Genomic DNA, 72089 nt, shown 5'->3' with positions numbered 1-72089 from the left:
ACAAGGAAGCCCGGGAAAGTTGATATTTTGCACCTTTTGCACATCATTTTAATAAAGGATCTCTGTGTCCTCAATTTTCCACCTTGAATTCTCACATTACATTCGCATCACATGTGATTTATTCCCATGGCTCAACAAGGAAGTCGCACACGGGATACAAATTACTATCATTAGAGGGTGGCAAATTTTTTCGACACAAAATAAATGTGCGTGTCGAGGAATTTTCTCACGAGAGGCGGGCGCGCCCGACCGCCCACCCACGAAAGAAGCCCTGAGAAATGGCTCGAGATGACGAAGTGCGTCCCTCAGCGATGCTTTATTGTGTTTGCGTGTAGTTGAAAGGAAGTAACAAGTTTCCATCACCTTCTCCTTCATCTCACACCAGCGCTATTCCCGCGGGCCTGATTCACAGCAGCCGCCCTCCTTCAGGCCCTCCTGATTGTTTTCCCCAGACAGATCTGGGAGAGTGTGACTCAGCTGACGAAGAAGGTAGTGACGCGATGACAAAACTTCCTCTCGGCAATCTCCGCTCCAAGATCACTTTCTTAGGCAGTACTTCCTGGAAGCAATTAAAGAGAAGAAGAGAAATTGATTCAAGACACACACACGATGGCATCTCAGGCGTGTGTCCGAATTTTCAGACAAAGGGCTTATTTTTTAGCTCGTAACACGATAATTTCCATTGTTTGATTGAGAAATTAAAGTCCGAGGGGGAAAGTAAAATTATAAGTGCACATTTAGCACTCGTAAATGGGAGTTAAGCAACATATCAAGCAGTGAAAGGTGTAATTTTCTCAGGATATGGCTTTTCACTTCCCATTCTTGCACACTTTTATCCCTGAAGACATCTTCTCTCCCCGGGTTTTTCCCGCCCAATGTGAAAATGTCTGTATGCGGAGCTCACAAATTCACCGGACATTCCAAATTACACCAGGTCATGCGAGTTGCAGCCACAAAAGCGACGATTGAAGCCAGCAGAGCCGGAAGACGTGGCAACACAGCGAGCTTTCACGCGAAAAGCTCTCTCTGGGGGAGGAAAAGGAAGCGAATAATTCATTCAGACGAACGAGCAGGTGGGGCGTGACGATAGTTGTGCATGATAATGATGAGACAATGATATATCTCAGCCTCGTAATACATTCACTGTGCCGGATTAGAGCTTTAAGCTCATCGGGGACGAGGATGTGAGATTTGCAGAAGATTTCACCTGGGGTGGAAATGGGATCACAGACGTAGAATGAATTTCTTCTCTCTCTGGATTATGAAGCTGGAATAGAGATTGAGCATCGCAGTATTTTGTCAAGAGGTGTCGTGGAAAAGAACGACGAAGATACAGTACGTGAGGAAAATTAAATAGCTGGCAAGATTGAGAGATGCAGATTTCTCACATACTCTTTTAGGAAATATAAATTCAATAGAAAACCAGCTGAAGAAAATTATGTTACAAAGTTCAAACAAGACGCTGTAGCGTTGAGATAATTCATAAGTCAGATCTGGCAATTTCAGTTGAGTGAGAAATTGTGGCAAGTATTCGACAAAAAATAACCCATCGCTGCAGATTTTTCAATCTGTCCGGCCAGGAAATTCCGGTTTTAAGTGTAACGATTTTTCTTCCCACTCTCCCACTCCCTGTGAACACTTGAAGAATGCTGAACATTGTTCTAGTTGAGGAGAATGAAGGACGATAGTCGACAGAAACATATTATCCGTGTACGGAGAGCGTAAAAATTCATTTCAACTATCGTCTTCATTTGCTCCCTCGTGCACCACTGCAGCGAACGTGCAAATCTAAATCCACCCACAATTCAATTTTCCCTCTTTCTAACAGAAAATTCACTAACTTGTCCCCTCGGGAGGAGAAGAGGGCGGCGAGAAGCCCACGCCTGCAGAGGCGAAAGTTTGAACTTTAACTTTGTGTTCACGCGACGTCTTTAATTTTGCCAATTGCCAACTTGGCAAATGTTTCTTCACAAACTCCCAAACATTCATCGTCGGGGGTGTTGGATAATGTTAGAGGGAAGTGCGGGTAGGGGGAACAAGAGATGTAAAATAGGGGTATAGCAAGTGGATGGAAACTTGCAAATTTACTAAATCGATTTTCGACAGCGAATAAATTAAACGTTTTAATTATTGAATTTCTCTCTTGCCAGCAATTTCCACTGTGCATACATTCACACCCCCAGAAGTACTGGATGGCAAGCAGCAAATTCCAGTTGCAATTTTCAAATGAGCGCGCGAAACGGAAGAAGTGAGTGCAATTTCAGTGGAAGTTCATCAGGATTTTGTAATTTACATTCCCGCCCATCGGGAAACTCATCATCTTCACACACGCCAACACTTTCGGGTTTCGCCACTGCACTTCGTGTCCCATTTATTGGGTGTTCATCGCCAAAATCTCTGGCTTTTCCAGCGCACAAAAACACTCTATGACTAAGGATGCACTCACAGTTTAGCACAGTTTACTTCATTAATAATTGCACAACATTATAGCTTGTTTACCCACCATTCTGAATTAAATATCTGAAATACCTTTAATGGAATATTTTACTGAGTTACAGCATTGAATTTTGCAATTTTATCCTCTTCCAAGAAACCATCAACGCATGGTGGAAATATTCCAAATAGTTATATAGTTGCCTGATTTTGACCACATGAAGCCTTCTCAACCAAAATTCCTCTCCATTCGCCCATCTCTTTTCAATTTTAATTCGCAACATAACTTTTTCCCACTCATGAAGTTCGCCTTCGCCAACGTCATGAGAGTTTGGGTGGAAGTTTCAGCCCAAGAGCACTTCGACACTTCCGCTCAACATGAAATTTCACCACAAACTTGTATGACGCCCCTTCTTGTGTTTTAATACTTTACAAAAGTCGTAGAAGAAGCCAAACACCCGTGAAACTTACACATACACGTGCTGAAAGAGATGTTGAAGTGTAGAAAATGACGAGAAAAAAATCACAGCGAACACTGAAGAAGGAGTTTTGAGCAAAAAAGCTTGTTTATTTTGCTGAAAGTTCACTGTACTGCGAGCTTAGTGTCAGTCAAAAGCTCACGTGCTGTAGAGCATAATGGCAAAAAACCCACACAAAAATTGCCACAACTAAAAAGAGCAAAATCTGCACAGCGAAAAGAGTTTTCTTTGTTTCACCACCTCAGAAATGCAATGTAACGATGAGCACAGAGCCGAGGACATGCAGACGAAACATCATATAAAGAGATTGAGGACAAGGGGGAGATAATATGCCTAAAATTTGTATACTTTCACAATTCCTCTGCAGAATCTTCAACACTTCAGACACTTCTGGACGCAGTCAAATACATTTTCAATCGCTTTTAAAACTCTTTCTACTATTTCTTAGACTAATTTATAACATTTAGTAAATATCACAAAGTTTCTACAAGGTAATTACGTTAAATTTGCCACTTTTCAAGCATAAACAATGGAAATAATAAAGCAAATAAACATTAACCAAAATTTGTTTTTAAACAATCACATAACCTATAAAAGCAATAAAATTAATTTTTCTGAACAAAATATTTTAGAAAATGTCTTAATTTCTTGAAACAGAAGCTTTGTCAATGGAAATATTCTAAATATTTGACGACTTTCAATTCTCCACACTTCGTCGACCATAATATCTCTTCCTTGATTGTGGAATACCTCCAATAGTTATCCAAGGACAAAGCATTCCATAGTTATGGTTATTATAGGGAATTAATTAGTCTTCGAGAAATCTACATTGCTGAAGTGATTGCATTTCCAATTAATTTTCACTGTGTTTCCTGGGAAATAGATACAAAGTGAATAGAATGTAGGTATTTAGTAAATATGAATTATCCAGTTACTTACACTACAAATAGTGATATTTGTTAAACAAACTATGCAGGAGTTCAACAGTAAATGCTGTGAAAGAGTGACTGTTTAAATTTAGTCTGCATACAAACGCTTTTGTCACGATAATTTGTTTTATTAAACTGCACATCAAATAAAATTTAACTCCACGTGGCGCTTTTCCTCATGTGAATGCTGTGCCAAGAGTGTCCCGCCGCGTGTGGGGAGAAAAAGCACAACAGAGTCATATTAATGAGATGCTCCCCATTGAGCAGAAGCGGGAGGCACAGTGGAGGCGCCAGGTGGTGGCGAATGCTCATATTGGCAGCCAAGGAAGCGTATTCAGCCGCACACAATGCCACTTTGGTAATTTATATACTTTCCCACAAACCCCCTTTGTCACTCACCCTTCAAGCACTTCTTCCGCAGGGAAGCCCTAGATTAGATTTAAGCAGATTAGCACACGCTGAATCTCAACCACACCTCTTGCAAATTCATCAACAATTCGCGTGAGTTTCTTTCCCTTTTCACGTCCTGGCCAAGGGGGAGACAATACAGTCGGAAGTGGTGTACAGCTCAAAGAAAGTCTTGGAAAGTGGAAGTATTTGAAAACTTATAATATTCCTTCCGTGAGTGCTTCTTTTACTGCTAAATTAATGATTCCTTAGATTTATTGTGTTTTTCACGTATAAACAAAAAAAATACGCCTTTTCTAGATTATTTAACTAATCTTAGGACAGATTTAGTGAAAAATTCGCAATCTAGCACAACAGTTCTTATGTTAAAATCGAAGAAATTGCCAGTCATTGGCATAATTAAGCAATTATGTGTAATAAACATCGCTATTCTGAACCTTTGATGCCAAGAAACACTGCACATTGCGTTAAGATCTAACATAACCTCAAAAATACTGGTTTCACTGAATTACTAAATCAGCAATTTTGAGTTCGTTGGCAAATCAAAAGGAGTTTTTGAAAATCACTTAGTGATATTTTGAGGTTATGGTCGCAAAAGATACCCAAAACAAGCGGATTGAAGTGGATTCTTGCTGAAATATTGGAGAATTATTTGCAAACAGGATTTAAGGGATATTGTATTCCCCTTGGTCCTGACAAAAGTTCACATCACACCGTGTTGTGTGGTGTGATCAATAGGGTGCAGACATGGGGATGAATGGAATGAATAGTGCAAATCAAGGTGTGCAGATGGCGAAGAAAAGCCAGATCTGAGCCTTGCAATACAGCGTAAATTAAACCACTGAACAAATAGTGCAATCTCGTGCTTCATCCAGTGTGTCAGCGGAAAAATAAGCTCGCCAAGAGTCAAAACAGGAGTGAATTGGTATCTGCCAAAGCTCCGGAATCTTCCACAATTTTCCCTTCACACATCGAGACAATAGATTTGAAAATTTCCCAGCATGGGAAACACCAGCACGTGGCAAACAACAAACCCTTTTGTATGCTTTTCTTCCGTCACAGACAGTATATGGGGTGTGTGTTTCTCGTCCTCTTCCGTCAACTATCAACTCATCCCTCAGATAGACTTTCTCAATGGAGGTGCACCGCATAAATTCACCGTGCAACGATGACGTCGTCTCAATGCGGAACACGAAACACTGACAAAGTTGAAATTTCACCCACAGAGTCACACATATTCATATGGAAAACAGGGGCTTTTCCCAGCGAAACATGCACATCGCAAAAGTGGATTTAATCCAACACGGGCTGGGTTCATATGTTTTCCAGGGAGACACTATTCGCTGACAAGCGAAAAAAGAAAAAGTCAGGACAGGTGGATTTGCATAAGCCGCGCAGTGTCACGTGGAAGAACTTTCCCTCTGTGACACTGTAATTTCGGAAGAGAAATTTCCCTGCACACGCCATGGTTAATTCGATCCGCTGGATATTTCAATTTATTTGCCCACACAGTATCGATTATAGTCGGCGAAGAAAGTTTAGCGCCAGCAAGAAGGGCAGATGATGGAGAAAGTTGAGTGGTGTGTGTATTCCAAAGAGCCCGCATATGTAGTTTACCACCAGCGCCAATGCAGACACAAGGTGAATATTTCATAAGGGAGTAGCACATTTTCACACAATTAATATTAATTTTCCCTCCAAGACGGAAAGCACACACATGAATATTTTATCTCTGCTCACATATAAGCTACATATAGTTCGCCCTCGCCGCCCACCCGCCGACCCTCCCCTGCGAGCTGGTCTTCGCAGGCATTCACTAAGTGTACAGAGCAGCAATTTCCATCCTCCAGACATCAACACACACATCGTGCAGCACTTTGCCAACCCGTTTGGCAGCACAAAGTCGCTGACAAGCTCTCATATCCTCTTAAAGTCAATAGTCGGTGGCTCTATGGTCCTGTTCGCAATTTCCTTCACCGCACTTCTTGCCTCCAAAACGAAATTCCGCCACCAAAGAGATCCTTACACTGTTTCAGATATGAACACATGCAGAATATCTCACCGCGCGTCCCTCCTAAGTCACATCTCTGGCTTGAAGTGGTATTATTTTAATTAAACGTGCCCTGTTGATGCCTTTATATGCAAAACAACCCGCACAGAGCGACACCAAAATGAACACAAAACAATGTAGCGTGAAGAGAGGTGAAAATTTCTCTATGAAAACATCCCGAAAAGAGCTTTTTGCGAAGGATGCATCATAGTATGTGCAGTCTCTTCTCCTCATCAGTTTTTCACGCCTTCAAGTGCTCCGCTCGTGGTGGGAAAATACGTAGAATAAGTGCAAATTGGACTGGTTTTTTTGCTCCGGAAAATCTCGGAGTCATTAAATTTTCATAGAAATTGTATACACAGTAGAGAATATTAGTTTAGCACACGTAATAAATTTTTGGCTAATTTTCCTCTTTGTGCTAAAAATTCAATTAACTAATGACCAATCGTTGAGTGGAATTTGTGGATTTTTTTGTTTGATCAATGAATTTTGATTTTTAGAAGTATTTTGTGTGCTATAAGTCGCTAAAAAGTAACCATTTTTCTGCCATGCATCAATAATAAATTACAGATTTTCTGGACATTACAAGAAGGAATTGACTAAAAATCACACTTTTTAAAAAGCAAAATACTGTAATTTTTACGACTTAATGACTGTTCTTGAATGATCAACTAGGCTTTCTACTCTACACTTTATAAAGAAAAACCGCAGGTTTCCGAACCTATTTTATGATTATAACATGAATTTAGAGCAAAATATGCACTGATCTCATTGAATTTTAGCTATTCTTATACGGAGATCTTTCCGCACTTTGCGATATTTCGGTTCCAAATTGAGATATCGCCATAATCTTAATACCATTCGAAAGATCATAGAATCCTACCCATTTCTGTCTTACAGTAAATATCTCAAAAATCGAAAGAAATATCGAATTTTTAGCACCAAGAGGAAAATTGGCCCAAAATTTCTTAGGTGACTCAAAACAATTTTCGCTACTGTACTTTCACGTGAAGTGGTCCATGGTAGTATTTATGGGTTGAATGCTTGAAAAACCACGCGATCGTAAAAGTTTTTCGTCACGTCAACATTAAAAAAAAAACACAAAGAACGCATTCTATATGCAGTTGTTATCTTTTTAAAAAGTACTGACCTGAATGCATATGACGGTGAAATTAAAATTTAATCAATAATTCTTCAATTAAAAAAACTAATTTCGATATTAATTAAAATTTCTCCTGATAAATTCAGAGGAACTTTATTTTTCCCCGTAAAGTCAATCAATTTCAGAGTGAGTTTGATTATAATGTATGTATCATTTAAAAGTTCAAATGCAATCACAATCGTGCAAAGTCAATGAAGATTGAAGATGAGCGATGCTTATTAGAGCATGGAGTGCAAGCAGAGTCTTTGAGTAATTAATTTTCCATCACTTTTTATGCTGGAGATGAAAGAAAGAGGCGAAGAACAAAAAGCTCATTCACTCAGAAAGCATCATCGTTAAAAGTTTTTAAAATGAAGATGCGAAAAGCCAATGAGAAAAGGGGTTGAAAAGCGCCACGATAGTGTGAATGAAATCTTACCTTGTTGGTGGTGAAGATGGTGAAGGGAAAAAAAACTATGATGTAGATGTTAATTGGTTATTACGTGCCACTCCTCATATCCTCGCCTTTGGAGTTTCTCGCCTTTATGAGCTTTCAGCGGAGCGCCAGAATCTTCCTCCCTTAATCCTCACGAGTATATTCCATTAACCTCGCAGATGAACACAAAAGGATCGTATTCTATCTCTCGCCTCCAGTATCCCAGAGAAGTGTATAACAACAATTCACTTGTTCGCTGGAATCTTTCCGGGAGGCGCACAATGGAGTCCCGCCATTGAGGCAAAGTTGAAGTTATGTTGTCTGCCTTGATGTGTGCAGAGACAGGAGAAAAGTTTTATTAAAATCAATTTGCCCCTACTTGCGTCTTTGGCACACTTTGGCTGTCTTCAGACGGAATGCAAAGAGGAGAAGACCCGAAGAGGAAACACTATAGGCTTCATTTACTTAATTGTTATTTAGAGAAATGCGCAAAAAGCAGGACTTCCCTTATTGGATTCCGCATAGCTTATCTCTTCTCTCTTCGTACGCTTTTCCGCTTTTTTTTTGCTCTTGGTAGAAAATGGAATTGAAGTAGTTTTTTTCGGGTTGTTTAATTAAATTTTTCTCTTGAATAAAAATTAGCTGTTATTGTGCATTTTGCATTCCAAGTGTTGCTGATAATTGCAATGTCCAGCTAGAGGCAAGGCATGTTTTCACTAAATATGCCTTCATTTCCACTCAAGACTCACCCCAAATCGATTTTTCCACCACACACAGCTCGTGGAAGCACCGCGAGTTCGAGCTATAAAGTCGTCAGGGCGGAATTGTGCGTGGAGAGCGAGGGAGAAAATAAATTGAATCACCCCAATTTGCATTTGCACGTGTTGAGAGATGTGTAAAATCACTAAAGTGTCTCTGATGAGGCCCTGAAGCACGTCCTCATCATTTTTGCGGTGTAATACTCTTGCTCTGTGGCAGACAGGCTCTCGCCTGTCTTCTGGAAATTATTGTGCATCGCTCAAAGTTGGGCGCCTCCATTGTCCCATCAATCATGGTGCGGGGTGTGGGGAGCGGACAGTGGGGGTTGATTGGAATACATCTTTCCCGCACAGAACATCTTGTGTCACCGAGTGATATCATCTTGTCCAAATTCACTCTTATCCATCTTCTCACGCTCTCACCAACTTATTCCGCCTCAAAACTTGCAATGCGAACCCCCAAAACGACCAATATTTATGAGGAATTTCACAAAGATTTTGTGGTTTTCAACACATAAAAATAACCGACTATTTTGGTATTTGATTCTCAGTTTCACACTCGATGTTTGGCCATTGGAATCCTCATTCGGCCAAGGGGTAGATATTATGGTTGGAAGTGGTGCGAGCTTTTGAGGAAGTAAATTATATTGCTTAGAAAAATCGATCATATTGCTTTGATTTGTTAATTAAATAACCCGCAAAATCATCAAGTTGTATTAATATTTTGAATATTTTACGTTTTCTTGTTAAGATTTCAGAATGTTTGTTCCAAAAAGCCTAATATTGGTCAAAAGTCAATCTTAACCTCAAAAATATCACTTAAATCTCAAAGAACGTTACTTTGCTTTGTTATTTTCTGTGCTTTAAAGTGTCAAATTTAAGCCCAATTTCTAGTAGAAATATTGAGTTATTCACCATATTTACAAATTTCCCGGTCTAAAGATGTTAAAATTGGGCGAATAGAGAATTGACTGTATTCAAAACCTCACAATTTAGTCAGAATTTTTCTAAGCATTTCCCTAAAACAAAACTTGGAAATGACGACAGAATTTTGTCATGAGCAAATCCTAGTTCATTAAGATCAATTCTTACAATATGGAATCTAAGGATTTGAAGACCTTTAACCTCTTGAAGCGGAAAACCTGGATTATATTAAAATAAGTTAGAAATGAGTGCAAGAGACAGTTGAATAAGTTTAAATAGCGATGGAATATGCCTTTACAAGGCGTTCAGAAGTGTTGAAGATATTTCAGAGGAATTGTGGAAGTGTCAGGATGTAGTGTACACATTTTAGGGGTATTATCTCCCCCTTGCATTTGGCAGTGCACGCTTATTCTGTTGTCAATACGGGTACGATTCAAAGAGATATCAAACGACCGTGGGCGATTTTGGGAAATTATCTGATTGGTGAGGAAATGAGAGGTCATTTCCAGATATTTCATCATCAAAGGGTGAATTTTAGTGCACCGCACATTCAATATGGCTGAAGGAATTCAGTGCGAAGTCTACTAAAAAATTGCTTTCATCTCATTCATATATTTTTAATCAATTCCGACCTATATTAAGATTCAAAAGAATCCACTCGGAACAGTTCTTGGAACAGAATGTCAAATCAATATTAAAATCAACAGTCTAATATCCAAAATTAAATTTGTGTCTAAAACTATTTTGTATAATGTGAAATGCTCACATAGTTTTGTTGAATGTTAAATGAATTTTCAGGAAATTTTAAGTCCTATTAACAAGTTCAGTTTCACAATTCAGCTGTAGATAAACCAACTCCCATTGTCTGTTTTCGAACTGCTCTGTTACTTATCCCTGTAAAACACACAAAAGCTTGACGTATGAAATTTCACTAGTTCAAAATATACAGAATTCACAGATGAATTTGCTGCACGGAAAAATAAATGGGATCAATGATCAAATTTTCAAAGCCAGCGGTGAGTGATTGTTAGCTAGTAAAAGTTGAGAGCGCTGCAGAATTGATCCAGCATCATTTGAAGCTTACGTGGAATCAATCACAAAGGCCAGTCTCTCGACTTTATACTGCGAATGCAAATAAATACTGAATAATTTCATTCATTCGTCAAATGAAAAATATCACAATGCTTCACAAATGTTTTTTTTCCGCGCTTCTCATCTCTTGTGATGGTGTGGAAAAAATTCAGCGCCTCTTTTTTAGATTGAAGCCTATTCACCAGCAACTCATGCCCAAATGTCCAAATATTTGATTTAAACTCGCCCCAAAACATCGTGACAAAACTCTCCATGTCAATACAAATGTTCTGGCGCGCGAGAGGGTTTCACATTCTGAAATTTGTGAATGCTGGGACCAAAAAAACAAGATGTGACATGCAGAATATAAATTGCATTGTAAAATATCAAAAAATGTGTCATGTTATACTTTTCTCACCCTAAAACGCTTCCCGAAATAACACATTTCACAGGAAATACATGCGGACAAAGTGCGATGGCAGCAGCCAATAAATTAAGCCATTTGCAGTTAATGCAGAATATGTTCACCAGTCACCATCGACATATCATACTCACGCATATTTTAGTAACTAAACCACACTTTAAATGCCAAGAACTCAACGCAAAGTGCGAGCAACGATCTCAAACATTCGAAGTGAGTTAAGATTTATGTTGAAATTGCATAGCAGAAAATGTGACTCTAATAGTAGAATTACTTAGGGAACTTATTTCTACACTTTTTTGAAATGTGGTTTTTTTAGATTCCTTATTTCATCACCTTTCCAACGATGCCTCACTTGGGCCCCTAGACCTTCAAGTTTTCCTCCTGTAGCCTATTTTCCATTTTTCCCCCACTTTGCCGCACATATGGGCTGATATTTCGTCCAATTTTCCACAGATTTTCCCCAAATTGGGCTCAAATGATAGATATTGAAATTATCTACTACTTTGTAAAACATTATGAGAATTTTAGATCACTCCTTATTGGTCAAAAACGATTTTTTGTGCGCCACTCGGTAAAAAATTCGCCAGTTTTTTGACCACATCTCCGAAATGAAAATATTTTTATGTTAGATTATTTTTCCTACATGTAGAGCGCTAATAGGGCTACATTTCTCCCATATATGTCAAAGCGATATTTCTTCTCCATCTGCCTGAAAAACAGGATTTTCCCTCGACAAGTTTCACTTTTTTATGCTGCGCGCACCCGCCAGAAATTTGAACGAAGATACATTTTTCCGTGTACGCACTCATTTAGATGATTATTCTTCTGTTAATATGTTAAGACTCATTGGCTATTTTACGTGAATTTGTTGTGTTTTTCATGGAGTTGCTGTCATAATTGAAACAAGTTAAGGGATGTTTTCGTCACAATGAACATCACAAAGTAACTCATCCTACCTTAAGTGAAACCACTATTTATTCAGCCATGTACTTGAGTTGATGGAGTTGCACTAAATAACGTGAGTGACTGGCTGATGGAGGAATGGGTCTAAAGTATTTTAATAATAATATTAGCATTGTTACTGTGAAGTCGACCATCATGTGCATAAGATATTATTCATGTCGGCCTCTGTGTTTTGCCTAGCATTCACTCTTTGATGTGTAAATTGTTGAATGTGTATTTTGTAGTGTGCAACAATTATCTTTCGCCCAGCTATTTGGAAAATTCTCCAGTCAGGAAAATCCCCTCTCGTGCAATTTACCACACAATGACAACATCCACACTATGTCTCCCCCATGCAAAGGAGGGAATTTATAGAGCGATGCCACCATACCAATTATTTTCATTAAATTGACCATACATACCTAACCCAAATGGGGCTGAAATATATGCTGTGCATTTGGCATGAATGGATACATATTGTATTACATGTTTACTGCACAAAGGCACAAAGGTGTGAGAATGACCAATTTTCTCAAAATATCATTTTGCCGCCCACAGTGACACAAAACACATTAAGCTCTCGCATTAGCAATTTTCCGCGAATTAAAATTCACATCGCGCATGTAAAATTACATGCAGGTATTTAAAATGACATAATACTGGCAATTGACAGTAATTATGGAGGTGAAATTGAATGCAAAAAGTGCCAAAAGAATATTCACAGCAATTACTCTGTGAAATCAAACCATTTCCCTCCCACAACAATAAACTCTGAATACCGCAGTGCACGTAAAGGAAAATAATACCCGGAGAGCTCAACGATTCTCCAATTCTCATTCACTTTGCATAGTGGTGCGCTGTGTATATAAAAGAGTACATTTTTGGGGGGAGTTTTGGTAAATGGCGAGAAAATTCAGAGAATTTGAAATTTTCCAGGGGTGCACGATAAAATTTATTGGGTAAAAGTAATTAACGCGTTTCGTTGGGGAAAAACAATAAACAAGTTCAAAGGAAAACATTAAACTTCCTCCACATAGAGTCCCTCTCGCTCTATCCACTAAGAGCTTTTCGCAGTGCTTTTAGGTGGGTAAATAGCACAATTTGGAGGTGTGTGTGTGTGTATTGAACATATGTTGCCCAGAATGCAGAGGAAATCTCATAAAGAATCTCAGCGGAAATGGGAGGATAAAATTGCTTCGATTTTATTGGGACACTTAAGAATTTCGCTCTAATTAAAATCCACACCATTTGATTTCCTGCGCACCAATATATTCCCTGCAATTTTCCCCCAAACCCCGAATTTGCAGCCACAGCCAGAGTGCTCAATAATAAAGTTGAAGACACAGAGAGACTCCCAGGGTTGTTCTGCCCCGAAGCCTCCATTTCGGTGTGGGGTTTTGTTCGGGAAAAAAAGGTCCATCAACTCCCCTCATTTAATGGCTCACAAATTTCACCGGAAGGAATTTTCTCCAATTACACTCCACAAGGCAGGATATATTTGATCATTGGGGACCGAATCAAAAGTTTCCACAATCATCCCTATTTTGCTGCGGTCCACCATGTCGAAACATCCACATATACAGTTCAATGTAAATCTCATTCGTGGAGTTTCTCATTATTTAATCCATGGGAAATTGAGCAGCTTTCAATTTTCCCCAATCATCATCAAAACTTTGACCGTCGCTCCTCACGACCCCCTTTCCACACCGGAAGCCCAATGGAAATCCCTTTAAGCGGAAGTGTTTGTGAATTGACAGAAGGTATTTAGCAATGATGATTAGGATTGGAAATCTTTTTCAGCCCTAAAACATCGATATGAAATTATTTGTCTCACTGTGACTTTTGCACAAATGTTGCAGCTGTTTTCCTTTGATCTCACGCACTGGAAGAAAAATTGTTTTTTTTCCAACACCCAAAGCATTCGTCCTCGAGCAAATTTCCGCTAAAAATAATTGAAAATGTCATGAGGAAAATTACCATAAATGAGATTGTGTTTTGACACCACCTCTTTGAACTGTGTGGGTGACACGAGAGTCAATTGGAGGAAAATTTTCATGCACTCACCCTCCGAGAGATGGACAGGAAAAAGGCGAAAAAGGGGGTGGAATTTTGAGCTAAGCATTCGCGAAGAGAACGCGCTGAGGGGAAATCTTGAGGCGTGGAAAATTCACCACTCGTCGCGTGCGCATGTTCTGAGCGTTTTCTCCTTTGGCAGTGTGTTTTGGGTCAGTGTGCCAAGAGGTGATTATCGTTAATTTGGCGGATTAAATGCTGACAGGGAAATCAAATTAGTGTCAGTTTGTGGCTCAACATAATCCACCAGTGATGTTTTTTTCCCATTATCTTCACCTGACAGTGATTTAGGAAGTCGTGTACTTGGCTGTTGAACCAAACAAACTGGCGCCGCGGAAACTCACCACCAGCACTTCTCCTCCCGGGAAAGTGAGAGAGCGGAAAATGCAGAAGAGAGCGTCTGTGAGAGAGTGTGTGGACGGGTTTTTGGCCCCAAAGAGCAGCAGGAGTGACTTAAGTGGAACGTTTTGGTTGTGTGGCCACTCAGTTGCGTCGCGACGTCGGTTAATGGCACACCATCAATCGGTGTGTAACTCGTGCTTTTCCTTCTTTCTCCGGCAAGTTGAGGAGACCCGCAGTTCCGGAAAATTCCCTACTGCGTGCGAAATCCCCTATCGCTCGCCTTCCGGCTGCTCCGGCAGGGCGGCATCAACTGGGCTGTGCAAGTGATTGTGGGGTGATAAGAGAGCAAGGCTCTTTGGAGCTCCTGGCAAAAGGATGTGTGGCAAATGTGAGTGGAGATAGTGTTGGTGCGAGAATTGCCAGCAATTGCAGCTATAAATTCGTTATCAGTCTCTGTGGCAAACATCAAAGGATTTTTCCCCAGTGGCACAATTTACCATGGATATTGACACCTTTTGCTCTCAATATCGTCCCTCATTGAATTTCCCTTTGACTCCCCCATGAATACCGTGGTATGTAGGCGAGTAAGCACTAATAGAATATCCAGTTTGTTCTCCCACAAAGTGTTCAAAGCGAACTTTAGAATTTCTCCCCATTCATAGTTCAAAGGTACGAGCATTGTGCATATTTAAAGATGCCCACTTAAGACACAGAGTTCGAAGCAATTCCTTTTGTCCTACGCAATGACACGAATATCAACACGTGACAATTCTTGCTCTATCAATGAAGCACGTCCGACACGTCACAGTTATTATCGCATTGTGATGAAAAATTCATATTTGAACTCTGATTAGCGTGATGAACATTACGAAATTGTTTAATCCAATCCCTTGACCAGTGTTAAACATTCCAGAGCAATAATTTGCTGAAATGCGCGAAACCGATAAATTTCACTGATGATACACTGATTATATTCGGCATAAAAGCAATTTTGCGATTTGAAATAAATCAATCATAGCCTCCGGCTTGGTTAGATAATAAAGGTTGGTATTAAGGTCAGAATGCTATGCTTGAATTTCAAATAATGCGTCCATAAAGCAATCAGAGTTGCAATGATTAAAGAGAGTGAATGTGCATTGCAAACTGGTCGTTCAGCAATATTTCCCCCGAGATTGTGTGAGACATATGAGAATGAATAAGGAATGATATCTAATTGGATATTCTTCAATTTGACAAATGGTACAAATTTGCATTAAAAATTCATAATACGATTCGATGTGCGACACACGCAACTTGCTTCTTATTTATTTCATAGCATTTTTCATTTTTATGCCTCCAGCCGCGCATACTTTCACCTTTCCTTCCATCACGCACATTCTTTCCACACATTCACTCCCTTCATCCCCCACACTGTGGAGGAAAAGTATGTTTTATACATTCCTCACCGCCACTCGATTCACACCGCGTGTGTGTGTGTGTGTGTCAAAAATGAAATTCGCACGACAAAATTTTCCACGACCCCCGCGCTCTTTCGTGGCCCATTTCCCATCCACTGGATTTCCTCACAGGAGCTAATAGCCTTACATATCATTCTCTCCATTCACTCTCAAGAATAACACGTTTTGCCCCTGCCAGTAAAAAAAATATTACAAGAGGGGTTGAAAAGCGACGTGCAAGAAGGGAGATTCGTCAGTCACGAAAATTGAATATTACTCATTCACGGAAAAAGTATTTACGGTGAAAATTTAATAAAAACAGACGAACACCCCTTTCAGAGGGCGCGCCCATGTGTCGAGGGCTAAAGATGAAGGACTGCAAGTGACAGAAATCGCGTGAAATTTCACTACATATTGTTAAATTACACGGTGGTCTATTAATTATATTTCCAACAGGGCAGATTAATATTTTATGGGGGACAAAAAGGAATTAATATTCGAATGTTTCTGGCTATTTATCAATGATATGCGTGGAAAGCAGCAGTGAAAATCTTTATCTGGCGTCTCTGAGGGAGAGAAAAACTTTTCTGCTGGACAAGATTTCAATGCCCTCATTGTTCTCTTAGTTTCCTTCCATTGTTGCTTTATTGATGGTTCCAAAGGGAAGATAATATGGCTAAAATCTGTACACCACTTTCTGACACTTCCACAATTTGTATGAAAGATTCTGAACATTTTCCAGAATTTCAAATTTCATAGATTGCTTAAGACACGACTTAAGAAAAAATCAAAGATATGAACCAAATATTGCATAAATTGCAACACTCCCACATGCTGAAACTTCTACTGATGTGTACACCATTTCTGATCATATTTTCTCCCCCTTGAATGCTTCCTAAGTATTTATCAAGTTGAGTTTGTGGACTTATTTTCAATAGTTCTCCGTTTCATTCAATTTGAAGTATACTTGCGACCTCTGCACGCTGTGTTTGATGGCACTAAAAACATATTAATGTACTTATAAGTTTCTTGTCTCCCACTGACCTACAGTATGTGTTTAACAATTCCCCGAGGGACTCCCCGTTCCACCCGCATGACAACATCCTTATATCAGGGAGTTGTCGAAAACTTGGCAGAAAACAGACATCAGTCTCTGATCAAATAAGTTTTCGCTATATACAGAAACACACACATCACCAAATTGAGCGGAATTTTCCCCGGACATTTGCCTCAAATCCTCCCAGACCTCGTCCACATCCTGACATGCAGCCTCCTTGTTGGGGAAATCGATGAATTTCTGGGGTGGAAAATGCCTAGAGAAGCCCATTAAAGTCTCAGGTAATTTTGCACATTAATAAGTTGAATCTTGTACGGTAATTGAAAATGGGATTAACCCCTCATGCGAAAGCGCTGAAATGCCGCATACAATTTATCTAGGAAGGGCGTGCGGGTGCTTTAGTCTTCCGGGGTTTCGAGGGCTTACGGAGCACGCAAATATCCTCCACGAGATCCATCGTCTCACATCCGACCATGGCTTAATTACCCTGGCATTACACATGAAAGAGCTTCGATGTTGGCCCTCAATGAAGTCTGCACGGCCCACATTCACGCCACTTTTTTCGGCTACACACTTTTTGGCTTTTTGGCGCCCCAACAGAGGAAGATACATTCACCATGTCTCAGCGTTGTTATTTTCCCTCCCTTCGCACCCACCTTGGCTCAGAATCTTCCATCGCACTGCTTGTCGGATGGTGAATTTTGCTCGAGGGGTAGTGAACAAATTTAGAAAAATGTTTAACGATTTTCCTCTGTGGGATTTTTCATCGAGTGTAATTTTCCTCCCTTTTTCCATTCCACATTGTACGCACTCTCTCTCTCTGTGCAGGGTGGCCCTCATGGGCTTCCACGGGATCCGTCAGCCGTTGGAAAATTGCCAGGAACGGCGAAATGGGGTGGAATTCTGGCACGGGCTTCAAACACACTCATGCATAATTGAAGGCATCTCTCCTAGAGGGGCGAAAAGATCCAGTAATATGAGGAAAATCTCCAACTTCCTCGCGACTCTCTCTCTCTCTCTCTCTCTGTCTCCCTCTGGAAAAATCCCTCAAGCACCGGCAATTGAAAATCCATCAGAAAAAGGGGTGAATAGTCAGGCAATTTGTCATTTTTCCCTCTGATTGCATCTGTCAATCATGGTTAAATATTAAAAACGACTGGACAAGGCATTGCTGGCAAATATTCCCTATTGTTTTGTCTCTTGACTGGATTTAGGCAATTTTAGGAGCGAGATTGAAGGACACATGCAGAGGAAATCGATTTTATTGGATATGAAATTCATATTCATGATTTAATAATGAATCAGATCCACATTTGCATGACTTCAGTCCGGTCAAATTGGATATTATTGTCAGATAAAACAGCCAGAACTCATGGAATGCATTAATATGATTTGATTTTTATGCGCCCGTGTACGGATATATTTTATATAAATGTTAATTGATTTATTTTTATTTAATCTGCATACAGTAGAATTAAAGAAAAAAACACACATAATATTTTCATGCGCTATATTAAAATGAAATATCCACAGAAACATTTAAATTTCACATTTTTTTTTAATGAAACTTTGCGTGGATCAGCATTTCAGAATTCTTCTCCGAAACCAACATAACCATTTAGAATAGCCCATAAAGTGAGAATCCCACTAAAATATTTGCGAGCCGCAATTTTCCCGATGCACAGAACTTTCACCACAGCCAGTGGCAAATAATTCTCACTGGTGATTTCTGGTGTTTTTCCTCAGTGTCACTCACCCTCCTAATTTTAGAACAATTTCATTACAAACAGTGGCGAGAAGTGTGGAATGTTGGCAGTGAGAAAATGGCAAACACGAGTCAGATATGGGAGGACAGGAGGAAAAAATATTGCCATGTTCCATGAGGGTGAATTATAGCAATGCTGACATGAAATTCAAAAGACATGAAGCAATTGGATAGAAATGGTGACTGAGTGATGTCATTGTGGCTAATCCATTCTAAAGGGGGGTTTTGTGTTTCGGCATCCCAATAGACAATGACGAATTGGGGTGTGAGAGGGAGAGAGAGGGAGCTTTCACCCCCTGAACTCACAAATACGGTAAATAATACAAAAGCTCTCCATGAGCTCACGCACAGTGAAAAGCCGGGGGAAACTAAAAAGCATTCAATTTCCATGTGGAAATAAACACACATCATATTTGATGTGATGGGTGGTTGGCCTTTTTTTGCCTCCGACAGCGGATGAAATGTCGATGAAGGGTGGAATAAAAGCAGAGACAGAGATACGGGCGAATTGGTAAAACATCGCCCCAAACCCCCTTCTTGACAGTGCCGAGCAGAGGGAGGAAAGCGTGTCCTTGTCCGGAGTTTGGGGAGGCCTGACAAAATGGATCATTTCTATTCCAAGAATGCCTCAACCGCAATGGGACAAGCCTGAGAAAAGGCACCACAGGCTGAGGAATAAAAAAATTAATGCTCCTCACATTGTTCCCATTGTGAAGCTCAAGCACGCCAGAGTGGGAGAGAGCAGCTCACATCGCTGACGACACCAATCGACGACTGTATTATCCCTTAAAGGAGTAATTCCCAGTGTGACACACACGCACATAAAAATAAAATAAAATTCCACCCTCCGCAGGGCTTTTCCACTCCCCCAAGCCAAGGCAAAGGTGTGCGCATTGAGTGATATTGAAGAGAAGAGGGCAAGAAGTTTTGTCAAAGTGAAAAGTTCCACCCTCCTCACCACCTCCCTCGCCCCTAATTCGCGCGTGTTTCACCTATTTTTTCCCTCAACGCGCCACAGTCCCGAGGCTGAAGTGCGAAGAGATGAATGTTCTTCGCAATCTCATCATCCACTCTATTCCGAACTCCGCCACCAATTCATGCTCATTCCACACAATGGAGAAAAATTTCAATTGAGAATTGGAAATTGTATAGCTTTCCTGTCCCGATCCCATTTCCTTAGCCGGGGAGTGTCTTTGCCTTTCACCCCTTTTTTCGATATCGTTTGACAACGTGAAATCATTATTTTCACATGTGTACTTGACTGTGTCTTTCACTTTCAACGACATTCCGCCAAATCCCGCCCAAGGAGGAATCATTTCAGCAATAAATAGATAAATAATTGACAATTAAGAAGGCAATGATGTTTATAATACGGCAAATCAAATGTCGATACGTTCATCATTAAGTCTATTTCTGTATTTTCCCCACAAACAATAATGCTTATCGGTGAAAGAGATCTTGAGGAGAAAAGTGAATAAATACATTTTCACTTATTGACCAGCGATTCTACTTTGCTCAGCATTAACATATTTTGAGTACAGAAATAGTCCAAAAATGAGCTGGAGAAGGTTAATAAGAAGAAGGTCAAATCGACTTCAAAACCCTCAAAACGCCTTCAAATCTTTCGTTAAAGGGCAAATATTGTTCTGTATTTATTATTTTGTGAATATTTTAATTGATTTTATTGGGATTTATTGAAATTTTTGACTAAAATATGGTAAAATTAAGAGAAAATCTGAAAATATTACTTTCCAAAGTCGATTTTTAATAGTCTTCGAATCGATTTTATCCAAACAAGTTCTATAAAATCAACTTTTCATACTCTACTTGAACTTTTCGTAAAGATTTTTAAGTGAAAAACATTTAAAAGATATGAGAAACATTCATACAAGTAAATCATGAGTTAAATCAATGCTTACTTAATCTCTAGCATGAACTCAGACAAAGATGCTGTCCGTGGATCGTATTTCGTCTTAAGTCATTATTTACCATAGCTTCGGGAATGTTTCTCTGGTCATGAACTTCAAAATGACTTTACAAGGAATTTCTTTGCCTTTGGACAAATCTATTGCACAAGAAGTTTCGTTATTGCGCTGTTAGAGCAAGTTGGAAAGCAAAATTCGCAAGAATCGAAGCTTATTCAGAGGTTGAGTATTAAATTTCCATCTTCCACAGTGATAAGTCGATAAGGGTCATTGTACGAACCTTTGCCTGCTTTGAAAATTCACCCCACACGCCTCCGAAAACTGACATCCACCCATTTAGAGTAAATATCACGCACATTCATCTGCCCTCAAACTGAAAAACACCCACTTTTATTGACTTTTCTGACTCTTCACAATCCAATAGATATTTGCCCCTTGGCTAAAGCTCACATTTCGCCCAATCAATACGGAAAATGCTTTTGACTGACAAAATCGCTATGCGTAGACATGAGGAGAGACACGGTGAGAGGCGTGATTTGCCAAATAGGGGGTATTTCGGATGTAAAATAAAAAGCAATGGCAAATCAGACAGGTATTTTGTTACCCTGAAATCCGATAGCAATTTTCTTGAGCGCCACCCTCAAACTTTTCAGGGCAAAATCGTCAAAGTTCCATCGCGCTCAAGAGGGAGGAAAATTTCGGGCCACCATTCCATCTCTAATTGCAATTCGCATGCTCCACCTTTTTGGGGGGCAAACTGAAAAGCTTCAAAACTTCCACACGAGATAAATGGCTCAATTGTTCGGTAAATTGCCATTCTCTCTTTCTCAGTAGCAAAAGACGATAATTTCATCCTAAATGATGAAATTCATCCCTGGCAATTTCACTAGGAGCTTTTCACTGCGCGAAGAAAGCTTCCTTGCCAAACTCACACCTGCCAAATTCTGCCACAGGGACTCAAGTCACACAGAAGAATAATTTATCACTGACAATATCTTATTTGTTATTTAATTTCAGAGTGGAAAATTCATTAGACGGTGTCGAAATACATTGATCAAATGGCTCTCAATTGAGCCTCCCCCGGAAAACGCCTGCAATTTAGCACTGGAAAGGCGAAGTACGAGGCTAGAATGCTAGAGATCTGCCTCAATGGAATGCCGAGGGTAAAAATGACTTTTTGAATTGGATTCAATGAAAGACATAAAACGTGGCGAATAGAGGAAAAACAACCCCTGGCAGCTTCTCGGGCACGTGTGAAGATTTCTCTGCGCCCTCTTTTGTGCCCCCCAAAGAAGTTGCCCTCGCCATAGTGAAAGGCCCATGAGAGACACGTGTTTATTGTGTTTTCGTATATAAATATTATCGACAGTGAGGAAAAATCGCTGACGAGAGCTCTATTGACGAACTTGAAACCCACACTGAATTGATTGCGAAACGGTGTGAAAAACTGAGGCTGTCGCTTCGACTTCCAGCATGTTTTGTGTGCCAGTGAATTGTCCCCAAGACATTTAATCCAACAATCAATTCCCTAAACATCGTCATTTTTGTGTCGTTTCTCGTGCTAAGGAATCACACTCTGGCTGATAATCCTCTACCGCATACGAAAATTCGATACTGAGAGTGTAAAACGAGAGCGTCAAAAGGGAAACAGATCAAAAGGATTTGCGCTCCACGCGTTTCCACATCAACAATTCCCGAGGAAAAAGACTTCGTGGCAAACAACCACAACGCGAGAAGGTGGAAAGTGCGGGGAAAAAGGACGTGGAAATCATTTTGGAGGCAAAAAGACAACAATTCACCCTTCTCTCTCACCTCAGAGTGTGTGTGTGGATGTGAAATTGTGGGCCATGTGTTGATTTATGCCCTCGCTCTGCATGACACTGAGTGTCAAAGTGAAGAATTTCCCATCACATGTGATCCCATTGGACGGTCTATTTGGTAAACATAGGCAATTATTGCGTAAAGTCTCACGTCCAAATTTCCTCAAGACGTCTTCTTTGGCTGCTAGGAAAAAATAGCGTCGCGCTATAAATACCGTCACATCATTAGCCGCTGTGCAGACAATTTAACGCGTACTCCCCAGACGTAACAGGAGGAAGTGAGTCGCCTGAAAACGATACAAAGCAGTCAGCAGCATCTTAAAGCGATCGTGCAGCGTCTCACAGTGTCACTCTCAGCGCAAAGACACGTCTTCAGTGCCATGTGGCAAATGTTAACAGTCATGTGAGAGTCTCCCCGAGAGAGCTCCGCTAATTATCCTCCAAATCATTTAACATAATTGATGATGTGATCACGAGAGACCTCCTTGAGAGGTGCGCGCACAAAGATAGTCTTTCCCCTGGTGCTTCAGCGGCATTTTCTCACCCCCCAAAAACATTGCCATTCTGTGGATAAGAAGAAAGTGGTGACGAAATTTCGAAACATTTGGCGAGACTATGCAAAAAAGGAACAGTGAGGAAAGGATAAAGAGAGATAGCAATCAAAATGTGTTGTGTGTATGTGAATAAAATTCCAATAAACATAAATTGGTGCTGAGAAGAAAGAGAATGCTGCGTTACATCATTGGGTATTTGTAATCAAAAATATAGATACACGCACGCCATAATAGCAATTGTGCTTGGCGAAGAAAATTGTGAAAGACCAACCCCACATTTGACATCATCATGATCCCCAGAGAATTGAAAAGCATCCAGTGGATGGCATTTTTGCTGATGTCGTGCTTTATAGGTAAGTTACACACACTCTCTATTATCAACATACTTCTCCATCCATGTTTCCACCCAGTAAAATTTTTACTTCCCCTCACACTCACATTGTCCCACATACACCACGTCATGCCCATCCGCACCCAAATTGAGCGGGGGCGACACTATAAACAGAGCAAATGACGGTTAGTAATCGATGATCCATCGATTGATGAAATTCCGCCAGCGTTAACCCACATAATTGGGTGAGTTAAATGGATGGAAGGGCGTCTGATGGGCAGAGATTTCAGGGAAGCGGGAAGTGAGAATTTATGAAAAATATAGCGTAAATTCAACTTCGAACCATAGCTTCAAACATGCACGCCAATTGTCCCAAGGGGCAGATATTACGGTCAGAAGCGTTGGGAATTGGAATTGTTGAAACATTTCGAATTTTTGAACAAATTGAGGCATTATCTATGTATTATTTTGGTTATAAAAACAAATTTTATTATTTTTCTAGGTTATGTCATATTCTGGCGGTTAAATAACCCTCAAAATAATCAAATTTCTGAGCTGGGATTATTTTTTTTTGTCTCAACACAATTGAGCATTTGAGTTCGAATAACTGCAGATTAGTTAAATTACAGTAGCAGGAAAGAGCTTAAAAGCCAAACATAACCTCAAAAATGTCATTTCAGACTAACAAAAATTCGACATCCTAGTAGAAACATTGAGATATTCGCCATATTTACTCATTTCCATGTTTCAAAAGAATTAAATTAGTCTAAGAATCCTTCCTTTGTCTTGAATTATAACCTCACATTTTGGTAAGAATTTTTTAAAGCACTTTTTCCGAAGGCAAAAAAGAAGCCTAAACCTGTAGAGGCAGAAAACCTGGATTAGATTATGTAATTGTGATAAAAGATGGAAATGAGGTTGAAAAGTATTTGAAAAAGTCTAAAAATGCCTTTAAATACGCTCAGATGTAGTGATATCTCCTCCTTGAATTGCCCTTAATTCCGCACATTAAGCGCCATGGCGATTCCAAAAACATGCCAACTTTCGTATGTTGGGGAAATTTAGAAAAATCCCAACGTATTTCACTGTATATTTGCTCACCATTAGTCACTCGAAAGAACGCACTTTCAGTTTACTCAACTCAGTCAACCCCACTTTAGTTGTGACCACAACAATTTAATAACAATAAAGAACCAGTTAACAGGGGGCGAGGAGAGCAGTTAGAGAGAAAAATATATTTTAATTAAACAAAGTGAAATATTAATGATAATCATGGCGATTAGTAACTATTTCATGTTTGCTTTTTCTTCAACTTCTCCCGCTTTTTGTTCACTCCTTTACGGAGCTTTTTTTTTTCCTTGTCGCGCACTTCGCTCGTATCACGCTACCATAATTTCTGGCGTGGTATGCAAACCCTTTTCCCACCCCCCATCCCCCCAAGGGTGAGGTTCGCAGGTGGAAAAGTGTTAGGCGGGAGGATAAGAAAGTCGTGCGATTTGCACAGTCACAGTCGTGGTTTGGGGGTATTTGTAACTTATTAAAAATAAATTTCCTCCTTGATGAGGGGGTTGGAAATGAGAGTAATTTATAGGGCAAACAAAACTATATGGAACTGTGCTTTTTTCCTCCACTTCGCCCTCAACTTCTTATTTGCTGATGATTATGCGAAGTAGTATCAGCGGGTGTGTTGATTTCACCACCTCGTCACGGCGTATTTGAACTTATATCGTGTAACACAATCTCTTGGTTTATGCCAGAGGAGAAAATGTGAGGAGACCATAATGTGGCAATTTCTCCTTCTTTTCACGCTCCCTTCGCCACTCCGCACGGGATGTTGTCTGTGTGCTTGGATGTTTATGAAAACTCTGTGTGCGACTGCTCGCAAGTAAAAACATTTGGAGTTATGGTCAAATAGTGTGGACGAGTTATGGCATAGTAAAATAGAGTCACATATGCGTGACACATAAGACAGGGAGAATTGTAAATCACATGGGAAAGAAGAGGAGTGGAAAATCATGCAGATGAAACGAAGCGGGTAATTTGTATTTATAGATGGAGAGGAAAATTCTGACTTAGTGGGTGAAAAAGGTGAAGAAAGATCGTGCTCAAGACGATGAAGTGCGAAGACACCGTCTAAAATTCACATAAATATTATCTAGATTTTCTAATTAATTGCCCCAAAAAAACGGCTAATGGTTTAAAACACCCTCTAAATTATTTCTTTTTGAGCCAAACTAGCGTTCAGTGATTAATCGCAATTTGATGCAGCCAACAATTCTCTTCTGGCAAGTTCAAAAGTTCCATATCTTCTCATGAATTATTCGCAATCAACAGACGAAAACCGGACTGATGGAGATTGCGGTGCAAAAACAAATCGTTTATTCGTGATTTATGAATGAAGAGATTCTTGGGAATCGTGCAAGTTCTCCACCAAGTCAAGGAAACAAAAAATGCTTTTAATAACTTTCTGAACTGACAAAATTTCCGGATGGTTACCATTTAATTTCATGTGGAAATGATGGGAAACTTCTACGAAGTCAGTTGAGATAATTTCAATTTTAAATATTTCTCCGCAAAACTTTTCTTCCGCACTGATCTATTTAAGGAAGCATAATCAGTGGGAAAGAGTGTGAATCCAGAATGAACTTCTCGCTTTGAGTGTTTTTTACACTGGAAACTATATTGACGATGAGGAGATGAGGGAAATTAATGCACTCACTGCCACCTAAATGAGCAATTTCACGTGATCAAAGGGCATCATTGTGGAAACTCTGCTTTTTTCCAACTATTTTAACTATCCGACATTTTTTATGCTCGCTTAAATGGTGGGTGGACAGCTTCTCATCGCCTCTTGTCCCACGTAAATAGATTCTGTATGTCAAAACATCTTTCATTTGTAGCCACATGAGAATGTCCCACCTCCTTTCACAACCGCTGTCGCGGGGTATTTTGAAAAGTTCACCTTTTTGGAAAATATTTCTCCTTCGCGGCACCCACCCAAAAACTCCGCCCATCGAGGCTCACGCATTTGGATAAAAATAAACACGCGCAGTTTGTGAAGTTTCACATGCTTGCCAATTAAGTGAGACGATGGGAAGCAAACAATAAACACAAATTAATTAATGAGACAGCTGATGTATTTTTGCCGCCTCTCGCTCTCTCTCGCATGAGAAAATTTCCCATATCACTCCTCCTTTTGCCCCATGTTTTTCCATTATTATTAAAAGCTCCTGCGCTCTCGCCTGTGTGTTAACCCAAATGCCTAACCTTTTGTACATTCCAACTGGTGGAGGGAAAAGTTTTAGTGTTTTCGTGGAAGAAATTCCTTCTCCTCCAAAAACCATCTTCATTATTCACACATCTGTCAGAATCATTCAACTTCTTTTTTTTTACGACTCCCCGAGTGGAGAGAGAGACTCAAGACTTAAGCCTAATAATAACTAATCTCCGGGATTAATATATTTAATGTGGGGTTCACACATAATTTAGCATGACACGACACACAGCAATAATTTCTCTCCCAAGACCTGAGAACCCCTCACTTCTGTCCGACATTTATGTCTTTTGATAAAAATGGTGAAATATTGCATTTAGCTGCCCATATTAACAAGGCAATTAATGTTGTGTCGCTTCGTTGTTTGTCGGCGCTGCAAATCTTATTTGTCTCCTTTGCTGAAACACTAAGTCTTTTCCACTTCCATAAGCAGTAGACTAATAAATTTTTCAGTATCTCTGTGAAATCGTTTTCACCTGAATTTTTCCATTTCGCAACACACTTTCCGGCCTTTGTTGCAAAGGGAAAGAGGGAAAAAAACAACAACAACAGTGACTCTGGACTTGTTTCGACTATATATTGTGTGAGCAGAGCGTATATTTATCCACGGATAAAAATTATTTAGTGAATACGAAGTTTGGTGGAAAAATAACCACAAAAGATGCATGGAAAACAAACAAGGGCATTAACTCAACAGCAAGATGTTTCGGCGATATACAGAGACTGGAAAATACAAAGAGACATTTTTTTCTTTAAATATCTTAGATTTTTCCATAAAAATGTCAATCAATTTTTGATTATTCTACAAAATATTCAAATATTTGATTTTTTCTCCACATATTACCGCCAGAGGGCAGCAATTTAAACTCTAAAGGCATTTAGAAGTTCCAATTGTATTTCTCAGAGTAGAATTTAGCCGGAAATTATAGTGGTTTCCAGACTATTTCAAAGCGTTGAAGCCTGCCAAATTGACCCATTTTTTAATTTGCTATTAATTATAAACAATCGGAATATATTTGAATATATTTTTTAAATATTTTGTCAAAAATACTCAATTTTTAAATTGTTATTGCAAAATAATTTTTTTTTAATCAGTTTCTTCAAATTTTAATTATTTGATTTTTGCCATACGAAGTAAAAATCAATATAAAGATCCCTCAAAAATCTACTACTGGTTTTTCGTCTTGATGTACTCTAAATTTTAGGTTCCCAAATCCACAGTAAATATAATCAATTCCTGGAAAAAATCGGTGTATCTTCGAAGCGCCTTGGCTAACGTACACAGTTAAAAATGTTTCATGAATTTTTTAACATTCCTCTTTATTCTTCCTGCCCCATAACATATAGTCAACCCCTTTTGTGCCATTCACCCTTGCTTTTACTGCCCATTTTGTACAGTGAACCCAGAAATGTTCTGAACTCCTCTAGGAAAACCGCAGAAACAACATTCACCGTCTGTGCAGACTGTTCTAAATATTTTCGGTCAGATTGTACTTTTCACGGTGATTTTTTGGCAAGTGTGGAATTGCCTCTCGCAGTCTAGATTCAACTGGGTGAAATTGTGCCAAATTTATGGAAGAAGTTTTTTTCTCATAACACACTAAAGCCTGGCGAGAGGAAATAATTCACAAAGCAGCGAATTCTCGTCCACAATATGACGCCCAATTGTGGTGTTTGTTGTCACCGTTTGTGCATCTCCAATAAATCTCCATTTCTGCAGAAATAGCGAAACACTGTACAATTGCACCCAAACCCCGACAAACATGGCAAAATCCCACCCACTCAGTGACCACAAACATGCGAATTGAAAACCCTAAATCATTCTCTGCACAGCAGACGAAATGCCTCTGTTATTCGTAAATTAATTTTTTCCGCATCAGGCACGGGATGTTCGCGGGAATCGCTTTTCTGCTGAGCAAGTTTTAATAACTATTCAAACACGCTCTTCCCCCGCAAGTTTTGATTGAAAAGTCTGCGGGAAATTCAGCACAGTGCGAGAAATGTGCTTTTGAGAATTGAGCAATATTGTATGACTTGGCGGAGCTCTCAATGAAAATGATTCTCGTAAAATATTGCTGACTTGGGGGATTTTCCTTTTCCCCTAATTGAAAATTCACAAGCGAAATTCTCCACTGGCACAGAGTGCGAATTCATTTACAAGTGGCGCAATTTCGTTTGACACATAGAGATAATGTTCACTACATTGACTTGAAGCGTTGAGAGTTTGTGTGCCTCGCACAGAGAGATTTATTTGTGCAAAATTTAATTGCATGTGGCACTAATTTGCCCTCAAAAATGCACCACTCTCGTCTTCGGAATCACTTTCATCAGCATGCAAGAGCTCATATCTTTTCTGGCATTGTTCTTCCCGCCACAAAAATAACTCCTTCAGCGATCGCCGAGCGTGAATAATTAATTGCTGTGTGCAGTGAATTCTTCTGGGGTATTTTTCAAACAGTTGCTCGCCCCCTTTGACACCGAGTGGCAAAGGCTCATGAAATATTCGCATGGCAAATTCGTCATCGTGTGCGGTAGTCCTCAGGCTGTGCATGGCTAATCAGGGTGAATCTTCTCCAGAGGAGCACACGAGCAGTTTGTATGCAAGGAAACATCTCACCTTGGCATGATTTACTGCCTCTCGCCCAGCACTACACTCGCACCCTCGTCGAAAAGTTGATGTATTGTGCTTGATCCACACCAGCCCCCATCACTGGGGATGAATGATGAAGTATAGCCGGGCTGTGTTTATGAATTTCCCTCTCACTGGACAAATTAGTGCTCCAGAAGCAGCACTGAGAATGGAGCCCCACTAGCAAAATAAACATATAAACATTGATAAAGTGAACCTTCACAATATGCCTCTCACATCAATGAATCTCAATATTTCCCACCATCAGCTGCGAAAGGTAGATTCTGCGGGGGTGAAGTGGGAAGGGGAGAATATACTTTGTCGAATGTATTTATCCTGTGGCGTTTATTTATGCAAAAAGCCATAAACAAGCTTCACAGCAACCCAATGACTATATTTTCAAACTCCCTCCCCGTCTCTGTCCCACATTTCCATTTCAGGTCACCTGCAAATGCTCTCCCTGGCATCTGAGTAAAGCTAGCACGTGGATTTTCAAATTATTTAAGAAAAACCAGGGTTCATTAATGAAAAAAATCGGACGAAATCAGCACTTATAGATTCAGTTTTGAACAACTTTCCTTAATATTTCAAATGTTTACAGTACGAAAGCCATTTAGAATTAAATGCGGAAAGATAAATTGCTTCATTTCATTTCCATGAAGTGCTTATGATTGTTATTAAGGGCCAATTCCGGTTTATAAAATATGTAATAACACAGTTGCTTTTGTGTCTGCTACACGATTCACAAGAACTCATTTAAGAGCTGCATTTTGCTTTAAAAATAGGTCAGTATTATTTTTTAATTAATGCAATGTGAAAAATATCACGTTTTGTATTTTACTTTATATAAAATTTGTCGAATTTAGAAAATTCATGATGAATTTTAAGCAAATTTAAATTTAATTCTAAAATCAGCACTGAATTTTTGAGCAGATTGGCGCGTTAAAGTAATTTGTCGACATTCATTATTTCGCGACTTGAATAATGTCAATACTTTTGAAAAACTACGCTAAATCGCATGCTTTTTAGCAATTATCCCAATTCTCATCCCTCTCAGACCGTCTCTTAGCTGGTGGTTTCACTTCTAACTAAGATTTCAACGACCCGAGATAAACACAAAGTTCATCAAGGTGAAGTCCTTAACTGGAAAACCACCCACGCACAACGAGGACAATAACAGATTCCACTTAATTCAAATAGAATGACAGAAAGTATGGCCAGAACTCATATTCGCCCTGAAACTCAACAAATTTAATTGAAAGTTGTGGGAAAATGACGCCCCCTCGTTGGGTCCTGAATAAATGATCGTCTTGAATGGTCTGAAAGGAGCCTCAACAATCCATAATATTCGAATGACTTCTCGCCAGAGGCGCACCTTCTTTGTCCCCACCTTGGCAGGTTGTTTGTGTATCTCACCGCCTGTGAGGAATTGTTATATTTGAGAAACCCCTGAGCTCAAACACATCACATTGTCTCGGAGGGAAGAAGCTAGACCACAATCAATATAGCACCTTTCCACGTGTGATGTTGTGTACATTGTGAAATGGGCAAAAGGCCAAAATTTTCATCCTCTAGCACACTTTGGGCAAACTTTCGCATTCACTTCACACACACACACAATGCTCAGGCCCGTTTTCTCAGTTATGGGCAGAAAAATCATTGCCCAGAAGTCATTAATTATGAATTAGCTCATAAATGACTCACTACAATCTCTACCGAAATTGTATCAGCATTCAATTTGGAGCAAAAGGTGCGGCTTTTCTGCTCTTTTCCTCCCCGGGTTGACACACTTCACGGATTCCTGCACAGCGACAGTGAAATGGAACTGAATAGTTTTCATTATTTAGCACAGGTGAAATTGTGTCTCCTCTCGCAACTTTGTTCTTTCACCCCATCACGTGACTGTTAAATTTATTCTGTGTCCTCTGGCGTCCTTTCCTCCTGATAAATCACCAATTGAAATGTCCCTCTTTTCCACAACATCCACGCATACACTTTGGCCATGGATTTTTCGCCTAATATAACCCAATGGGGTTATTACAGCTAATACCAGAGATAGCGAGGCTGGAGGAATTGTAAATATTAAATTCGGATAAAGATGCCATGGCGTGGGATTGCCGAGGAAGAGACGCAAAGGAAAACCGATGATAAAGCTTTTGATATAATTTAGCATAAATTTTCCCTTCACAGCTTCTGTCCATCGTCTTTTTTCTGCCATCACCGCCCCTTTTCCCTCTTCATCTCTTCACTCCCGGTCGTTTTTTTTTTTAATCCGAAATTCCCCAAATTTAATATTAAACAAAGCTCACGTCTTCTGATCCTTTCCTTCACAGCCTTTTTCTAAGGGCTTCTGCCTTCTTCTTCCCGAGCTTCTTCCTGTTCTGCGATGACGAAAAATTCCTCGTAGACACTGGATATATGAGATTTTCAGGGGTTCTTAGCTATAAAACTACGCGAAAACATTGTCTTCACACTATCCTGATCGCCACAATCGGAGCTTTTGCAAGCTTCAAAGCTACTTGTAAGCCCCTTGGCATAAGTTTTCCATCCCACCATGACGGACTTATGTCACATGGCTTAGTCTTATATTTCAAGGGTGGGTGACTGAGAAAATCCCCACGAGCTTGACTTTCAACTGCACGCTTTCCACCGCTCACCCCGGAGCTTCGAAAATATACGGAATATACACATTGTGGCATTCCACATATTCTTCCTCCTCATTCATTTTGTACCCCCAGCGAAAGGGGAGCGGGCGGGATATGCGATTTTAAATTGGATTTTCTGGTCGTTATTCGTTTCGTATGCTAATTCCCAACGGTAAATGCCGTTCTCTCGTTTAGTTACGACTCCATCATGTGCAATGACATCCCAGTAAATGGCACGGAATTGTCCATTTCGCTGACGACTTTTTGTGCCAAGTGATGGTGGTGGAGTTTAAGAAAATGCTTCCCCTTCTTCCATGCGAAACTGTAGCTGCTTCGCCACGGCCCGCACCAGAAGACGAAGATATCGGTGGATTTCTGCGCCATACATTCCGGGGCTCTTTCCACTTGAGAGACTCCAGAATATCACACAAAAAAAGCTCTCACACACACACATGACAGAAAAAGCACAAAAGTTAGCACGTTCAAAGAATTGCTATATGGATATTTTTTCTATTCTTTTTGTTTCGTATGCGACCAAACGCGAAAGAGAAGCAGAAAAAAGCGGAGAATTTGAGCTTCTCACACAGATCACATGAATGCAAAAGCTCCATCGTGGAGACGTGATCAGAAATTTTCATTACATCTTTCCGCCCCATTTAAATTTTTTTCCCACCCTGCAAGATTCGACCCATAATGCTCCTTAGGAAGGGGCCGAATTCATGATTTCGTCCACATGTCCCGCATGATTTCCTCATTTTGATGCCCTGAGCTAAAGGAGAAGTAATGATTTACGGACTTTTGATTCTCCAAATGGCTCTCAAGAGCAAAAACGAAAATCCTGTTTATCCATTGGATTCTATTAGTGGTCATAGGGGAGAAATGGGAAATTTTGAGAGTTTTCTGTGGTTCTCTCAAGTCACTCGCAAGTTGAGACCAATAACTTTGTGAATATTCAATCTTTTTTTGATTATTTCCTTAATATTTTATTCAAAATTTGAGTTTTTTGCAATTTTACTTGGGAAAACAATCATTTTTTGATTATTTTATTCAAATATTTATGTATTTGATTGAGACCATTAATTTCCCTCAAAAATCGCTTTGTAAATTGCCCCTTAGCTTCTCCAGAGCTTTACGAAGCTTCTGTCGATGCGCTTGAACAATGTTATGCAAAGTTTCCAGTCAAATTCGAAAATGTGCTCTTGGTTTAAACTAAACGTTCAGCGTCTTTAAAACTTCACGGCTCATTGACTGAACGAAACATTCTGAGCAGCTTAGCAAACTATTTCCATCTCTTCAGTATTCGTGGTGCGTGATTCTCCACCCTTCCGCTTCACTTCCACCCTCTTCTTTAGTTCTTGTATTACCATTTAAATCTGCGCCAGGTTCGAATTACCCTATGGAAAAAAAACAGGCTGAATGAGGAGTCTTTGTATTCTTGAGGCATCAGACGTGGGCATGAGACATTGTAAGCGTGTTAAACAATACTTGATTAAATGTTTGCTGTCAACATTAATCGTCAATCCGTATCGTATTATCCCTTTTCTCGCCATTCTCTTCATCTCACCACACTCGAGGCCCGTCAAGGCCCAACCCCTGAGCGAGTCTCCCTCAGTTACAGGCTCAGATAGCTCTAATGATGAGCTCGTGTGTTTGGGTGGATCCCTCAAGTGGGCCGCCTCTCATCTCGACTGTGGGAAAACGATCTTCCTCGCAGCTCAACAAAAAGCACTATAATTAATGAAGTGAATCGACAATGATGACAACAAAAAGTAGATTACAAAGTTTCAGCGTTCAGAACACAGTGCCATTCATTGAATTTGGCAGATGAGTTGAGCTGGATGGGAATTGAGATTCGGTCAGTGAGTCTTGCCAGGAAATCACAGAAACACACGCCAACGAGAGGAAGGCTTTATAATCCATCACAGCATCGTTATCATAAAAATAAAATGACAACATTTATTGGGACAGCTTGTGAGATTTCCATTTATACAGCCAGTGACCATGTCACAAGCGCTCAGGGTGTGTACTTAATAGAGCAATATGGGGAAAATTGTAAAGGCAATATCTCGGATGGGTCCCTCTTTTAGTCCGCACCGTCAACTCCAACCACATCCCATTAATGTCATGAAATAATAATTAACACACTTGCCCCTCTTCGCATATGTCCACCCAGAGCATCATTCAAAAGCGCCCATACACAGGCTCTTTATTTCCATACGGGCAAAGCCCATCGCATTCAGCCGTGCGGTTGAAGTCATTTCGGGGACAAAAATGCAGGAAACATGGTCGCAAAAGGGGTGGTTTTTCACAGACCTAAATTAATCTACTGTATACAATAGGCGAGCATGTAGAAAACGACGCCCAACTCGTGGACTATAAAAAAGCCAGAGAGAGGACAACTATATGGTCAGTGTTTGTTTAGGCAACTTGCCCCATCCCGAATCCTCGGTGTTTTCTAATTTATTTCCTGCTTACACACTTGATATATTTCCGTGACAACTGTGTAAGCAAACGGCGAAAATGTATGGGTTTCTGGGAACCTTGTTAAATTACAGCATGCCTGATTAATTTACACCCTCAATTGTCATCTCCTGTAGCACGATATGAGGTTCACCCCGAAACCTCATGGTTCATAAGAAAATCATGGCAATTGGGATTCTTTGGAAGCCAAATGAATTTCGTGGCGTCACAGTAGAATGTTTGTTGAGCAAATTAAATTTGTATAAATTTTTAATCATTGAACAATAATGATATTTCGGTCGTTAAAATTAATGCCATGAGATGACTTTTCAATACACTGAATTTCATTGAAACATTCATATTGTCATTTATGCCGAATATTTATTGAAACCATTGTTTGGAAATGTTCCAAAGCATCATTATGTCCTCATTGAGTGTTTATGCGTCGCAATTGCTTTATTTGTCGCAATGAAAAATTCACGATTCTCTATCACAACACGCAATTTTTCCTCTAAACATATCAAAGGTCAGTGAACAATTACCAAATGTTCAAAAATAGACTAGAATCAAGGGGGAGATCAAATGGTCAGAAGTTTTTTACAGTTCAGTAGAAGTATTTGGAAGTGGAAGTTGAAACTTTCAAAAGAAATTATCTCAATACTTGAAGTAAATAATGAAATCTAATGAGGATTACAAGCTTTCAATGTGAAACTGATGTCAATTATGCTAAGATTGATCATGTTGATCAGTTTTCGGTTAGATTTCAGTTATATTATGATTATATTCCAGTTATTAGTTGATTTTGATCATGTTTCAAACAATCCATGAAATCTGAAGTTCTGGGAAATGTTAAGAATCTTTCACCTAAATTGTGGAAGTGTCAGTAAGTGGTGTACACAATTTTGCTGTATTTTCTCCGCCTTGACTAGAACAAATACGACAAACACTGTGAGACGTGGACAAAAACAAACCCGACCAATTGTCGTGAGAGAGAGAGAGAATGAAAAATTCCCTTTTGGCCATTGTATTGTAGGAAAATGTGGCAGAAGAGCATCAATCTTGTGACCATAAATAACGAGAAAACACCCATACATAACCTGGATGCGAAGCGGTGAATCACACGAATGCTGAAGCACACGTTCGGATGGGTGAGAAGGAGAGAAAATCAGTGTGCGAAAAGTACATTAACACAACTCTCTGGCTTACCATTCTTGTCTCCGATAAATCAGCGGAATTATTCTGAGGCGACCAATTAATGTTTAATCTTTTCCCGTACATCTTATGTTGCCTCGCACACGCTTGAGTTTCTGCCTGGCGGCACGAGGGAAAATGAGTGGATGGAAGTTGGGAGCGAATGTGGAGAATGGCCTGGTGGTATTTCGGGGGATGGAAGACGCTGTTCTTTGTTAGGTGAGACAGCAGATGCTTTTCTTTGCCGCGGAATTTTCTCATCTGCCACAGTCTTGTTCAGTTAACCTGACAGATAAGCCCCGCTATGAGTGGATGAAGCATTTTTCATGCGAAGAGAGTTGACAATTCGAGCGATTTCTTGCCCACAAAGTCTCCTCCGCCCAGTAAACCCGAAGAAATCATTGCCCTTGTTCGGTTAAGCTTCCTATTAATTAAGGATTCCCACTTAACGCCCCAAATCTCACCTCGTAAATGAATACGCACGTGATGAAGTGGGATCAGTCTGTCTGGGGGTGGAATATCTCTGGTGGAATCGCGTGTTCTTGAACTCCCAGTGGCGGGAAAGACATGAAGTGGAAGATCTGAGGGTATAAAAGAGCAAGAAAACTACATCGCATAAATTCTCATGTCATTCGCACAGGGGCGAGAATGAGGGGATGGGCAAAAAATAAAACCGACATATACACATTTCCAATTTCCTTCCTCAATACAAAACATCGTCATCCCTCTTCCACTCCACCTTTCGCATGCTCAACCCCCAACCGTGAGCGACACCCGTGGAGAGCTTTCCAAGTGAAACAGTCGGAAGCTGAGACTCACTTTCAGGCTAATTGTTATCTATTTGTAAAGTAAATGGAGAGATGATGGCTTGTGTATGATTTCGTTATTCTACACCCGCGCGCGCTGAGTTTTTAGCGAAGTGAGCATCAGACTTCCTACACGCGATGGAGGGTTGAAAACGCCCCGAGAAGAACAACATAATCCCCCAGCATCTCTTGTCATATAAATTGCATGGGAGGCTAAGAGGGAAAACGATCCGATCCCAACACTTTTGAACACTTGATACTTATATTTACTACCATTTCCCTGTCGTGAATACACAAAACCCCCTTCGGCCTCGGCGAAGGAATTAAAAGTGATGAGACACAAGCTCAAGGATGAGCCCAATTTTTCACAAATTTATGGCAACTTCCACCACTTCAGACACAATGCCACTTCCATCGTTCGGAAACTATGGCAATGTTGCGCCTGAAAAAGACACCCCTGGGGCAAGACAGGGGCGGAACAGCCCCACATGGAAGCACAAATGGATGGGAAAAATCTTTCCATCTCGTTTCACTCCTCCTGGCCCTTCAACCCTCCCTGGGAAGTATCCGATTTCGACGACATATTTTCCTTCTTCAGATTTTCAATTATCCTCATCCGCTCCACACTCCAGCCTTCACTCCCACCACACGCTCTTTTTATGGCTGAAATGTGTCCCATTTTCCAATATTTATGTACATCCATGAAATCCCGAGAACGAAAATGTATACCGTCCATTTGGGGTGGTTTCCGTCCAATGACCCAAAATTCTTGCCTCTTGCCCAGCCTCTCACTTCGTCCCCATTATTTTGGCACTGACCACACTGTCAGATTCTCTCTTTCTCTCCCTCTCAGCTCGCTTCCTTCTTTTGCGCCCTTTAACTTCAGGCCTGTGCAGAGTTTTGCCCACAGGAAATGTCCTTCACTGACTCTCTGCACGCGACCTTACTTTGTCTTGAATTTATGGTCAGGACGCCTTATCTTTCACTCCTTTTTAAAGCTGCAATTCTCATTCTCAAATTCCTGCATTGAACTGCTCAAGAGCGCTGCCCAGAAGCTTTCACTTCATTATAGTGAATCATTCTCATGAATTTTCACCATCGCTTCTGCGAAAAGGTCACTCAATTGAGAAAAAAAGTGGGGAAAAAACCTCCGCAGAGAGTGGATTGAGTTTAATAATTCATTCGTGATTACTTTTTCTGCTAACCATGAATAATCTTCCACAATTTAATGCAAAATCACAGAATCCTGAGAAACTTGAAAAGAAATTCTCCTCATTCGTATGCCAAATAACAAATAAAGGATATTTTTAAAAATTCATATCATAATTATAAGGAATATCTTAGAATATAATTAGTTCTTATAGTGAATTTATAAATTTATTTTAAATTCTTTAAGTATTACAGATTTTCCTCTGTTTTTTTTTTCTTAATTTTACGCAGAAAAGTCTATAAGTAATTACATTTTTCTCATAAAACCCTGTCATTTAGAGTAAATTTCTGCGAAAATTGCTGTGAAAGCGAATTTATGACGCAGTGTACTTTGTAATTAACACAGAAAGCATAAGTAACACAGCATAATTATGACTTCCTGCAGGGGAGCTTTCATGGAGCTTCAAGAAATTATAGAATCATATCTATTCTCAAGCCCTTCCGTGTGATTAGAGCGTTAGTATGCGTTAATTTGCAAACTATTCTATTGAATAACTTGATAATTTCCCCAGTGAACGCAATTAAGATTAATTTGTTGGAAAAACTAATCCTCGCAAGTGACACATTCCGGTGTCATTTGAAATTAAACACAGCCTGAAATGTGTGTCATGGCAATGCGGGGACTGTTTGCATGGAAAACATGTGCAGTAAAATTGTGTTTTATGACGGCGCTTTGGAGTGCCATTTTTGCCTCCCTTACGGCACTTGTGTGCTCAACTGGCGGAGCGATTATTGCAAAATTGCCGTGGAAACGCTCTGGGTTCGCGGAAAGTTGGGAAAAACTGCCGGCTTTTTCGTCGTTCGATTTCTTATTGGATTGATGAAGGGCTGTGTTCGGTTTATAGACGGATGACTTGGCGGTTTTCAGTTGAGCTCCCACGAAAATTGACGACTAATAAAATTTAGTTTTATGCACAATTCCCTCCGTTCGCCAGTCGTCCGCCTCATTCCGGCCGGATGACTGTTTGGGGTGTGTGTGTGTGCTTTTTTGCGGGCCTTTTTCGAGGAAGTGTATTGCAAGTGATGATGACTATGGCGGTCGGAATTGTGCTTGATGGGAGAGAGCTTTCCGCCGTCTCTCCACGGAGGGGGTCCAAAGCGCCATCGGTGGTGTTTTGTTGTATGTTCGTGGGACTATAAAAGTGAAAGATGAAGATGGAAAACCAGTTACACGATTTCCATAAAGCTATATAAAAGTTTTCCCACAGACCATCATTCTGGGGCGTCATACACCCTCGAATGCAATAAAGGATGGTGACATGAATGTTTCTTTCTCTTCCCTACCGCAACTTTATTATCATCATATTCGCCCGCCCAACTGCAAATGAGGAGTGTGAGGCTCAAGTTCCCTTGAACGGTTCATCCTCTTCATCATCCTTGAGAAGCCCATCTTCGTCCATTGTGTCATCCAGACATTTCAATATGATGAAAAATCGTAAATTTCCCCTCCATCGCTCGCCGGCTTTTCCTTTTTTGACAACAAATTCGCTGAGTCAATATTCCGCTACTTAAAGTTCCACTGTTGATTGCTGCTTTCATTATTTTCCAAAGACTCACCACAGACAACGCGGAGCTCCATTGAATTTCCACTGTCTCTCTCGTCGATTGGAAAGGACTTTCGGGCAATATATTTTCTCCCACTGACATAGTGGACATGATTGTAGATTTTATGAGCGAGAGTTTGATAGAATAAAAACAGGGAGAAAAAGCAGCAAGTAAAATAAATGAGTGGCGGAGGAAAAATAGCACAAAAGTGGAGAAAAGGATGTATTTGGCATTTATCGACCAGTTGATGGATTGTACCATTTCGACTTTATGCAAGTTTTTTGCCCAAATCACCTCTGTCGAAGAATTTCCAGGTGGCATAAAAACTAAAGCAGAGGCATGAGCTTTTTGCCATGTGCTGAGCTTTCAGCCAAATATTTTCAATAAAGATTTTTACGTGGAGTCTACATGAAAACATGCAGAATTAATACTTCCCTGGAATAGAAATGCACAATGTATCATTGATGTATGAAATTCAACTGTGGCTGGTAAAGTTTTCCAACCGAAACTCACGTGATATATACATATGTATAGTGGATTTTGCACACATCGAGAAGCATAAAAATCCATTGGCCACATTACTCCGCCACAGTGAACTTTAGAGGTTGAGTCATAAAACTACATACATCGTCAGAGAGCTTAAAAGCTCCAATTGAGTGTTTTCTCCCGCTGAGAGGGTAGAGTAATATATTTTGAGGGCCAATTTTCACGACGGCATACTTTTTTTCCTCTCGCAAAATGCCATCGCTGAAATATGCCTCTATTTTTCTTTCTCTCTCATAATTCGTCAATTGTATCGTTTTCTCTCCGTCTCAACACTCAAATCAAGCAATTTTGCGCCATTTTCTTGTCTACGCAGATGATAAATTCCCATCCAATTCATCAAATGACAATTGCCGAAAAAAAACCTCCCCTTTCTGGGGATGGGATTGGGAAAGGGAGAAAGCGAGAATAGGCACAGATGACGCTAAGTAGAGGAGGTGGATTGAAAAATAAAAGCCACCACGAAGCTTTGAAAATTCAAGCATGAGGCATGACGAGGTAATCGGATTTCGTGATTTTCCACCCTCACTTCACACGTTTTTACTCACTTTTTCTCAACTGAACATTTCGGAGATGAAATCTAGCAGAGAGTATGCAGAAATGTGTACATAAATCAATAATTTGCCTTCTCCTTCACTGCCTTACACTCTCCATGATTTCTCTTTTCCCAGATATAATGTGACACATTTGTGGGAAAAATTCTCTCCATCGAGCGTCTCCTTGGCGATATTAGATAATAAAATTCACTTGAGGAGTCTCCTAGTGTCGCACCACTGAAAAGTGTGGTGGAAAATGTGAATTGCTCAGTAGGAAGGACACAAACAATTCAGCAGTATAATAATTTTCTCCTTTACATTCATCTTTTAAGTATTTTTCTTGTTATTCTCCTGCGATTGCACACAAGTTTCGGCATTTCCTCTTCCACTTCCTTTTTCATTTCATTTTATTTCACATCGTGTGACAACAGCAAAACACCCACAAGAGAGAGAGAGAGGAAAAGTTCTCGGGAGCTTTCTCGCGCTGTGCTGGGAAAACAAGGTGGAGAAAAGTAGAAAAAAAAAACCGTCTGAGGGTGGAAAAGGTGAGATGAGAGAGCATGGGATTTGCAGAAGCGGAATGAGACGATAAGAAAATTAATTTTCCACACAAAAATTGAGCATTCCCATGACATTTGTAGATATAATTTATTATTTATTGCACCCAAAGAGATTCGAGATAGCCCACACTTTCTCCCCATCCGGATGTGCTCTCTCGCTCCAGCACGTGAGTGCCTTCGAAAGCTCAGTGAATTTAAAGCTGGGGGGAAATGCATGAATAGATTGCTAGAGCTCGGTTCGTTGCACACTTTTAGAGTTCATGTTTGGAAAAATTTATGATCCTGGCCACTATTTTCTACCCTCTTCGGTGTCATTCGCCCACCCAAAACCACCCCCTTTTGCACCTTTCGCAGGTGCAACGCTGGGAAATTCATTTGGCCAGGCATGGATGGGGAATGGGTCTGAGATAAACGATGGAACTGTTCTGGAAAATATATGTGTTCAATATCACCTAATTAATGGCATTAAATTTAATTGCACAATAAGTTATGAAAAGCAGATAATTTTTTTTAATTGACCCAATTTTTCGATTATATTAAGCTTGACATATAATATACATCATTTATCTAATCAATCTGAATTTCATTTCTCTGATGCTGAGGAAAAATCCTCTGAGTCGTAAAGCAGGTCGTAAATTGTCGCAGAATCCTTATTTTTAATTAAATCTCTACACGTTAAATATTTGAGAGTGGAAGAGAGAATTATCGACAACACATACCATCAATTTATTCTAATGTACATTGCCATTATCCTGTGCAAATTTGCATCACGTTTATCGTGTGTTTTATATTGGCGCCATTCTCCGTTTCTCATGCACTCGATCCGATAATTGAGGGGGATTTTCCATGTTGCTCCCGATTCTAAAACACCATCGGATGAAAATACAGAAAGCTCGCGTTTGTGAAAGATGCGGGGGAAAAAATGTATTCAAATTACAGATAGTTTTTATGTAAATTTGATCCACAAGTGAACAATTCTTCCACCATATCTCTCTTGCTTTGATTTATGTCGGGACATCACAGCAAAATTACAGGATATCTTTCCTCCTCTTTGTCACACTCATTTAAATATTTATGTCCATGGCGAATTTTTTCGTGATGCTGCACACAATTTTTCGAATTGCAATGTGAGTCGAAATATCGAGGAGGCAATTAAAAGGAAATTCAGTCAGAATAATTTGACACACACAATTTAGTGGATATTTTCCTCTCATTCATTGAGATTCCAATTTCTTCTATGCTCACATATATTTTTGTGAGTATTTTCGCTTGTGTGTTTTTTTCCTCGCTGTCAAGCTATAAATTTCCTATAAACAATTGTTTGGAATATTTTTTATTCCACGACACACGAGAGAATTTATTTGTTGATTTCACATGCTATAAAATAACGTGCGATTTTGAGGTGGAAAATGAAAATTCTGTGTGGTATTTGGGGCGAAAAGTGTGTGTGTGTTTTGCTTGGCAAGCGTGAAGAAAGATGTCTTCAAACCACCCACAATTAATACCCAAAGTTTCTCAAAGGCCAGAACAGGTGTTTGTCTCAATGTCTGTCCGGTTATTGTTGGAAACAATATAATGAGAAAGCGCGAAAGAATGGAGAAATCAGAAGAAAGTTAATTGAAATTGGTAACAAGAAACACCGCGCGAGATTGTGACATTCCGTGCGTTTCCATATATCAAACTCAAATTCCTTTCGCGAAGAAAAAACCTCACACTTTTCATTTGCATTCACAATTCGAGAAAATAAATTACACGAAGAATGCAGATAATTAAAATTTTCTTCCTTTTCGCACTGACAAATTTCACGAATTGCTCTCTGGGTATTTTTGCGTGCGGAAAAGTTTTATTTTTCGCACATTCTTTCACACTTTCCACCCCTAAAGAGCGCCCTGACGGATATTTAGCTCTTTTTTTGCGTGTGTCTCCTCGCGGAAAAATCCCTCCCATGCGGCACGCTCCATCCTCTGGAGAGTATGGCAGAATTTGTGGATATTGTGTGCTGTGCATTCTAAATTTATATGGGTCCATTTCGGCGAAAAATTCATGCTATTTGCATATCTCACGTGGGAGGATATTTTGCATGTCGCTATCTCTCAATGTTGTGTAGAATTCAGTGACACATTGTAAATAACAATCTTTGATTCAACACATCCCGTCATATAAATCATGACGCATTTCCTGTGTTGTATTTTATGGCTTTGCAACGAGTGCGTCACTCACTGAAGATGACATGTTGCGTGCTGAGTTTTATTTCCCATCTTTGTTAAATCTGCACCAACTTTTCCTTTAAGAGTTTTGCTTGATCAATGCAAAATCTGCCATTTCCAAGGGATTGTTAATATCTGTTAATATTTCGGTGTTGAATTTACAGAAAAGCTTAAATTAAGAGTTGATTTAATTGTCTATTCATGAATGTTTACCCCAAATTAGTGATTATGATGAGCTTAGAGTTTTATTCCTGTGGAAAATGAGAGTTATAATGTTGGATTTCAATTTAAAAAGCCTTTTCTGGGTCAATATTCAACATATTTCGGGCTATTCCGTTCTTTGATTTGAACTTTAAACTTCCCTCCATTCCTAATTCGATATTATGGTTTGGAAATCGTATAGTTAGATTAGTTAAAAACGCAAAGAAGTTCTTTTTTGATCAAGATCCTTGTCAAGATCACGCCAGAAAGTCATAGACTGTGCAAATTTGTGAAACGGGAAGGAAAATGTCGCGAAAATGCGATATTAGTAGCTTCCCAAACGAGTATAGTAGAAAACAATGTGAAAAATGACATTTTGGGCTTTAAAAAGAGTTCTTAGGAGAAGATTCAAACCCCAAGGATGGTGTTTAAAGCGTCAAAGAGCATGTTAAGAAGCCTTTAAATAAAAAAATCGAAAAATTCAGGTGCGGAAAAAATTGTTTAACAGGTTTTTGATCACAAGTGTGAAAAGTAAGAAAATGTTTTGAGGAAAATAAAAATTTCAGCACAGATTTAGTGGGAATTTGCGGTGAGAAATGAATATTGGTTGGCAGTTTATGAATTTTTAAGCCTTTTTATGTAGTTCTTTTCGAATCGAATCAATCTGGAAATTCCCGAATAAATTGCATCTCTGTGCATCGCGACAAAATCGACATTACCAACCCATTGGCAATTTCAGCTGATCTTCTATACCTTGAGAGGAGAGAAAATTGTGAAATTACTATGAGAAATAATTGGCAAAATGCATTTACAGCGAAAACTGGGTGAACAAAACGCATTATCATAAAAATATTATGTTAATTGCTGAAAATTTGAATACTAATTCAATTACATTTGCGAGCCTCCCTTTCCGTGTTCGTGTCATTTTCTGCACAATTCCCCGGGAATAGAGCCATTGTGATGGCAATGAGAGGGTGTTCTGTGCCATTTTGTAAGAAATTGCGGTGCTTCTCGCCAGCTTAAGCTTATCTCACCTTCAATTTGCATTGTGAAATTTTTCACCATGGCACACAATTTTCCTGTGACTTCCGGGGATCCAATACTGGGTGTCCCCCGAATATTTTACACCGGCACTTGTGAAGCTTGTTTAGCGTGAGATACAAATTTAAGTCTGTGTCGAGAAGCCCTCTTTGCATGCCGCCTCCTCAATCTCCGGACGCTCGGCACGCCCTAATAACGGCTAATACGTCTTAAAATGACTTTATCACGTCATTTCATCAAAGGTTTCGAGAGGCCACACACCCTGAGCGGGGGCGGAAGTCGGGGTGGCTGCCGCAACACAGAATGAACATTCACACATCCAGCGGGGGGATTTGGGGCGGCGGACGGGGTGGGGAAATTGGCGAGAAGGGGTGCTGGATTAGATGGCCGGGGAGACGCTGGCAGAATCATCGTTATCACGAAGCGAGGGTGCCAAGCACTTGCTCCCTCTCACCCCCCATTTCCATAGACGAACATAATTTACTTGGAAATTAACGTTGGGGTGCAAGAGATGCTGTACGCGAGATACTTTAGATCATACATTTTATGGCAATAATAAACTTGCCCCGCTTTTCACTTGCCTCACAACGCAACTAATAATGTAGTTGTGCTCAGAGATATGCGATCATGGGTGGCGAAAGGGGCGAAAAGGGAGCCAAATATGATGAGAATTACGCTGAGATGGAGTTTGTTATAATTCTGACTTAGATATTTAAGCATCCGCAAAGGAGCAATTCTGGTACAAATTAGCAGATATGCAGCGAAATCACTACACGTAAATATGTAGGGAATTTGTCATGGGATTTGTGTGACCCTTTTCCAATTTCACCTGTTTGAGTAGGAAAAGTTCGGGTGTATTTAATGAAAATTTCGATACAAATTATCCTTGTCCTCTAGCTGGGAAATGTAAATCCCATTGGAAACTCATCAAAGTGAATAAATTAATTGTGGTGTTCCCGGGAAAATATTCCACCTGATGGCTTTAATCAAAATCAATCCGTGCTGTAGTTCGCATGAAAAGGCCATTTGAACGAGAGCTTTTCACCGCACTACACGTACAATGGATAAATGACTCAATTCCACGATTACAAGACCATGCTTTGCTTTCAACGCAGTTTCCGCTTCTCCAATATCTCAATTAATTAATTTGAATGCCATAGTATTTGAGAGCCACTCCAAAGCGCTCTTTAGTTGCTAATAAAGTAACTCTGCAACTATTATATTTTGCAAATCAGTTTTCAAACTGCAAATACGAGCACAATTACGTCAAAATTGCCACTTGCGTAATTAATTACGCGTTAGAAGCCACGTTTTTCCAAGGAACTCCCCAATATTAAATGTACTTTCCCATGCTCATCAGCACTGGGAGTAATTTAATATGGAAACCTATTCATACATAATCACACACATCGAAATATCTGTTAGCTCATATTAAATTCATTAGTGCAGTGTCTCGAGATCATCTTGGGTCTGGATTATCTCCCAAATGAGATGCTTTCTTATCGTGATGCGAGGAGCTTTCTGACATGCAATCAGAGTCCTCGGAGAGAGGCGATTGAGGCTGTGACTGACCAATGGCGCAATTCATGGGATTATTGGGTGATGTTTGTTCAAGATTGAGGCAAAAATGTTGGGGCTGCCCTAATGCAAATTGGCACATTCTTCCCGAACGCTTTCGTTGACCTTTCGACCCATAGCAAATATTGCCTCTGAGATTTCCCCAGAGATTCAATATAAACTCCAAGAATATGACCGGTGGAGCGATTTGCTCGGGAGGGTGGCGAAATAGTCGGGAAGGCGCATGTATATTAAATTCATAAGATTGTCATCACCGGATTTATTTGACATCGAAAATTTTCGGCGCGACTCGAAATTTATATTGAGATTTCTTCCTCGTTCTCCTCTCACACCCACTCAATCCCGTGTCAGATGATATTCCAAAGGCGTGAGGTGAAAAAGAAGAAGCTTTGAATTGATGTTGAGAGTTTAATGTTGAAAAATATTATGCTTTAATAGCACTTTATGGGGGCTTTAGCGCACATTTGCCCGCGAAGACATCGAAAGTGGCTTTTGGCATCCCACATTCTGTGACTTCACGCCATTTCGTCATTCAACATCGCGTTTCAGGTGAAATCCCGAGGTTTCTCAGTATCACGGGACAGGAAAAACTCTCACGAGCAGTGATGTGGCAATAAAAATGATATTAACGTATCGATTTTCACCGATCAATTCACAGAAGATTGAATTTGACATGCGGGCACTTCTTAGGATTTGTCTTGGCAATTAAATTTAATGGCATCGAATGAGTGTGATACCACCAAGAGGAAAATAATCAAGTTTCTCTCGGTGTATTTTCATGAGTGGCTTGTGGTGTAATTTTCTCCATGGAGATTAACTCAACTTGACGTTGCTGGGAAGAAATCGTACTACTGCTCCTCACCATTCTTCACTTTCCCATCAATTTTCCACGGCGTATCTCAAATTGAAATTTGTCCCCAATAAGAGGGCATAAATTTCATGTCAAACGGCGGAAAATTGAATAGCGAGCAAGTTCTTTTCGCCGCGTGCATTGATTTTTCCTGGGCATTATTAGAGGAGTAAATGAAATGTTTGAAAGTGTCTTCAGAACCCCATAAATTTCATCCGTCTTTAGCTCTTTTTCAATTAACCAACTCATTAAACTTGCTTGAAATTTCACGTTTTCAAAGGTCAGCAATGCCAGAAAAAATGAATAACCTATATTAATCGATATTTTTACACTCCAGCAAGTTTTCCCCAAATATTAGCAATGCCCCAAAACACAACAAATAAATCAGGATTGGGTGCAAAATATGGGTCATTCACTCCGCAGGGTCGCAGTTAAATTTCCCTCTGATCCGGTGGCAAATGAAAGTTGCATTGCTTGCATTCGAGTCGCGGTTTTTCGCTAGTCTGCACGTTTTTTTCCAGTGGGTGTTTCATTTGAAACGCGTTTTGGTGCCAGAAAGGAAAATAATATGAGAGAAAAGCTAGGGTGCAAAAGAATAAATAAAAAGTTCTGAGTCATTATTTATTCTTTCGCTGCGGAAACACCAAAAATGCTTTTACCATATTTCACCCCGAATGAAGTGTATAAGCTCTCCCTTTCCAGCGCAGTGTCCTTTCTCTCATTTCACTTTCACATTGGGCATTTGGGTGAAGTTTTGGGGCGCTTACGAGCATTGAATTATGGTTTAGTGGCTTTTAAAATGCGTTTAGCCTTTGAAAATACAACATCAAATGCAAATTTGTCATTCTCACCCCCGCTCTTGAAGTGCACAAAATTGGATTATGTACTTTAAAAGCTGGGGAAAAGTCAGTCAAATGACATTTCTTGCCCTCTGTCTGTCTTGTCAACTTCGTCAAAAATTCCTTCTCTGCCGCTTGAAAATCTTATCATACGAGTTACGTGAAAAATTCACAGGGAATTTACACTTTTATCTCATTTCAAAGTCATGTCTCGAGATATTCATGCAGACAGATTGTAACGTGAACTCGTGTAGCGGGAAGTTCGAGGGCATGCGAATCATGTAAAAACCATTCTTGCACACACATGATGACTCTTCCCATTTCGCGTGCCACACTCAAAAGCTCCCCGCGTGAAAAAGAGTTTGAAGTGGAAGGAAACAAGCGAGTAAACAATTTACATAAGACATAAAATCCGAATATGCTCGCCTGTGTTTTCCTCCACACACACACTTTCGATGCTTCGAATTGCCTCTCGCGAGGCTCCTTCGCGGCCCCTCGAAAGGCACTTTTTCACCCGCTGCGGCTGGCCTCATGGCGAATGTGCGGTGCTCAGCTGTGCGCCGAAGGTGGCAAAGAGACGAATTGTGTACGGCATGTTGTATGATATTCAATGTGTATCACTTCTTGATTCATAATTTATCATTTCTGACACAGTACAGCGAAAGCAAAACACCCCACTCACCCCCCGTCCGAGCCTTCTCCTCCCAAATCTGTCGCTGTGGGTGTGGGATAAACAGAGAAATCAGAAATTGTGAAATGTGTCACGTTTAATAACACTATTTTGCTTACACTTTTCCTCCATTCTCACACTATCTCATGTCATCTCGCCCGAAGGCGGCCATCCTCCCGCCCACAAGCAGTCTTCAGCCATCAGAAATATCACCCACACGCACTTGTAATCTTACACTCTCGATCTGGCTCCGCAGATAAGGACACTACGACAATCCTCCCACACACAGCCATTCACTTGGTGATAAAATGAAAAATTTCCATCATGAAAAATATCCCTTCTCTCACTCATCACTCATGCAAATAGCACATGTTTAAGGACACATATTTCAACCCTAATTCCTTATCCTTTATTTCTCCGCAACCCACAGGAGCCGCCGTTGGGAGCTTCCAGGGCCAGAATCATGGTCACAATACATTAACTGAGCGGACAACGCCGATGCCATCGCTGGGCTACATTTCCCCGGCGTACTTTGACATTTCCATGCCACGAAATGTGACCGCTCTTGTGGGCAAATCGGCCTATTTATCCTGCCGCGTCCGGAATCTCGGCAATAAAACCGTAAGTAGATTCTTCTATTGACAACAATTTTGCCCAAAATATTTTGTACACTCATTTTTCTGGAGGCACTGAGGAAAGTGAGGAAAATTCCTGCACAACTTTTCAGTAGGGAAGAAAATTACCCCAGAAGTTTGCTATTCGATAGTAAAGTAACTCTTGAATCTTCTTTCTGCTCAAATATTAACTTTGCACATTTCACATTTTAATAAAGTAGACAAGAATTAAGGAGACCATAAAATGAAAATAATACATTTGATCTCTGTGTTTTGAAGTCTATACTCAGGAAATAATTACGAGCTACCTGAGAAATTTGTTTCTCACGATTTTATCAGAGATTAGAGAGACTTTTGAGAACAATTCTAAATTGATCTTAGAAGTAAACTGGTTGGAATTCGTCTTAAACACCAGAAAAATTCCTTTATTGCGCACTCAATTGTGCTCCAAACTCTCTTGCCAAAATCAGAGTTCCTCTGGATTTGCGTATTGTTCACTTAATCAAATTTCACACAGAAAACTTAAAAAATCCAGTAAAAAATTAAAATCGACGGGACAATTATCCCAAAGACACATTGGATTTATTTAAACCTCATTCAGAATCCTAAACATATTTAAGTGACAAAGATTCAAGTGTTACTCGTGTCGTTCTATTTAAGTTCATAAAGGAATTAAGGAATAGGCCGAATGCCTCCAAACTTGGCACGGTAATTACTTATTAGTGAGTGAGAATTGGTGAAAAATTTGACACCTCTAGCTTCACGTGAAAATCCGTGGCACATTAATATGTCCAGAGCCTCAAGTGGCTCTGTTTCATTTGGAGCACAATTTATCACTACAAAAACCTCCATTTTGTTACGAATTTCTCTGGGTGCAATTCATTGTTCAGAAGAATGTCTTTTTGCTTAATTGCTTGTGATGCCTCACGGATAGATTTGAATGGAGGAAGCTGCAGCGGTTGCGGTGCACCTAGTAATGGTTCTTATTGTCCAATATAGGTCGCCTGGGTGCGTCACAGGGACATTCACGTCCTTACAATTGGCACTTACACCTACACGTCCGACCAGCGGTTTCAGACCACTCACCACAAGGACACTGATGAGTGGACGCTGCACATCAAATGGGCCCAACCGCGCGATGCCGGCACTTATGAGTGTCAAATCTCATCGGTGCCAATCCGCAGCTACACCGTGACGCTCCGTGTTGTGGGTGAGTTTGACAAATTCCCTCCCCCCGCGCCAATTCGGGCGCGGAGTGCAACAAATTCACACTCGGGACTCATTTATCATTTCCAGCAAGGATTGCTTTACTGGAAGCACTTTGGTGGAAAGTTTTCGTCGCATTTGGAAAAATTGGGAACAAAAATACGACATTCCCTGCAGACTTTGGCGGAAAGTTTGGCAAATTCAGTGAATAATTCACGAGATATCAATGCATTTTGTATATGTGCCACCTATTTCTCTATTGAATGGCAAGGAAAGTTTGCCCATTGAACAGTCGCCCATTTGCGCTACTCCACATAAACTTAATATATATTGTGAAGAAACTAAACTCGTACAGCTACACATTGGCATTCCTGAGGAAACTTTCCCGAACATTCACTGCGTCAAACTTCCCAATTGAAGTGGTAAATTGCAAGATTAGATTCTAAGTCAAGGAGCTTTCCCAGCTGAAAAATGCTGTGTGAGGAATCCTTCCCATATGACCATTGATCTGGAGCAATCTCAATGAAATACTTTGCAACTTTCACATCCCAGCATTCTTATGTCGAGTGCCAGCCGTATTGAGAAAGCTTGCAAATTCCACATAGTTTCCATCCACAAACAGTCACTCAAGCTTCTCTCCCAATATTTGCAAGATCCATCGAAGCAGTACGATGACTTCTATGGCGGCGCCTCTCAGAGGTTCTACAATGATCGTCCGGAGCCACCATATCCCTATCAGCAGCCCCGCCACCCCCCCAATTGGTACCCGCCCTCAGGTTCCGACAATTGGAACAACTACTACCGCCGCCAGACAAATGGGCCTCCACACTTCAATGGTAGCCCATATGTGATTTTCTTTGTACAATTTGTGTCCGCTTGATCTAACCGCAAGAGACAATTTGTCACACAGAACTCCGCAAGCCCGGCTCTAACGAATGATCCGACAATTTGCATTGGAGCTAACAAGTGTTATATATTTGTCATCGCTCACCCCACCGAGTCGACCTAAAAGTTGACTATAACTCTTGTCTTATCTAACATTTTCTAACTTCTCTTCACACATTGCCTCCCCGAGTCACCTTCTGCGAAGTGACTTGGCTGGTATTTTGTGCTGCTTGAGCATCTATTCTTTATGCTTCAACACCACGCATGGAAGTGATTCAGCTGGAAATTAACAAAGTTTCCCCTTCTAACAAACAATCTCACAAAACTGCTCATGAGAGATAATGCTGAATGCAAGGAGATAGAATAAGCCAGAGGAGCTGCATTGACGTGATCCATGAATTTGAGTTTCAAACTACGAAACTAAGCGCGAGATGCGTAATTTTAAAATCACACACACACACACCCTCTCGCTTTTTATCTCTCTCCGTCACATTCATGCAAAAATGAGCAAACATCATGGCTCAGATATGACTTCCAAAGGGACGCAAAGACACCCTCATTTCATTATCTCTCCTACGATGACATCAAGTCAATACTTACCGAAAATTTGCCCAGCATTGCGTGATTAACATGTTTTCCCTCGCAATAACGCCGCCCCATTTTGTACTGAGACCCTCTTCTTCCACCCACAGTGCCAACAGCCACAATTTTAGGCGGTCCCGATCTCTACGTAGACAAAGGCAGCACCATCAACCTTACCTGTGCCATTCGCTTCAGTCCAGAGCCGCCAGCATACATTTTCTGGTACCATCAAGATGAGGTGAGTTCGCCGGCAAATTCTGTGCCACAAAGCGTCAAATTTATCATTCAAAGCTCTATTAATCTCTCTGTGTTCACACAAAATCTCTATTGCCCCACACACACTGGACGCAAAAGTGCGTTCGTTCGGTGGAATTCGCGCCGCTTTATGCTGTAATGCAGCGCATTGATTGCAAATACATCGTCAATAATTCCCTTCATTAACAAATCAGCCTCTTCTTCTTGTTTTCACTCCGCATTTCCGTAGATATAGCAAGCAATAAAAAATGCTTTAGAATTCTCAAATTCAGCTTTAATTTGTGTCAGTTTTCTCACTCGAAAATTGAAAGGAAGTAAAAACGCGGTGTTCAATTTCTTGATTCTGGTCAAATTCGATGTTATCAATTTGCAAGAATATTTCTTCGAGTGTATGAATAAAAAGAGAAATTCTAGTTATATCTTCGATTCAATATCATTTGATATGATCTAATAGTGCCTTCTATACATTCCTCGCTGTCCTTCAATGTTCTCCGGCAGACAATTGCCTGTGCGGCTAAATGTGATTGGAAATCGAATATGCAGAGATGAGAAGACAATAATATCCGAAGAGAGTGTTGGCAATAAAGCTCTCTCTCTCCCTCTCTATGATATATGAGGCATGAATGATTCAAATATGGACGATAGTGAGTTATTTCGCAGCAAATATATTTTATTATTGATACAAAATGAAATGAAAATGATTCAATATGAGAAAATCACCATATCACACTCAATACCAATTCCATCTCACTTCAAATATTCATTGCAATCAGGCGCCCAGGCAGAGAGAAAGCTCTCATGTGAGCTTTAAGTGGAATATACTGGAAGAAGCTCCGCTTGAAGTGGAGCAAAAGGATTTGCTCAATGATTTCTATCTCTTCTCCTCATTCGCATTCACAGTCCGCTCTTGAATCCAAAATAGCTCTGCATCTATTAGCAAGGCGATGGTTTGTGTCGCAAAAAGTGCTGGAAACACAGCGGTCAAATATTTACCACTGATAGTCGTGTGTGTGTGTGGAGTTTTTCACATCAATCCCACAGCCATTTCTCAAGATCATTTCGGCAAAATTATGACTTCCGATATGACAAGACAATTTTTCCCATTCAGAGATGTATTTAGCAAATTGTTTTTCCACTCAAGCATCTTTTTCCAATCGATAAAGGGCGAAAAACTAACTATTCGCACTTTAATATTGCAAAATACTTAGTTTAATGGGCAATAAATGATTTTTCAATTAAACTGTGAATTTATCTTAATATAATGGTGCAAATAATTACGACAATATTTCCAAATTATTCCATTTTCGCACAAAAATCATAAAAGTTTTTTTTTATATTAAAATATAATTGAGGAATAATTGCAAATTTCATGGGATAATATTTTTCCAATTCTCTCCATCCAGATTTATATTGACAGTATAAATTACTATTGCGTGTGGCATTATTACAAAATTGACCGAAATTTTAGAGATTTGTGAGTGAAAACTCGGGCATTGGAACGTGATTTGAATTACTCATTCACCTTCTTTTCCAATTCCTCCAACTCTCGGCACAAGACCTGACAAGTGTTCAGCGGAATCTGCCAGAATCGGATGTTTTGTGTGGGAAAATCCATGGGAAAATCCATGGGAAAGGCCCAAAAGAATGGGGTGGAAGAGACACAAAGTGGAACGTGAACTTAATGATGATATTATTGATCAGTTTGTCTGTTTATGGACCACTCTCAGTTCAATTCTTCCGGGAAAGCGCACTCATCCCAGCCCGAGACGCGCCCATCGGAGGCGTCCTGACAAGATAGAATGTGATGGGGAATTTCGGGGATCCGCTTTCGTCCTTCATTCTCGGTCAAAATGTGCCTCGCTTGCCAGTGAGAATGGTTTCATTTTGATGATGTTGTTCCACTTCTCCTCAGTGCTCTTATATCGTCGATGCCATAAAAATAAATCTAATATCACTGCACAGAGGCACAATCTTGCTCATTGACCAAATTGTGTGACTGAAGGATGGGTGGATTCAATAAATTATCCCACCCACTCTCTGGGCCAAATCTGCTGCCACTCCCGCATATCCTTGCAATTCCCAGAGACAGACGGACCCCAGTCGCGGGGGGTGCGCAAGAAATGCCCCCGATGGGATTGCGCCATGCTAAGGGCGCCCCTCGGGGGAGCAATGCGTCCATCTCCCCATTTAATAAATCCGTCTGGGGCTTATCACGGTTCGCATCTAGCTTCTGCATAGCAACTTGTCCACTGCTGTGCGAATCTCAAGCATTGATTGATCACCTTAATCTATTTCTTGGTCAAACTGCGGCCATTCACCCTCCCAGAGCTCCTCATATTTTGGGGCTCTGCGGAACACCATCACTTCATCCACGCCATTCCTCAGGCGCTCCTCCCCCACTGAAATCCCCATCCGGTGGGTGGCGTACGTGAGAAAAACCGATGAAAAAATATCCACCTATAAATAAAGTTGGAGATATGGCTGCAGCCTCCGAAATCGCCGAAAATCCCACGCCTTCTAGCCTACAACCGTACGCAGCCAGACAAGTGATAAGGAAAAGTTTCTCTGGGTCAATTCGTTTCAATTTTTTGTCCTCTCACCTACGCAACTCCTCCCAAGATCGAGAAACTTTCTCTACCTTTGGGAATTTTGCGTACTAAACAAAACATCCACGTTTCATCATAGCCAACTCACGTGCATTTCAGTGAAACTGCAAAGGGGGTATAATATGACTAAATCTGTACACCACTTCTCCGTAAAAATCCTTAAAATTTTCCAGCACTTCAGACTTTATGAATTGTTTAAAACCAGACTAAAATCAACTAATGACTGGAATCTAACTAAAATCTAACCAAAAACTAACTGAAAACTGACTCTCATCCGTTAAAATTGCACTTTTGCATTTTTTTCATAGTCTTAATCCTTTATTTATTTCCTTTTCTTGCGTATAAAAATACGCAATTCTACACATAAACTGATAATACTTTCATTTTAGACTCAAGTATTTCTACTTCAATAGATTATTTAGTCTTAAATCAGTCATATAACCTCGAAAAAAATGACCAAATTATAACTTGGATAAAAATTACTTGCTAAAAATAAATTAATCAACAGAAATTAAAGCTATGAACCAAATATTGCACAAATTGCAACACTTCCTTAAACTTCTACTGACCTGTACACCACTTCTGATCCTTCTGACCATATTATCTCTTCCTTGTAAATCTGCTCTCATTTCCCTACAGCACATCGCGCAATTGCTTTGATCTCCTCTGAAATTTGCTTTTTGTACTCATTAATTACAATACCATTGTCTTCTTGGGCAACCACGAGTTGGAACAGTGAAAAATGGCTGAAAGTTTGCCCCATTCGGAAAAAGAACGAAGCAAAAAGCGACAAATTTGTCTCCACCTGACGCAAAATGCCTCCTATTACGCTGCCCATTCGTTCAAGGAGAGAGAATCTCACTGAATGTTTATGAATGCGGAACAAAAGCGCCCAATAAATCTCACACATTCACTCACCGCATGGTCAGAAAATTCGGCGGAAAAAACACGGAAATCTCATAAAATGTGTGACTTTCAAAAGCACACACATAAATATCATCGAAGTGTATGACAAGTGCTGTAGTAAAATTGATTGTTACAATCCATTACGGAGAGTATCCTTTGAGCATTGTGAGCAGGAAATGAGGGCAATAGAGAGTGTAAAAAAGAGAGATGGATTAAGGAAAGGCTTTTGTTGAATTAAATCACGACACGTTGCGCATAATTAATATTTAAGTCATGATTGCTCGGGTTACGGCGGATGATGTTTCTGCATCCATAGTAATGGCACAAAACACATTTAATTTTCTAGGTAATTAGTTACGATTCAACACGAGGCGGTGTCTCCGTAATCACCGAAAAGGGTGAAGTAACAACTTCCTACCTGCTGCTCCAGGATGCTGAGCTCACTGACTCCGGCAAGTACTCGTGCAGCCCATCAAATGCGGATGTGGCGAGCGTTCGAGTGCACGTTCTCAATGGTAAGCCTGTTCTCTGCACAACTCAGTCTCACCCCAGCGACCCGGTGTCACCTAATTACATGCACCCGCACCACCTCACACGCAGCACTCAATAACTTTCAATCAGGATGTGTGTGTGGTTCTTGAGGGCATGTGTGATGAACGTGATCTTGAGAAAATGCACGGAAGAAGCGCTGCTGTTGCACGACAAACTCTACGGAATTCTGCTGGCAAACCACGCAGAGTCTTTTACTGATCGTGCTTCGAGTATTTCACCCATGAAAGCGAAAAGCAATAATTACCAGCAAAGTTCCGAAGAGTTTCTCCAGTAATGAACACGGGATAATGATAAAACTCAATGCTTTATATGTGCTTTTAGAGTAAGTTTCTTTGCCAAATAAATGGGAAAAAAGGATAAAAAATCACGTTCTGTCGAGTTAAAAAAATACTTAAAGCCGATGATGGAAAGTTTCTTTATGAGCTTTCATGAAAAGCTTTCGGCTTTTGTTCACAATTCAAAAACATAACACTTCAAGTCACCAATATTATTCCATTGACTGCAATGGATGAATAATACGAACATGCAAGTTCCATTATAATCCATTTCCCGTCTGTAGAGATAAACTGCATCTCTGTGAGACTATCAATTGTAAATTCGCTTTTGACTCGTTCTAAGCACAGTCTGGAAGTCATTATGTGGAAGGAAGAGGATGAATTCAAAGCCTGAACTTCGCATGTATCGGAAAAGTCTGTCACATGTTCCAGTGACTTAGATTTTCTCAATTTCGCCAGAATTCATTCTTCGATATGACCAAGAAGTGTTAGAACTTATTTGGAACAGACAATGGATTTGACTGTTCCCAAGGGGCAAGTCACAAGGCAATTTTATAGGAATCTTAATGGTAAAAAAAAATCAAAAAAGCAAAATTTGAATTAATAAAATGATTTTTTTGATCTCAAATCGCGAGTGATTTTCCCCTTGAATGTCCGAAAGTTGGGTGTAAAATACTGTAAGGCGGGGAATTATGATTATCCACATCGTCTAAACAAACAAAATATTGATCTGGAAATTGTAATCCTGCTTCCTAGCCTGGCAAGGAGTAAAAGGAGTCGATGCTTATCTGTATTTCTATACTATTTTTCTGTATTGTCTCTTTGCAGGAGAGCGTCCGGAAGCAATGCAGACGGGTTCAGCTGGATTATCGAGCAGCTGTGTCTGTATCTCAATACTAATAATTATATCAAACATTTACAATTATCTAAGGGTATGGCTTGGCCTCCAATCACTCCATTCGGATAGTCATTTACGGTGATAAAATTATATACACATAACTTAAAGTACATCCATTCTCCTCACCGTTTCTCACACTCTCTTCCCCACCGGTTAAGCCACCTCGTTCATCTCCATCAAACTTTGCCCGAAATCTCTGCAGGAGATCCTCACTCAGTTTCCCAGAAAGGGCGGAGAAAGGTCATGGGGAGGGTGTGGGAGAATGGCCGAGGAAATTTAATTATTAACTCCATAGTTCTACCGTATAAGATACGATTCAGTGTAAATAAAGTGTAATAAGAGATTATTTTCAAGTGTAGAGAAACTGAATGAGCGCTCCTAATGAAATTTGAAATTCAAATAATACAATATTACTAAAATTGGTAAGTTGGAGAATTCGTGAAAGTGCGAATAATCAAAAGAGAATATATTCTATTTTCATTTGATGAAATAGTGAATGGAGAAGAAAATGAATTTATTGACTAATGAAGAAAGTAAACTATTTAATATAGAGAAATATTTAATGGGAGAAATCCATATAATAGGGGTGTGAAGTTAGAGGAGAATTTCTAGAGGAAAACAATATTATCAATTAGAAAACTTATGTACAACGTCATTTAATGATTGTATAGAGAAGAATTGCAAGACGGTTAATTGCTCTCTCTCTTCGTTGAATTCTCGAAAAAACGAGCGGACAACAGAAGGTTTGGTCAGACATGATTTGAGGAATGAAGTTACTAAATGCGATTGTGTGATGAGAAGAGTGAAATGTGTGTAGAGAGGAAATTTAAGTGATTTGTTATTGCATTTCATGAATACCCCAGAATAATGTGCGTTGTCGCGCAACCCATCAAAATCACTCAGAGTTATACTGTTCCCCTGAAAATCACATTATTTTGCTGTATATGTAACGCAGAAAGAGAGTATCATAAAGATGTTATAAACATTAAAAAGAAATATATTTAACTACAGGTATCACAGGAAAATGTTGATAAATATAAAGAACAAACGAAGACCGTAAAACAAGATTATAAAACTGTGTGGAATTTGTCATAAATCATTAAAAGATGACTTTAAAGCCCTGAAATAAGTGTAATTTAATCGTTGTACATAAATAATTGAAGAAGAGAAAGCATTTTTATTATTGTATATATGAGGAAATTGGTGAAAAAAAAATCAAGAAAGAGCTATACAGAGTGTGTGAGTTGGGTTGGAGGGTGAGAAGCCACGAGTTTATGTGGCACATAAACAAGGAGCATAAATAATGATAATAATTATGGAGAGAGTGGAAAAAAATTGTATAATTCTAAATGTATAAGAATTTTTTTTGTTCCAACACACAGAGTGAGAAGAACAAGAAAAAGAGGGAGAAACGGCGTGAGAAACCAACCAAATAAAAATGATTTCGTTTCAAATGAGACGCATTTTAATTAAATTTTCATACCGGTTTGCCTCTGTTGAGCTTCTGCGCTTACCTTTGCCTCTTGTTCATTCATTTACATTAGCCGAAAACCCCACAGACAGTCGAGAGCCTGTATAAACCCAGGGCCAATGGGAAGAGGCCAGTGTGAAAAGCTCTCGAAGGATTTTCCACCGGGAATTTCGGCACGCAGATATTTCAGCTCAATTTTAGTCTGTATTATTGTATTACTTCGATCCATCCAACGGTGGCGACGACCTTTCCACGTGAGAGAATCGCCTTCTGGATTAAGTTGGGGAGTGAAGGGAAAATCTTCTGACGAATAAATTTCCATTCATCTTAAGGACTTTTCATCACAGGCACAACAACAGCGCGGTAGTGGTGAAAATCCGCCAAGATTCCCTCAAACAAGGTGAAAAGCATCCTCGCTGCGATAGAGTGAGAGGGAGAAAAAAGCAGGTGAGAGGAAAATTAATTAGTCTATAAATTTTCTTCTCTCTGTGCATAATCCGAGACCGCAGGCCGAAGTGCTGTTTTCCCAATGAGGAATTTTCCTCCACTTGTGTTGGAAATTTGTATACTTAAGACTATTTACCGAGGGGAAAATTTAAGCATGAATTCTTTCCCTTGTTTTGCAAAATATTCCACAAGGAAAACTGCAGAAAATACACCATCAGGAATTCTTCTCAGAAATGAACTCGCGGAGTGTGGAAAGCGCGCACGTTACTCTGCATCCGCCAATAAATTCATTTGTGGGCGATGCACATGAAAACGAGTTTGTGGAAATTTTATTGTAATGACGCACACATTGTGTAACCCCTGAATACTTTATGGGGCAAGAGCCAGTGCAGAAGCTATCCGCAAAAGGGGCGGCAAAAAAGGTAGCCAAAGTGAGATGGTGTAATGAGGAAGAGTGAACATGGTGTAATTTACTTAAAAGCTTTTCTTCCACACTCAATTTTCTATGTGTTGTGGTCATACGCTAAAGTGGAGTTTTCCCACCCACTTGGAGCTTATTGAAAAGCTCCCGCCCGATTGCCTCACACACGCGCGCGCGCGCTCAGCTTCAGATGCCAACTCAATTCAACTTTCAATAACTAAAATGTGCAAAGTGCACACATTGTCGCAGCGCTCCCAAAGGGATTTCAGCTGCGGGGATGGAAACTTGATTATTGGCTGAGGATTGTTTGTGCAAATTTCGAGCCAGAAAAGCAAATTGCACTTAGTAAAAATAATGGCAATTTTCTTCTAATCACACTGAAAGCTCCATTTCATTCCCATCTATCGATTACGCTTCTCGAAGCATTTCTCAGCACAATATTCCCTCAATATACTTCCAATTCACGTACCAAAGCAAGGATTTAGTTGCTTTGTCCGGCAAACAATTGAAATTATTCGCTTACAGAAGCCTCAGATGGAAAATACCACCCTTGAGAAGCACAATAATTTGCATCTTGCAAATATTGCTGAGAAACTTCAATTCTCCGGTAAATAATTGCATGTGGCAGACATGCAATCAGATTTAGTCAATTCAATTCAATTGAATGTACTCCGAATCAATGATATATATAAAATACATGTAGCATACAACAATGGATATTTTCTACGGAAATCATGCCTAAGATTACTGTATTATCTGTGCAATTCCCTCATCTTAATCCCGATAGCAGCTCTGCATGCCATTGTTTAAGAATACAACGTGAAATTTTAGACATAACATATATCAAATTATCCTGAATTTAACAAGTTATAAGACAAGTCATTATAAACTGTCCAGGTCTCACATTTCGATCCTTTCTCACAATTTTCTCAACATCTGATCCTCATTTTATAAACTCTACAGTAACATTTCATCCTTCCGAGAAATTCAACACTCTCTAAAATTCCATCATACAATACCCCCATATTGATTCAGCATCAACTTACAACTCTTTTCCGCACTCATTTTCCCACGTTCGAGTCACATATGAAGCATAATGATCCAAAATGATATGCAATTAAGTTAAATTTACTTGGCGTGGGTATCTGTCTGCATTTATGCCATTTTATATACGGCTTTGAGTGCACAATTACAAGTTTTATGGATTTATGGCCTTTCTTCTCCCATATCTCGACTCCGGATCGTGTACACATGGATGTTGGAGCTAATATAATTTCCCAGACTCATCCCTGTCTCTTTGGAGACACTCGTGTGCGTCTGGTTTGGGGTTGTTTTGTATGTGATGCTAATAAAGCTCATTATTGCCCCTGTAAAATTCTTGTTCCACCACGAGACACGTGGATTAATGGCGGATATGAGTCGAGCGGGGGGCGTTAGTGTGGGGGTGGGTGGTGTTTGACGATAGGTGCCACGGTGAATATTTCGCCTTGGGGGTGAGATTGTGGCGCGTGAATGAAAATGGGGTGTTTGGAATCCATAAAGAAAATTTCATTGACTTTGTTGTTTCCCTAGCTTCACATCTCTCTGTGTCACCCAAGTGTATTCACGTTTTAATGGTCCTCCTTTTAATTAATATTGATTGAATTGGCTCGAGGGCTAGTCATTAGAGAGATTATTGGAACTTGTAGAAAAAAGGTTAATAAATGATTGTTAATCGATCATCAATGGTGCTTGAAGTACACCTAATGAGCCTACACACTCACTCCACCGCCTCTCAAACTCTATCACAGAATATAATGAGGAATTCTCCAAGGGGGAGATAATACACCCTAAATCTCTACACCACTTCCAAACATTTCCAAATTTACCTAACACTTCTAGAATTAGAAGTTTCTAGACTGTTTCCACATCAATTCCCGAATATGTCTGTAAGAATCCATTTAAAAACACATTTTGGACATCTTTTTCAACCATAACCTTAAAATCAAAAAGTAATCTTTTGCATACTTCCACTTCTTAAGCACTTCTGTTGAGTTATACACCACTTTTGACTGTTTTATCTCCCCCTTGGAATTCCCTAGGAAAAGTTGCTCTATGATTTTCTCATTTCGTGCGTGGAGAAATACGCGACAGGGTATATCAAATGAACGATAATTTAATTCCTCAAACAACTACTTTCGCCTCTACTATCGCTCTCTCGGCGCGATAGTACAATTCAACACATTTCCTCGGGCTTTTGGGCGGAGTGGCAGAAAAGCCCGAGCGTGTATAATCTCGAGACAAGAAAATTATACCTTCTATCTTCGATTTATTCTTCCCTCGGCATACGAAAAAAAAATGTGAGGGGGTGTGTGAGGAAAGTGTCTTATTTGATGGATATTAATTTCTCTTCGCCTCTGCGGATAACAATTTCCCTATGATTTATTTTTGTCCTACAATTTTTTTCTGCTTAATTCCTCCAGTGTCACTCGCCTAGTGGCAAATATTTGAATATTGATGGTAATTCCATTGCTGAGCCATTCATCCTTTGTCATTCACACCCACTCGGTGTGACAAGAAAGTGATCAAAGTGTCGTGCCTTCGAGGGAAATTCTGTTGAGGAACTTTCATCGATGTTTGAATACCTCTGCAAATAACTCATAGACGATTTATTTTTAACTCATTCAAGTGAAAAAGGATGGTCTATTGTTAGAACACTTCTCTATTGTCTTTTTAAGGCATTTTACAGATATCATTGCGATATGCAAATAAGAGCTCCGAAAATATTCAAATGAAATCGCTCAAATCCAACCAGCCAATGACCTAAAAAACCATCCATATTGTATCTGTTACTTGTCCAATTCATACTGGAAAATGTCCCCATGAATAAATCAATAGACAAAAAGGGAAACCCAGAATAATTGTGACGTTTGACTAGAAATCCGATTTGGGATGAATAGACAATGAGACTTTTGAAATTAAACTCATCGTATTGCATGGATTGAAGGTGGGAATGTGAGATATTCGCCAGTGTATTTGAATTACTATTATTAGCAATATTTGTGTGCATTTTCCCAACACATACATATTATTTAGTGCGGTTCTCTGGGTGAAAACAACTCCACGTAATTATTGTCCAGGTGAAATTCAATGTGGAAACATGGACAATGTTTCCGAAAACAAAACCCTCGCCGCCGAATGTCGAGAGGGTGACAATAGTGGCGAGGGCGGCAAAAATGACTGGCCATCGCTGACAGTGCTGAAGAATGGCTGGATTGCACAAAATGGCAAATAGACGTGATTGTAATAAATGGTTCCGAGCCAATGTATTGCTATTCAACTGATGGGACATAGGCTGCTTTTTTCAGGCACTCTCGGTCCTCTCAGGAAGGACGATTGCAGCGAAAGGACTCAATTCGCTTACTGTGTTGCCACCGACTTTCGGAGGACCATTGGCAATATGTACTCACGTCTCTTCTGTTGTTCCATTCTGGTCAAATGGACACAAGAGCACAACTATGAGACCGATTGCGTAATTCTTTGCCGCCTCTGTTGCTCGATCCACTTCTCAAACTGACTGTTGCGAAATTAAAAACCGTCCAAAGACAATTCAAAGCTCACATTCATGAGTAAAAATTGTGATAATAAAAACTTTATGATGTGGAATGATGGAAAAAGAGACTAGTCGAAATTTCACACTCTGATTATTTAATTTTCTTTTGTGTTGCAGCAAAAAGTGCTTGTTTTGCAATATTTTTCCACGGTTATTTCGTGTGTTATTTCACATACATGCGGTGAGAGATTAGAATGGCGGGTATAAATTTTAAAAGCTCATGTGTTCCTACGAGGCTTGATGGATACATTGCGAGACATTATGCTGGAAAACACAATTTGTGACTTCCTTTTGCCACCGTTGCTGATTAAGCGGCACGCATAAATTGCAATTAAAATGTCATGTTTTCGTGGGTGGAAAATAATCATGTCTTGATTATTCATTGGGGGTTGAGGCACATGCGTTTGACTCATGTCAGGTGCCTTTCATTGAGCTCTGCAATGTGCCGTATAGTCTCCGTAATTAAGCGTTTCCCAGTGGCATATTAAATGGATCTTCATGATTTTAATGCACCGCACTTGTACTGTCACGCGGCAGTGTATTCAGGGCCTCGGGGGCGCTGTGAATGGGTGAGCCGGGGTTATTCAGAGGTGGAGCTTTTATCTAATTTAATTATATCCACAGCCCGAAGAGTTCAAGTACGTGAGAGTGGAAAGAATATGCCATTCTTCAAGAGTTTCTCCTCCACTCCCATCCAGACTCCATTGTTCTCCATCTGCAAGAGTATGTTGCATTTTTATATATTTTTTTCCCTCTTCTCAGCGCCATGTTTCCACTTGCGAGGGACAAATCGTGGAAAATGCTTTAAGAGTGCAATTTGCAGACAAAGACCTGCGGAAGACGCTGATTTTTTCCCCCCATCATTTTCCAGTGTCTGCATCGAAATGACGAGGGATTTGAAAATGTGTAGAACGGTCTAATTAAAATTGAAAAAGTCATAAAATTGCATGTTCTCTATGATTCTTTGAACTTTTGCACTGAAGTAAAATCATCGGAGAATGAAATCTGTTTGTAGAATTTCAGCAATATTCATTATGAAACAAAATTGAAGTTTAATTTTATGACTTCTTATGTATCTTCCCTCGAGAATATCACGAAGTGTGCGGTGACGAAGGAGGAGATAATACAGTCAGAAGTGGTGTACAACTCAGCAGAAGTACTTAAGAACTCACAATCTTCCTTTTCTGCGTGCTTCTTCTACTGACTAATCATCGAGATTCCTTGAATTTCTTTAGAATTATATGAAGAAACAAATTTTTTCTAGGTTATGTGACAAATCTTAGGCAGATTTAGTGAATAGTTCGCAATCTAGCACAATTCTTATGCTTAAGTCGCCAAAATTGCTTATCATTGAGAGAATTAAGCATTTTCATGCGGAAAATATTGATATTTTGAATCTTTTTTGCAAAAAAAAATACCGAATTTTTTATTCAACTTAAGAGATTCATGTTCTAGAAGTCTCAGGAAAATTTGTAAGTGTTTGGAAGTGGTGTACAGATTTAAGACATATTCTCTCCCTTGGTGGAAAAAGCGAAGAGACGCGAGGGAAAGAATGCTGTGGATATAAACTTTAATACTGCACTTTTATATGACTATACTCACCCATTAATACAATTCCACGTCATTAACTTTTTACTGTAATCACTTTTATTTTGCGGTATATTGTTCAGTTTTTTTTCTGCTTCTTCACTTCGATGGTGGCGCTTTTTTATGAACTTTTCAACTGCTTTTTTCACCGCGAGTTCATAACACGTGAAATAGCGCGGATAAGATGAACTTCCAAACTTACCCTAAAAGCATTTTAATTTATTGCGGCAAAGTTTGTTCTAGCAACATTGTGTATATAGTTTTGGCATTTTCTTTGTTGCTCTTCCTTCACTTGTATGAAAATCAATCAATTCATGCAAGAATTCATGCATTTGATAAGCGCGTCTGAATCTGAAATGAAAGAATAAATTCATATCCCTGCCTATTAAACATTTTGGCGTGTTGAGGGCGAAAACATGAATGAATCTCATGAAATAGAAACCAATTTTCCTCAGATAATGGAAAAAGTTTAAGTGAAGACGTAGAAAAAGTTGTTTCTCTCACTTTAACCTCAATTCTGACTTGTGTAGGTTGCATTGTAGTGGAAGCTTTGATCCACTTTGTTGTCTTTTTCCCTTTTCTTTTAGTTTCTCCAGTTTGGAAAGAACACTTGAAGAAATGAAGTTTGCCGCGTCGAAACTAAAGAAAACTTACACTGCTTAATTGTTGTCCAGAAAACACACAGGTGAGTTGCATGCAATTCCGCAAGCTTTTTCACACAAATTTTCCATCCTCTTCAGTCTAACAATGTCGAAAAGAGGAAAGATATAACGAAGCACGAAATGAAGTAGTTCAGGCGAATTTAGAATTAGTTGAAAATCCTGAGTTTTCCCCGAGAGAAAGAGAGAGAGAAAGCTTGATATTCGACATTTTATGAGGGGTATTTTTATGGAGTTAAAAGACGTTGAACATTTTAAAACTCCCTCCTTATTTTCCCGCATATCATCTCCATCTTCTGAGGTTATTGACGAAATGAAATCGTAAAATTTATAGCAATTGCGAGCCGAATGGACATCTCGTGTGGCTCTGGTCAGCATCGTTGGCTGAGAACATGGGAAAAGGTGGCGAAAATACCCAATTTCCCCCATGCTCGGGCCTCGTACAATGTACAGAGAGTTTCACTTAAAGGAAACCTTGTTTTCCGAGTCATTTGTAGCTGCCCAACATAATCCCAAGCAGTGCCGTATATAACAAAATATTGAGGTGGAGATGGTCAGGCCCAACCGATTTCGATAATGGCAGCTATTGTTATTCCCTTGTAACATAAAATACACAAACACAGTGGGCAACTTTCTTCATTCCACATGGATCTACAGTGCTCTGAATAATTATTTCCCCAATATTGCGGTGAGATTTTCTGACTCTTAGAGCGATTACAGACTTGCGGGTTAATCTCGAATCGGCACGAACTGGGATCAATCCTCCGTGGATGAGCTTAAATGAGTGTAAATGTCAGATTAGCCATAAGTCGTGGTTGATCTGCAGCTTTACACACTCAAATATGGATCAGCTATAATTCGTGGCTAAAATGGCGCTGAACACACTCAGGAGTTATTATTCTTTGTCGACACTAGCGACAATTTTACTTCGTATTCCGCTCTCAGTTGTCAATTGATTTGTTAATTCAATCAAAAAGCGTAAAATTTTACGATGAAATTGGGAAAATGGAAGCTTTGCAGAAGAATTGAATGCTTCTAATAGCCCAGGAAACTATTCATAACAGATCCGCCATTTTGCTTTTCCTAAGTTGTGAAATGTTTTGTTTATTTTTGCTGAACGCGCTGCCGTCAGGAACCCGAAAAATATCGGTTGAACCTTCGATATATCGAGGGATTACTCTGGCTCTCGCTTATCCTCCCGTGGATCACCAGCAAGTCTGTCATCGCTCTTAGTTATACACAAATCAGAGAAGTTTCTCCTACTAAATTTACATTTAGATTATCCAATAGTGCAAGAATATTCCGCTGTGCCTTTAAATGTTTCCTCAACTGTCGACATATGCATTCCTCTTCCACTCTTTAGATGGAAAGAGAATTAACTCACTGAAATCTTTCCACTTTCACCTTCTCCGAGGGCGACCCTTTGCCATCGCCGTCTCGAGTGTCTGGCGTGTTTTGGGGGTGGTTTATGTTGCAGGTGAGCAGAGATGTTGTGTGTACTTTGGCTCTGGGAATGGGTGGATTGATTGTTGCTCAAAGTAACGCGCTCAGTCTTGCCGAATATACACACAAACAAGCTGTAGTCGATTTCTTTGCCTCTTCCCCCATCAGTGCAATATCCCTGGTCTGCAGGGTTTCGAGGAGCAGCAATTTAATAAACGACAAACTTGTGCGTTCGAGTGATTTTCCTTCCGCTCCATCTCGACAAACATACCCAAGACCATGCCCAAAAATTTCACCCATTCACCTGTAATGGAAAGTTTGATGCCTGTACAGAAGATTTGTGGATGGGGAGAAAATTGTATGTAGACATTGAGTGAAATGGAGTGGACGAAGAGTGGGGAAAGCTCTATCGTATTAAGCTTTTCTGATTGTGTGTCTCATAAAGTCCCTGGCCACACTGACTCGGGGGTGACTTGGTTCATTGCACCACATGGGAGGGGAGGATGAAAAACACACACCCAGACTCTAATTTGGGTGGGTGGCTTGAGTGAATAAATCATCCAATATCCCGGCGGGGAGTGAGTGGAGTTGAGGAAAGAAAATACCGAACATAAGGTCGCAACATAAACATCTAATTCCCACGCATGGATGGAAAATCCATACCTTCCGCCTTTGCGATTAATTGATTATTTTAACAAGAATAAATTCACACACATTAATTTCTCACACGAGAAAATTGCTCTCGAAGGAGCTTATTAGTGCTTCGCTTTCTCAATTTGATAAAGTGAATTGATATTTCTCCTCCTGATTTTGCCATTGGCGGCTGAAATATTGAATTAGAGGCAGTGAGTGTGGGTGACTCTCGCCCACGGAGGCGATGCTATTGGGTGAAAAAGAAATCCAGCAGTGCCATTATGTTGAGCTAAAAGATTTCTATTATAATACTTAAATGGGTCTATTAATGTCAAATGGTAAATTGCTGGTGAAATCATACGTTGGAAGACTATTTGAGAGAAGCTTTTACGGAAAATTGAGTGGTTTGTTTTCTCAAATGAAAGTGGTTAAGCGGTTCAGGGATAAAACCATTGAAAATGTAATGAAATTGCCTGAGACAGTTTATAGTCATAATTCTTCAAATCGCATAAGAAAACAATTCCGCCACAGACGCAGAACTTGATTAGTTGAGAAGAGCAGACAAAATTCGTCAGAACTTTTGAAACTATGTGGAAAGGGGGAATATTTTCCGTGCATAAATATTTTACGGACAAAGCAAAGTACAAAAGAGAGCTTTTCAGTTAAAATATGAATGATGATTTTGTGTGTGCAAAGCTTTGATGACATTGCCAAAATATATGGCAGATTACAGAAATATTGTTTTGCAAAATAATATGATTTCAACATAGTTGAATGACTCTTCAACCCAATGCTCATCTATTATACACAATTTTTCACTCCTGTGTACACTAATTTTTCCCCACGAGCTTCTGTTGTTCACCATTCTCTTCTATGTGACATTAAAATTCCATAAATTGCCATAATCGCATTTTCAGGAGCTTTAGTGTGTTGGGAACATACATTAAAATGTATCCCCGGCATCCAAGCCACTGTTTTACACACACTGCGAGGAAATATTAAATGGAGAAGGAGTTGGAGAGGATGGCTTTTTGAGTGTGGAAGCTTTTGTGCTATTTATTTACAATCTCATTTCGCCCTGGCCGTGGCATGGCGGATTTTTGTCCACTCACGCGATAATACGCCGACAAATAATGCATCATTGGATAAAATTGTATTTTAATTCAATTGCTCAATACAACATAGGTAACCCCATTTATCTCCTCCATATATTTGTATTTGCATCATAATGCGACCGGTGAATTCAGTGAAATACTCAAATTACGACAGAATTTTTATATTTAAGCTTTATGAGTCTATTAGCAAGTTTGTAGTGCCCAGAAAGCTCTAGAGCTTGAAAAAATAATTCCATTTAATTTTATTTCAATTTATTCAAATCAGCCAAATAAGGTATATAATTAAATAATTTTATTTGAATTCCAACTTAAATCTATAAATATTTATTTTCCAACTATGCTGGAGCTTTTTATTTGATTTGCGCTATAGATTTAATTTATGTCAGTGTTAATTTATTGGAAATATAGTGCATTTCTATGGCAACCGTGAATTAAGCGTATGCAATTATTCTAATGGTGAATGTGTTTGATGTTAACATATTAATTGTAAGCAGCATGTTCTTGGCTTTCAGGTGAACTAGTGCATATATACAATACAGATCAGATCTATTCTCCAATGCGCATATATATGAATTACATGCTGTCTATCTCGAGAATGTGTATGAAATTTCACGTGAGAAAATTTTCAATCTAGATTCTCGAAATTCAATGCAATCTTCATGCACAAACTCATCATTCTCTTTGAACTTTTCCCATATTGTGACTAGAGAGCGAAAATGGGCGATAATGCTTCATTATTGCATCATTTTGAGCCATCAATGTGGGTTAAAAAGTGACCCGCATTCGACCTGGTTTTGTCTGATGGTTAATGATTTTCGGGTAAATGGGTTTATTCGATAAATAGAATTATGTTTGTTATTTCTGCATTAAAATCGCACCATGGCCGAATCTTGCTGATATGAAATCAATGATGGGGATAATTTAATTATCTACAGTTGGTATAATATCAGAAATTATGTCGAGCAGAAAAATTTAATTTTTTCACGCAATATATCAACTTAATTTAAAACTATAAGTTTGCACAGAATGTAATAAAGTAAAAAATAATAGCTCACTAATGGAGGTTTTAAAATTCTCACTATGAATACTATAAATATTTTTTCTCATGCTTCTCGTTTCGCTTACATATATTTTTAAATGCCGAAAATGCCCGCAATGAGAGCTCGCTTTTGCCTGAAGAATAATTAGTAAACTATCTGCTTTAGCCAGAAGAATTCCAATTGAGAGAACAGAATTTCCCTATTCAACGTAGAAGGTTCAATTGATGTCACTTTAGCTTTGGGGTATTTGAATGCATTTGAGCGGAAAGCAGGGTGTCTGTGACAAAAAGTGCCCCGAAAGGTAGGATCTGAGAGATATATTTGCTGATACAAATGAGAGAAGGGAGTGCCATGAGGAGGTCACAGCCACAATTTCATCGTTTGCACTCTTTATCACTCCTGGGAAATAAAGAGAATTCCACAGACACAGGAATATGCACAAGTGAACTTATGTATATGCAGTAAGTTGCATATATATATATAAGAGTGAGAGAGAGCTTCTGGGTGAGAATTGCAGGCACGAAGAGTCGAGAATTGCATGATTCGATGCAATAAAACCCCGTGAGAATTTCAACACAGGAAAACTCGAATATCCTATAGCGCTTTTGGTCCTTCAGCCGAACCCAAACTAACATTTCACCCATCCGCCTCTTAACCATATAAATTTCCCGCCCATAAATTTATTTATTCGGGCATTACTTTGCCCATCTGACCCGGGGTGTGAGACAAAGTGCTTTAAATGTGAGACGATAGCATTAAAATTTATTTGCACATAATCATAGTCCATGGTTAAGTTTCAACCACCCTCGCGCTCGTCGAGCAATTCGCCACTTCTTCGCGTAATCTTTCAAGCCATCCATACGAAGAAGACGGGGAGTTTTCAGAGGCTTTGCAGGAAAAAAGATCCTCGCGTCTCTTTCCTCGGTATATGTTTCATCCATGAAAATCCCGCCTCGGAAGCCGTGTCCTTCGGCCACCAAAGTGCCCGCCAGGGCGATATAGAGCGAAAGGGGGAGTTTAGAATAAAGTGCAGGACACAGTGGAAGCTTGCAAATAAATTTCCACCCATAACGCTCACTTTTTCATCCTCTGCACTGCAATTAATTTCATCTATGCCATAAATTTACTCTACAACCCTAGACAAATTCAGATTGAGTTCAAAATCTTTTATGGGGTGAAATATTTCTGGGGCGAGCAGTGAAATTCCACCCTGGGGCAGGTCAGGGTGTCCAAAATAGGAGAGCTCCTCAGCATAGAAGCACACCGCAACCCCTCTTCACCCCTCAATCCACTTTTCCAGCACAAAGAGCCCACAATAAAAATATCAAAGAGGAAATTCACTTTAAATAATTCCCACTCGCTCTCTCTGAGGCGTCGTTAAAAAATCTAGGCGAGCGTCTATGAGAAAGAAAAGCCACTTGAATGTCATGAGACATTTTTCTTAATCAACTTCATCACCCACTCTTCCCCACCTCTGTGAATGTTTTGTGTATACGACAAGCATGAAAATGCTAATGTGGCGTTCTCTGGAGTCCCAACTGCTGAGCCACGTTTTTAAACGACGATAAATTTTAAAGTTATAGCCTTCACATCCCACCCTTTAAATGTCGTCTCTTAAGTTGTTAGTTGACACGCAATATTTACTCCTATAAATACTGTGAATTATATTTTTGCCGGCAACTGAAAAAAGGCGCAACTCACACCCTTACTTACTTAATATTCCGCACCCGCTGGGGTTACTTTTCCGCGTTTTTTTCTGCCCACGAAAGCTCCTTTCGTTGAGCTTTAGGAAAATTGTGTATTTTTCCACTGTGCGGCTCTTCCACACTGTCGCGCAGTCTTTTCCGGTCATCCCTCTTTTCACATTGATGAAAAGCTTCCACATGGCCAGTCGGCAAAAAAGCAAGTGACGAAGGGAATGAAAAGTTTATGTGTGGAGTTGAAGGAATAAAAACACAGCTCCAGCAGTCGAAACGAAACTGATAAGCCAAGTGAAAGGTACCACAAGTGGGACGCAACAATTGCTGCACATGTTGAAATAGAATTCTGGGTTTTTCAAAAGCTGGAACAGGCTTTTTACTCAAGATATTGCCAAGTTGGGAACAGATTAATTCTCCCGCTAGCACTTATGAAGTATGGAACCACATTGCTCTCGTAGAACAACAATAATTTAGTGCTTTCGGGGCGAGTATTATCGTTGATCAATCCTTACATGATTGCTCCTGCAATAATCCATCCAATCCCTGCTGGTATTAACACACAGATTCACCCATTGTAAGCCATGCACTTCATCATTATTATTAATCGCAAAGGCAGCGAAACAGCATGAAGCTCAACATAAATTTTAATCACTGCAAAAATGCGGGATGAAATGAAGAGTATTAAAGCATGGGTGAGAGAGAGCAAATAAAGTTGAAGAGCAAAGTTCTTCCCATCTTCATCTTGGGAATATAATGACGTGGGATGAATCATTTTAATGGCAAATGCCTTTTCGCGGATTGATTTTTCATATTCCACCAGAAGTGCCGGAGAAATTGGGGCGCAGAATTTGTATGGATGCATGAGAAATTTCCATCAACTTCCCAACACATTGAGGGTGAACTGGCGAAAAAAAAGTGCCTAATTACTCTGTAAGCAAGTGAAAATTGTAAACACCTTCACGAAGGTTCAATTTGGGGCAACCGAGCAACCTTGTCGCAGACGAGGTGAAGTCTGACTTGGAAGGGCGCGAAGAGTGGGCGCTTTAGTGAATAATAACCACTTTGATTAATGACACATGCTATTTATAGAGGGAAAACTCTTTCAGCCACGATCTCCTTT

At 39.8% G+C, this 72089-nt stretch overlaps 1 protein-coding gene across 2 annotated transcripts; it reads left to right on the top strand.

Annotated features, from left to right (window-relative positions):
* The first annotated feature begins 14627 nt into the window (after nucleotides 1-14627).
* Nucleotides 14628-58287, top strand: LOC132260490 (zwei Ig domain protein zig-8-like). 2 transcript variants are annotated; one of them, XM_059758638.1, is made up of 8 exons: nucleotides 14628-14798; nucleotides 21611-23320; nucleotides 48513-48703; nucleotides 49696-49906; nucleotides 50556-50738; nucleotides 51480-51607; nucleotides 55483-55651; nucleotides 56792-58287. In XM_059758638.1, the coding sequence occupies exons 2-8, from the start codon at nucleotides 23257-23259 to the stop codon at nucleotides 56941-56943; spliced, it is 1098 nt and encodes a 365-aa protein (XP_059614621.1). In that variant the 5' UTR covers nucleotides 14628-14798; nucleotides 21611-23256; the 3' UTR covers nucleotides 56944-58287. The 2 variants fall into 2 exon arrangements, with proteins under 2 accessions (XP_059614621.1, XP_059614630.1); XM_059758647.1 differs by lacking the exon at nucleotides 50556-50738.
* The last annotated feature ends 13802 nt before the right edge of the window (nucleotides 58288-72089 follow it).

The sequence above is a fragment of the Phlebotomus argentipes genome, unplaced genomic scaffold, assembly GCF_947086385.1.
Source record: "Phlebotomus argentipes unplaced genomic scaffold, Phlebotomus argentipes genome assembly contig_6, whole genome shotgun sequence".
NCBI lineage: Eukaryota > Metazoa > Arthropoda > Insecta > Diptera > Psychodidae > Phlebotomus > Phlebotomus argentipes.
This window is presented reverse-complemented; position numbering and strand designations above follow the sequence as displayed.

Coding starts and splice junctions, on each gene's coding strand:
- LOC132260490 (XM_059758638.1), top strand. CDS start 23,257: ATGATCCCCAGAGAATTGAAAAGCATCCAGTGGATGGCATTTTTGCTG. Junction 49,907..50,555: donor CGTGACGCTCCGTGTTGTGG/GTGAGTTTGACA, acceptor AATATTTGCAAG/ATCCATCGAAGCAGTACGAT. Junction 55,652..56,791: donor TCGAGTGCACGTTCTCAATG/GTAAGCCTGTTC, acceptor GTCTCTTTGCAG/GAGAGCGTCCGGAAGCAATG.